The 51160-nt window shown below is 35.0% G+C and overlaps 5 protein-coding genes across 6 annotated transcripts; 1 reads left to right on the top strand and 4 right to left on the bottom strand.

Annotated features, from left to right (window-relative positions):
- Positions 1-3713: 3713 nt before the first annotated feature.
- Positions 3714-4349, bottom strand: LOC132278122 (cold shock domain-containing protein 3-like). The gene has a single exon (XM_059779940.1). It carries the CDS (start codon positions 4347-4349, stop codon positions 3714-3716), a length of 636 nt encoding a protein of 211 aa, XP_059635923.1.
- A 3296-nt stretch (positions 4350-7645) lies between these two features.
- Positions 7646-14422, bottom strand: LOC132280145 (probable glutamate carboxypeptidase LAMP1). Of its 2 annotated transcripts, XM_059782274.1 has the most exons (12): positions 13377-14421; positions 13174-13241; positions 12850-12931; positions 12625-12717; positions 12386-12538; positions 12123-12191; positions 11736-11826; positions 9390-9473; positions 8965-9053; positions 8737-8853; positions 8511-8654; positions 7646-8165 (listed from the first exon to the last, which is right to left on the bottom strand). In XM_059782274.1, exons 1-12 carry the CDS (start codon positions 14319-14321, stop codon positions 7983-7985), a joined length of 2118 nt encoding a protein of 705 aa, XP_059638257.1. In that variant the 5' UTR covers positions 14322-14421; the 3' UTR covers positions 7646-7982. The 2 variants fall into 2 exon arrangements, with proteins under 2 accessions (XP_059638257.1, XP_059638258.1); XM_059782275.1 differs by lacking the exon at positions 12123-12191 and having other exon boundaries at positions 13377-14422.
- Positions 14423-26472: 12050 nt separating this feature from the next.
- LOC132280144 (probable pectinesterase 53) lies at positions 26473-29348 on the top strand. The gene is made up of 5 exons (XM_059782273.1): positions 26473-27031; positions 27414-27603; positions 27730-27936; positions 28290-28525; positions 29106-29348. Exons 1-5 carry the CDS (start codon positions 26673-26675, stop codon positions 29251-29253), a joined length of 1140 nt encoding a protein of 379 aa, XP_059638256.1. The 5' UTR covers positions 26473-26672; the 3' UTR covers positions 29254-29348.
- A 2314-nt stretch (positions 29349-31662) lies between these two features.
- Positions 31663-34074, bottom strand: LOC132280143 (protein IQ-domain 26-like). Its single transcript, XM_059782272.1, has 3 exons — positions 33222-34074; positions 32763-32969; positions 31663-32577 (listed from the first exon to the last, which is right to left on the bottom strand). Exons 1-3 carry the CDS (start codon positions 33621-33623, stop codon positions 31882-31884), a joined length of 1305 nt encoding a protein of 434 aa, XP_059638255.1. The 5' UTR covers positions 33624-34074; the 3' UTR covers positions 31663-31881.
- Positions 34075-44048: 9974 nt separating this feature from the next.
- On the bottom strand, positions 44049-46299 carry LOC132278936 (protein DETOXIFICATION 51-like). Its single transcript, XM_059780843.1, has one exon. The coding sequence runs from the start codon at positions 46029-46031 to the stop codon at positions 44424-44426; it is 1608 nt and encodes a 535-aa protein (XP_059636826.1). The 5' UTR covers positions 46032-46299; the 3' UTR covers positions 44049-44423.
- Between the last annotated feature and the right edge of the window lie 4861 nt (positions 46300-51160).

The raw sequence follows: 51160 nt of genomic DNA, 5'->3' as shown, positions 1-51160 counted from the left end.
GGTTTCTCTCTGCCTCCACTATCATGAATAAGGTTTTTCTAAAAACCCTAGGCAGAACTCAATACTTACATTTATAGGTTTTTACAAGAAACCAAATTTTACTTCAAGCCCTCATTTGAATCATAGCCGGCCCATAAGCAACCCAAATTTACGTCGGTTTATAACTTAAACCTAAATAGAAGTAAAACCCTAACGATATTTTCATACTTAATAATTAATTAAACCATTTAATAATTACTTCAATTAAAGGAAACAATAAATTCCAATGTAACGTAATACCGAAAATAAAACAATTTTATAATTAATACAAAAAATAAAATACAATTTAATAATGAATTAATTCACAAAATCACCATTAAATAACAAGTCATCAGTTATTGCAAATAAACACACCAATCAACAATTTAAACAATTTAAAATTCAATTAAAACAATAAATTAAATATCATGACTATCCTTTTGAAATTAGGGGTATTACAAATCGTGGCGACAACTTGCCACTCTTCTCGAACCTCATCAACCCCTTCCTTGGAGAAACCTGAAGAAAAATGTGATCTCCCACCTCAAAGGATAGCGGTTGTCTCCGTCTATTTGCATAACTCTTCTGTCAGCTCTGAGCTGTAAACAATCTCTGTTTGATCAGCTTAATCTTCTCGGTAGTTTCGAGTACAATGTTTGGTCCTAAGGCGGCTGTCTCGCCCACCTCAGTCCAATAGATAGGAGACCTACAAGGTCTACTATATAACGCCTCGAATGGAGCCATCTGAATACTCGCCTGATAACTGTTATTGTAGGCAAACTCAATAAGTGGAAGGTGATCCTCCCAACTACCACCCAAGTCAAGTACATAGGCCCGAAGCATATCCTCCAAGATCTGGATGGTACGCTTCGACTGGCCGTCCATCTGTGGATGGAATGCGGTACTAAGGTGCAACGCTGAGCCAAACGCTGCTTGAAGTCCTTCCTAGAACTTCGAGGTGAACTTGGTATCCCTATCTGAAACAATAGCCACTGGAACTCCGTGCAATCTTACAATCTCTTTCACATAAAGCACACCAAGTGCCTCTGGATCATCTGTTGCCTTAATAGGCAAAAGTGAGCTATCTTGGTCAATCTATCAATAATGACCCATACAGCTTCATTTCCCCTCCGTGACCTAGGAAGAGTTGTCACAAAATCCATTGCAATCTCCTCCCATTTCCACTGCGCTACCGGCAATGGCTGCAATAAACCAGCTGGTCTCTGGTGCTCGCCCTTCACCTGCTAACAGATAAGGCACTTAGTCACAAATTGTGCAACGTCCTTCTTCATTCCATTCCACCAATACTGACGTCTCAGATTGTGATACATTTTGGTACCACCTGGATGAACTGCAAAGCGAGAAGTGTGAAACTCCCGTAAAACGTTATCACGACAAATTATGGGAACAACCAATAAACCCCTAAACTGTAGACCTCCATCTGCATGTAAGGCCCAATCCTTCACGGTCTCGCCACTGGAGATCAGAGTGTAAATGACATCCAAATCCGAATCCTGTCTCTGTGACTCAATCACCCTTCTAACAAGAGCGGGTTGAGCCACGAGACTAAACAAGAATGCTAACTCATTGCCATCATCATCATCATCAAAGCAATACAATCCCATTTCAGCCAAATCTTCAATCATCTTCCACTTTCGAATGGCTAAACTAGCTAAAGTCCCACGAGATTTTTGGCTTAAAGCATAAGTTACCACATTTGCCTTACCAGGATGATACTGCAAATCAAAATTATAGTCTTCTAAGAACTTAACCCACCGCATCTGTCTGTTATTCAAGTCCTTTTGGGAGAAAAAGGTACTTGAGACTCTTGTGGTCCGAGAACACTTCAAATCTCTCACCATACAAATAGTGTCTCTAACACTTCAAAGCAAAACACGACTGCCGCTAACTCTAAGTCATGAGTAGGGTAGTTAAGCTCGCGAGTCTTCAACTGTCGAGACCCATAAGCCACTACTCTATCATTTTGCATCAGTACACAACCCAAACCATCACGTGAGGCGTCACAATAGATCACATAACCGAAGCCACGCTCGGGTATCACCAACACTGGAGCCGTAGTCAACCTTATTTTCAACTATTGAAAGGATGACTCATAGGCCTCATTCCATGCAAACTTGATCCCTTTCTGGGTCAATTTGGTCATAGGAGCTGCCAAACGGGAAAAATCCTTCACAAATCTTCGATAATAGCCCGCTAGGCCAAGGAAACTCGGATCTCAAAGACAATCTTGGGTTGCTCGCAATTCAAAACAGCCTCTACCTTTGAAGGATCAACTGAAATCCCATATTCTGAGACAACATGTCCCAAAAATTTCACCACTTGTAGCCAAAACTCACACTTTTCATATTTGGTGTACAAACGGTACTCCCGTAAAATCTGCAACACTATACTCAAATGGACCTCGTGCTCCTCCCGAGTCTGTGAATACACAAGAATATCATCCACGAAAACTACCACAAACTGATCCAAGTAATCGTGGAAGACACGGTTCATTAGATCCATGAATGCCGCTGGTGCATTAGTCAAGCCAAAGGGCATAACAAGAAAGTCATAATGTCCATATCGCGTACGGAAAGCGGTTTTTGGTATATCCTCTTTTCTAACTCGCAATTGATAATAACCTGACCTCAAGTCAATCTTTGAAAAACAATTAGCTCCTCTCAACTGATCAAATAAATCATCTATCACTGGCAAATGATACATGTTCTTGATGGTGGCATGATTCAACTTTCGGTAATCAATGCACAACCTCAAATAACCATATTTCTTCTTAGCAAATAAGACCGGTGCACCCACGGTGACACACTCGGTTGGATATAGCCTTTCACTCTCAAATCATCAAGTTATTTCTTCAATTCTTCCAATTCAATTGGTGCCATACGATACGGTGCCATAGAGATTGGCACGGTACCAGACATCAAATCAATAGCAAATTCTACCTCTCGGTGTGGAGGCAACTCAGTCAAGTCCTTTAGAAACACATCTAGAAAGTCACGTATAATTTCTGGATAACCAACCCCACAAAACTCCACATCATCATCGGTGAACAGACTAGCCAAGAAGAACGTCTGTCGATCCCGACTTCTAACACCATATAATGAATGAGTGAGAGGATCACACCGATTTCTTACAAAACATAAACAATCCCCATCTGGGGTACACACTGAAACTCTGCCTCTGAAACAATCAATGATAGCTCTAAAGGACGATAACCAGTCCATCCCAAGTATGACATTAAACCCTGTCATCTCGAGAAGGATGAGATCGAACTCAAGAACACATCCTGCAATCGTGATGGAATAACTCCTACAAACTCTACTAAGAGCTACTGAACCCCTGATAGGCGTGTCAACACAAAGCGGTCTGTCTAACTGACTGACCTCCAAACCGAATGCCCGTGCAAATGATGAAATAATGAATGAATAAGAAGCACCAGAATCAAACAATACATGAGTCCAAGAATGGGACATAAAAAATATACCCCTGACAACTGAAGGACTGGATGATGGCTCGGCTGGAGTGAGTGCAAACACGGGACCCTGGGTCCTCTGCCCCTGAGAACCGCCTGCTTGATAACCAGACTGCTGAGTGGGTGCACTCGAAGAAACTCCCCTACCCGGTCGAGAACTCTGGGCTGACATGGTTGGCTGAGACGGCTGAGGTGGTGGTGGCGGTCAAAACCCTGACCGAACTGTGGTAGACTGCATCTGCCTTTGCTGTGAACCTTCACCTCTGCCCAAACCACTGCCCCGCTGTGGACAATCTTTCACCCTATGGCCCTGCTGGCCACACCCGAAACATCCACCAGACGCCACTTGAATCTGAGTACACTGGGACTTGTGATGCCCTGGCTGCCCACACTTGAAACAAATCACCTGAGCTACCTGAGTCTGAGTGCATTGGGACTTGTAATGTCCTAACTGCCCGCATCTGAAACAAGTAACATTCGGTCTAGAAGACCCCATGGACACCGAAGTTATGGGTGCGGATTTGACTGGTTGCTGTCCCTTGAACCCTGATTGCTCATGCTTCTGCTTCTTACTTGATTGTCCCTCAGAGAAAGCACTCATACTCCTATTGTGCTTGTAAGACTCCTTAATAGCCTTGCTGTCTTTGCGCTCAGCCTTAACCACTAAGGCCTTTCGCATTGCTTTTACATACTCTGTCGATTCTGAAGCAGCTACAATTGGCTTAACAGTAAGATCAAGGCCATCAACAAATTTCTCTATCTTTCCTTCCTCATCATTAGCAATCCCAGGTGCAAACCTCAAAAGTGACGTAAACTTGTTCTCATATTCTGTAACTGTCATGTTTCCTTACTTTAACCCATCAAACTCCTTCTTTAGCTCCCTTCGCTTAGGTGCCGGAAAGTACTTCTCATAGTACAACTTCTTAAAAGTATCATATGTCATAGTATCCAAATCGTGTGTGTTTGAAACGGTCTTTCACCATATCTCAGCATCACCAATAAAATTGTAAGTTGCCAATATGATCTTCAACTTGTCCGTTGCCAAATTCATGGCATTAATATGCTTCTCCACTCTATCCACAAAACTATCCGCAACAAGCGGATCTGGGCCTCCCTCAAACAGAGTTGGCATCAATTTCACAAACTTTGCAATGTGGTAAAGAGTATCATTCAACTCATTTGTCTTTGGAGGTGGTGGTGGTGGTGGTGCCGGTGGTGGCACAAACTATGACGATGATGCTTCTGCCAGCCGAAATGCTTTGAAAATAGATGCCTCAATAGCCAACAACAACTGTTCCTCATTTATCTGAAAAGGTGGATCAACGGTCTCCTTCACTTGTCCCCCTCTTGGTGGGACCAAATCACGCAACAAGATATCCTTCTCAACTTGCTCCTGATCCTTTTCCACGGGATTGGAGCTAGAACTTTCCCCGGGATCCTTTCGTGGTGGCATGACGCTATAAGAAAAAGGAAACAGATAAAAAACGATGGTACTGAAACACGTCCGAAAACTGAGTCCTCACATGAATGACTTGACAAGAATGGAAATACATAAACACTTTCCATACTCCCAGAATACCTAACTAATGATAAACATAATGATGCCAATGATATACAACAACATTAAGCACTTAGCACGTAATCATATAAGTAATTAAACAATTAAGCGTGCCTTTCAAATAATTAAGCACCTTAACACATAAGCATATAAACATGTAATCACGTAAGCAATTAAGCAAATAACTTAACTTCCCATGCAATCCTAGGTAGGTCTCTACCCGTCGTCCTAATGGTATTCGAACCATCGCTCTGATACCAAATTTGTAACGACCCGAAAAGATACCAAAATAATAATAATATCTATAAAAATTTCGGCATGACCTTCGCAGAAAAAGTCCCTCTACAACCTGTTGAAATACAAAAAATAAATGCAATGGCCTCACTGGGAATTAAATTTAACCTATCCTATCCCAACGCACAATACAGATATTATATTACATTCCCAAAATGGTTACATACATACAAAAGTCCCGTTCCTCCATAATGTAATGTTGTGATATATATGTATATATATTTAATGTTAAAAGAAAAAGAAATAAAGTTGGTGGGCCCCACTAATATATTAAACATAACAAAAGGCCATAAGGCCATTTCTCAGACTCGTGGGTTTTCTCTCTCTCTGCTGCATCACTCCTCTCGGCAGTTTTCTTATTTTTTTTCTTTTTTTGCAATTTCAAACTTGATCTAACTCTATCCCTTTAAAATTTGGTAGAACCTTGTGAAACAAAGACGGAGAGCTTGTCGAGGCCTTCAATTTGATGGGAGCCAATCATCATTTGGTGCACTCTAGGGAGTTCGAAATTCTAGGGTTCTTGGGCTCAAATTGGGGGTTTTCATCAATTTGAGGTAGGGGTGTTCTAATCTACTTCTTAGTTTTTTTTTTGTGAATTTTCCCCTTAAATTTGATCCCAAGCATGCTAATTTTGATTACCTAGTTTGTGGTTGTTGTAAGTATGATTAACTAAAATGAAAGATGTGTTCCATGTGTTATTTGAAATCATATATATGACTAGATTTATTATGGTGAATGAGCATGCTTAGTGTTGACATATTGTATGCCCTAAGATTATGTATTTATTTATTTATTGCTTTGAAAAATTGATGCTATGGTCAATAAATAAATAAAGAAATAAAAGAAATGAATGTTTAGAAATTTTCATTAAATTGTGATGATGATGTAAATGGAAATGTGAGAAATCATATGGTTAAATTGATGATTTGAAGCATGAAACATTCATGCATCCATTGGGAAAGAGAAAGGGGGAAAAATATTTGTTAGAACAAATAAAATTGTTTTGGGAAAAATATTTTCTAAAAGTGTTGCGAAAACCGGACGCCTAGGAGGCGCCTAGTGGTCTGTGATGTTGGTGTAGTCTAGAAGGGAATGTAGTTGAGTTAACTAAGCCGGATGCGACGCCTTGGAGGTGCCTTATGGTGGTGGATAGTTAACCAACCTTCCTTTCGTGACGCCATGGAGGTGCCTTAGGTCGGACTACACTAACGGTTTAGTTGTTGAAACGGAATTGTTTCGGAAATGGAGAGTGACATTTGTATAACATTGCACTTCATGACATCGTGGTAAATTTGTGATTGGTTGATATTTGTTATATATTTGTTATTATGGTTGAGAATGTGTGTTTCCCGATTGCATGATTCCGTTCACTTTTTTTCTATTCATTGTATGGATTCACGGGGACATAAGAAGTGTGTCTTAGACACTTCCTACTGAGTTTATGCTCACCCCATTATTTTTAACATTTTTCAGGATATGGAAAAGAGGTGGCGGATGACGATCCACCACAAGTTTAGATGAGTTTGGGGATCTATTTTATTTTTGCTATATTTTGTATTAGAACTCTAATATTTTATAAATGTAATATTAACTATCTTGTGAGATTTTAGTTTAATTAGTATAATGTTGTAAGTTATGGACTTTTAAATTATAACTATATTTTTGGACTGTAAATTGATGTAACTAAAATGTGTCCCTTGTTTAGATGAGATGGAGGAACGGAACTTTTGTATGTATGTAACCATTTTGGGAATGTAATATAATATTTGTATTGTGCGTTGGGACATGATAGGTTAAATTTAAGGTCCAGTGAGGCCATTGCATTTATTTTTGTATTTCAACAGGTTGTAGAGGGACATTTTCTGCGGAGGTCATGCCGAAATTTTTATAGATATTATTATTATTTTGGTATCTTTTCGGGTCGTTACACTGAAGATGAATGAAAATTGCTAGATACGGGCTTAGGGTGAAGAGTCGGCATTGCAGGATTTATTTGGAGAATTTTGTATATTTATGAGAAAATTGACCTTTTTTTTTTTTTTTTTTTTTTTTTTTTTTTTTTTTCCCGAAAAAAAGAGGACATTTTTTTTGATTCCTGGGTGTATTTTGATATATCTGGATTTGTATAAATTGAGGATTTTATTAGAATTTTCGGACAGTGACAAAATGGTATCAGAGCATTTTACTAAAAAATTCGGGTCGTGACATTTCTTGTAAGGGCCAAGGGCCTATATAAGGGGGTGAGAGGTCATTTGTTCCTTACCAAGCAACAAGATCAGTACACATACTTGCAATCTTCTCTTGATAGCAATACAAGTCTTCTACATTCTCACACTCTCACAAACTCTCTTGCTCACTTGCCTTCTCTTCCTACACACTTGCAAGCACTTGTCTAGCTGGTAGGCTGACTTAGCGGGCTTGAACGTGTGTAAGGTTGCACGTGAACTTGGAAATGTATAAGTCCATGACACTTCCTTTTTGATTTGAAGAAATGTGCCTGCAACTTTCTTTTGCTACTATTCAATGGTTCGAATTTGGACAATAGAGACATGTAGGATATTTCACTCCTCCAACTTTCAAAAAAAACAGCACGAACTACATCTAAGATTTTGTCGCACACATTCATGTTAATTCACCATTGAGGACTAGCGATACACGTGTGACAGCTCTAGATACTCTCCAAACTTCATGTTGTACGGAAAGCCAGGCTTCTGTGTTGTTCAGATTCTTAGCATTTTGTATGGCATCATCTATTCCAGGGAAGGATGTAGATCCATAATCGTTGTGCTTTGATGGTGCATAAATCTGAGAGATGCAAAATAATAGTTAGATATGGTCCATTTATATAGAACTACCATAATGTAATAATATCTGTTGGGTAGAATCTGATGTGTTTTTCTTTTAGTCTAACTAATTTTCATATAGAGGTAGCAAGTTTTGTCTCACATTTGTTGGGGATATGATCTGAAGGTAACAAAAGAATAGTCACATAGTAGACAACAAGAAGGTATTGTGCTCTGTGTTATTTATTTAGACCTAGTTATAGGAGTGGCGCGCTATATCTTACATTTTCTAGAGATGTATGAGAAAGAAACAAATGAATAGTTGCATTTACTTCAGGAATCACTTGTTGTTTAGAGGGAAACATACCAAATGCTTATGCCATGGGCTTCCAGTGAGTCCTTCTCTGTCTGTGAATGCCCGCTCTGCCATCATTAGTCTATCATTCAATTCTCTCGTTTTACAATGGTCATTTTTCCACATCGATGCCCAACCTTTGTTTTCTTCCAACGCCTGGAAAGTTATATTTTTTCATATGATACAACATAATGTATAACTTTATGGATATCTAAAATAATAGAAGCTTGAGTGATACCTTTCTCTGCCTGTTTATTTTGGTGGCTGCTCTGTTGAGCTCTTCAATGGATTTAAACAAAGGAATAAGGCTTATGCCTTTATCTGATACATCACCTTCCAACTCTTCTGCGCTTTTCTGTTTTCAAGGATTTTGACGTACTTACTTTTCCACTGAACGCCCAATACAACTCGCATGCACTATTAGAATGTGAGTTTAGTGATTGCATCACAGTTACCATATGCATACCTGGAGCTCGCTGACATAGGAGAGATAATTGAAAGGCAAAAATTCCTCATCGGCAAGCCGAAGAGCCAATAAGCCCCAGACACTAGCCACTGTTTTCATTAATAAACAATCATATAACCGTATGAAAAGTATTAATTGTTGCCAACAATTTATAAAGCTCGGACTTTGTCAATAAATAAAATCAAATGTTCAACTACACATTTTAGTAAATGTGCTTCACAAGAAAAATAGAAGTAATTGATATTGAGTAAGTAAACCAATGTGGTTTTGTTTATAAGTAACAGTATGAAATGCCTTGAACATTTTATCTTTGATGTAATCTTCCAAATCCACAAGTAATAACCAAATAAGGTCTCAGATGTTTATTTTGTCATGGAGATCTTCAACTGTTTTAGATGTTATTAGGTTAAAATCATAAAACAAACCTGCTACATGCCTACGAAACATAGGGTCACCAAATTTCGTCATCCATACAAAGTCATCGTACATCGAATGGTAGACAGGGTAACCTGCATTTGACAAGTTCTGTTAATAATCTTTGAAATATGTAAACAAAATGCCACTTTTGAAACTGGATCTAACCTTTTAGTTGCTGCAGAATTTGGTGACTTCAATTTTATGCAAGAATGTGATAGCTGAAATACTTATTAAACAATTTGGAATATAGAATTGAAGCTAATGAAAGTATTGCAAGTAAAAGTTCCCTGTATCAACAATAAGCAATCTTGATTTATTACATGCTTGTAAATTAGCTGATTACTGGTACCGGCTAATATTTGTATAGAAGATATTTCTGTTGCAGAGCAATGTGTTGGCAGTTCTCTAAAATTTATTGGTCAAGGTCATTAGGAGTATGAATGTTCTTGGTGCTCAGCCTTGGTTGAGGAGGTGGTGTGTGACATGCTGACCTATGAAGTGTGAGCTTGGGTGTCATGGTGAGTGTGGGTTGCCACCAATCATAGTGTTTACAACTGAGTGTTGTTTCGGAAGTCCATACATTTTCCAAGGTTCTTGTGTACTTCTGTATGTTTTTACTTATCCTTTTGGGAGGGGTTGACAGTTCTCTCAAGGTCATAGGTCACTTTTTGTCCCTAAACATGCCCAAAACATGAGCACTTGAACTGGGTAGGATCCTATTTGTTATGTTTTTGTCAAGTTTTACGGATGGAATTAATGATTCTTTGCACTAGTTGGAATTAGTGAGACAGGAGCCGGGGAGTCGATCAATTGGAGCAAGGAAGCAATGATCACAACTTCTAACACTCTTGTGGGGCGTTAATAATTTGAATAGAGCATGACGGATGTCATGCCTAAGTGGTGCAAGTGTGATTCTACAGCCTCATAAGGAATAGTAGAAAAAGCTCGAGTATCCTCGAGCTGATGCTATGTTAAGCTATGGTATGCTTGCTTCTTGTTTGACATAGATTTATGTGCAGACATAGCCTCTAGAGTATTGAGTTTGAGGACTTACCGACATTGGCTGACAAGTAAAGTTGGCATGACACGGGGTATTACCAATGAAATCTTGAATGCGGTTAACGATAATACCAATGGAGAAAGCTCTGGCAAGGACGAAGGAGGAATTGTGTGAGTCCTTGCAACCATCATTGAAGACTTGGCATTACCACGAAGTCATGAACAAGAAGTTCATGGGAGAGAACAAGGTGAAGCCTATTGGCATTTTAGACACTAAATTTTTCCAGACATTTGTTTGGGTCAGGATTACGTGGGGTTGCACCTCAGGTGGAGACAATGGTGGTGTTAGGCAAGTACCACGGCCATGGTCGTGACAAGAAAGCAGGGTTGAATTCGTGTTAAAGTCAAGGGTCATGTTTGAGGCATGTGTCATAAGCTTAGTTGGTAATAGACGGACCATGACATTTAGATAATTAGGATTATGACTTCAGATAAGCAACACATGTTTTCGAGTTAGAAAATTAAGTAAACATAGTATCTAAACACAATCTAAACATAATGAAAGTAAGGAATGCAAGAAAATATTTTTGTTCTCTCTCAATTTGCGTTTTCCAGTGTTCATGGTGGATCTTCTAATAATGGCGTTGCTAGTGTTGTCTTTTGGCATGCACTAATGTTGCTTTACAAGTTCATTTTTGGGCTACAAATTGTAATTTGCAGTTGCTCTGGCAGAATTTGATTTCTTGGTTATATATCCATGTTATTTATACTTGTTCTTTTTCCCCTTTGTTCTTGATTCTAAATTAATGGCTCATGTTAATTTTCATCCTTTGTATTTGTGTGACAACTTTTACTAAGAGTTGTCTTATAACTAGGTTCTCAATTCTCACAGCATATTCTCGGGTATGTACAAGTGGTGCATGATTTAGCATGAGTGCCATATCGTTTGTGTAACATGTTACTTCTACATTGGGAAACGACTAAGACAACTTGTTGGGCCATCACCTTGGTGCTAATAAATATAATTGTATTTAGAGTAAGCTTTGACACAAAGAGGGCGTTTGGCAACCATTTTAACTGAGAAAAAGGTAGAGGATGTTGTGCTTATCCTAGTAATGCATAATTTATCGTTTACTTTTATTTTCTGTTCTCTATATTTAGCCTATGCACCATTGAACAACTCACTTTAAAATTTTTACCGAGTAGAATTTGTAAAGTTTAAACATCACACTTGAAAGGAAAAATATCATACATAATACATAAAGAAATACGGTTATACAGTCATAAACAGAATATATAAACCAATGCTTGCTTTACCAAATAAAATGTGTCCAAAAAAGAAATGTGTTTGTTACCTTCTCCAAAAGACAAATCTGCTGCTGCTGGAACACCAACATGTTGTACAAATGCTGCATAATCTGATCCTCCACCTCCTAACCTTCCAATCTTTGATAACAAAAATTTAGATAAATCAGTATAACCTAGGAAGCACGGATACTTCTACAAGAGTGACGTATCCATATCGGATACTAATTATCCTTGGATATTCATGGATACGTGTCTGATACTTCCCATATGGTATTCATAGTTTTAGAATACATATTTTTATTTCTAACACGCATCACATCATATTGAGTCCATATCCCGTGTCCGTATCCATGCTTCATTGGGTATAACTAATTTTTTTTCTGTTAATTGAAGTTGCTTGGATGGTTGCAGTGAAGCAACTTTGAAATTCTTACCATGGGAGAATTGCTGGATCCAACCCAGGATTCATGGATAGTTTGTGATGAGTTATCTGGATCTTGAACCTTCAAAATTAGTTTTAAGTTTGATTAAGATGAGTGAAAAGATAGTTACCAAGAAAAAGAAAAGATGAGTAGCTGCTGCACAATAGGTTTGGCTAAGAACAGTAGTAGTATCGCTGCTACTTATAAACACCTGTAACTGCAAATATTGCTTGTACTTACGAGTGCCATTATTTTTAGTAATTATTTGGAGATACCTGTTGAGTAACTTGTTTGAGTAGTTCATCAAGCTGCGGAGTTGCAGAGAGATGGAAACCTGCTCCAGACACTGCAGTGTCTACATTCAAGTAAGCAACAGCCTTCGATGCTAGTATTTCCCTGTTTTCTTCAACCCATTCTGTCGATCCTATCTGGAAATGAAGGGTTGCTTGAATTTGGTCAAATTTGTGTGTTTGTGTCTGTTGTATGTGTGTGTGTGAGAGAGAGAGGGAGATACCAGACCATACTCCTCAGCATCCCAATTGCAGAAGACAATTGTCCGTCGAGGTTTCCACCCTCTTTTCTGCAGCTTCCCTAGCCTTTGCGCAACCTCCATTCCACATAAAAGATCAGGGAAAAGGTTAATTGTTATTTAGAAACATGGAAATCTTTTTCTTTTTAATTCCTTTTTTTCCCGACCGAGTAGGGATTTGACAATGGAATCCACTGGTTCTAAAATTACCTCAAGCAGAGCTGCAGTTCCACTGTTGGGATCAGCGGCTCCAAATGTCCATGCATCCCGATGATTACCCAGTATGACAAACCTATATATATATATATATATATATAGTTGCAACTCAGTAATTAAATTGTGATAAGATGAGCTCCTTTAATGATTAACGGAACATTTGTGATTAACTCATCTATATATATTAGACGTGTTATTGTGCCAATTTGGGGATGCATTTGTACCTTTTTTGTTAGCATACTGAAATCCCTAATTGATTATAAGCTCCCCATGAATTCTAGAATTCCCGCGTTACTGTTTTGAATAATTTGAAATTACCTGTCAGGTTCTTCTGCTCCTTCAATTACGCCAATAACATTTTGGATTGTGCTTATGACTTGCTTTCCCTGAGAAGAACATTAAAAAGACCTATTCATCAATTTGCTTTCTCTGATAAGGTTAGATCTTCAAAATTAAAGTTGAACCATACTGCAAGATACATGCAGTTTGCCGTCTAAATTGATACTAGTTTTGACACTTACCTTGTATGTAAGATTAACAATTCCAGGCCCTGGTCCAACCCTGTAAACCGAGACATTTGCACCTCCCTGCCAATCATCATTCGCTACTAATCCACCAATGGACCTTAAGATTGCTTCACCATTTGCTGCTGATATAGGCAATGAAGGTATCTTAGGAATGTCTTCTCGCCTCTCCACCTCATCATCTGATATCCTCTCACAAGCACCGCTACTTGGCCAACCAGGTGTGGTAGGATCACCAGTCCCACCATAAACCGATCCTACCTGAACTCCACTCGGTGGCATCCATTTATCATCGGGAAACCATTTTGCATCACCTCCGCCGCCACCATAGTCCTTTCTATCTGTATACACCACCGCCCCTACAGCACCTGCCTCATAAGCATTTCCTACAATGTCCCCTCTATATATCTTTCCATACCTTGCCAGTACAACAGTACCAGACACGTTGACTCCCATCTCTTTTAAAGTCGCATAATCCTCCACTCGCCCATAATTCACATAAACCACGGGTCCAGACACAGTACCCGACTTTGCGTAAGCATGGAACGTGGGTAGGACTTCGTGAGCAACATCAGCATACGGATCACCTTCATAGATCTCCTGTCTCATGTCTAATTTTGTTGGTGCCTCGTGAGGGGAGGGTGTAAGTGTCAAGGAACGTGAATCCGGATAGGTGAGGAGCACATCATAGGACGCCATGTGTGATCGGATGTTGCAGGAAGTGAGAGTGGATAGAACGTAGTCTGCAGCATCGGCGTTGGCTTGTGAGCCTGCAACGTGAGGCCGGCGAGTGAGAGTGTAAAGGTCGTGTGAAATTGAGGCATTGTCTGAAAGAGAACTTGATATGAATAGGGAGTGATAGGAATATTTTGAAGGGGGTGAAGAGGAGAGGAAGAAGAGAGGTGTGGCTACGGCTATGAAGGTGATGATTGTTTTAAACATTGAACTTGATCTTTGGTTTTTGAGAAAACTTCTGAGATTGAAATGGTTGTTGAGGGCGTTGTGTGAAGTAGGTGTGGGGGTTAAATTAGGAAGATAAGGTTCTAACATCCCATCTGAGAAAAAAGTAGAAAGGGAGTGTTTTGTAATATAGTGGCAAAATAATGTAATTTTTTTTTTGTTAAACAAAATAATGTAATTGATTCCATAAGAAAACCCTTATTATTCTATGTTGGCGCTTTTGTTTTTTCCATTATCAACGGAGGTTGTCATTTTCTTAGTATCTTTTTTCTTTAGTGGATCTATGATTGTGTGGATTTTCAACCTATCGTGATGGGCTTTTTTGGTATGATAAAACCTTCAATGAAGATATTACCAAAGAATTCAGAAACATATGTGTATTAAATGTTTGCATATAATTTTATTTTGGAAGTTCTATCATTATTTTAGGGCCATGTTGACGGCGTCAGCCAGGATTAAAACGGAAAGGAAAAAAAGAAAAAAAAGAAAGAAAAGAAGAGAACTCATCTCAACTGAGCCAATGTCACATAACTCATTAGTTCAAGCAATCCCCATTTTTTTTCCTTCTCTAAGCTCGTGGAATAACATAAAGGATGAAAGGAAGGAGGGGTCAAATGCTAATTTACTTTTAGAAAGGGTAAAATGGTTATGCCCAATATAATTTTTGTCAAAAGAATTAATTAATGTTGGGGTACTTTGCAACTTTTGAGAGCTGGTTGGTGACAAAAATAGTACGATGTGATATTAGCACAAGATGTTTAGTACAATTTTATTTTAAAGTTAATTGTAATACTAACTTGCTCGCATGCATATAGATTATATTTGCCCTTGTGTTTGTTGTTAATTGGCAGGATGTTGGATTCACAAAGGATTAATGTATGTGGGATGGAGCAAAAAAGTTGTGATGTTAATTACATCCAAGAATTTTTCTTTTTTAGAAAAAATTAAATTTTAGTAACCAATTTTAAATAAAATTGTCCTAAACTTACTATAAAGGAAGAAAAAAATGAATAGTAACTAAATCTCAAACTTTTGCATAAAAAGTGATGACTAAAGTTAAGATGTGAAAATTCCTCTCATTCAATACCACACTAAGCAATGAACAGTGCACTTAACAAAAACCCTAACCCCACAATAATGGTGATGGTGGTTAGAGAGAGACGGTAGAGGGGTCTGATAGAAGGAAGGTGAGAAGGGTAGTTTACAAAGAAAAAAATTAATAGTCACTTCTCTACAATTAAGTTCTATATTTGGCGACTATTCTTTTCTATTATTTTATTATTTTTTATGTTTACTTTAAAGCAATTTTATTTAGAATTTAAACACTAAAATATAATATTCTTAAAGGGAATAGGAAGAGAAAAAAATATCCCTTAAAATTTGCCTTCTAGTCACCTCAATTAAACTACTGCTCTCACTCTTTCTAGTGTATGCTCTTTTCTATATTGCTGTTTTTTCTTCTCTAAAATTATAGTCAATGGAAATAAAAAAATATCAGCTAACTTTGATCCACTGAAAACACGCGATCATGTTATAAGATCCTCATGATCTTGATTAATAAAGAAAAATAAATCACAGCATGATTATAAGGTTTGAATATCGGTTAATTCATATTTTTATAAGGCAAAAAAGCCAATTCTGATTTGGTTTTGAACAATAGGAAAAAGAAAACAGAAATTCAGGAAGCAATCATATGCATATTGTCGGTCTTTCTTTCCTTTGGAATGCTCCATTAGAATTTAATTCTACATTGACGCCATTATGGCAAAACAAATATGAGGAACAAGTTTATATACACATATATATAATAGGATTAAGTACATAAAATCTCTTATTGATCCCCATCGTGTAACAGCCACCACCATCGCCACCCATCAATTACCAATGACGCCATGACTATCATTTTTAATGCAAGAACCAACACAAAGCAATATGTATTTTGTATAATGAACTACTACCACCAGTGTCACTCCAAAACCAAATTAAAGTGTCTACAAGCAAAATAATTGTTTCAATAAACCTTGATATGAAACTCTAAGTCAACAATTATTTTTGCAATTTCATATAGAAGGCTATTGAGGGTAAGATTGATTCTGTGTCTCTTGGAATATCATTACGACATTTAAATAATTTGGTAGGGGAGGATTGAGGATATATGTGCAACAGCATCAAAAGCTGCTGAGGGTACTTTTGGCAAAAAAGTGAAAATTATCCTATTTGTAATTACTAATTACTTTTGTAAACTAATTTTTTCATCAAATACTATTTATTTCGTATTGTTATTACTATTTTTTGTATTTTGCTTTTACCTACTATAGATTTATTATTTTTTACTTCATTTTTTCGTTTTGAGCATTTATGCATATAATAAGTTCAGTAGCACTAACAATTTTCAAAACCCCATCTCTCACATCCAAAAACCCTAGATGCAACAATGGCATCAACAGCTCTCACCCCAATCTACTCGAAGCTGCTCTCTCGAATGTCTGTTCGTTCCCTCTGCACTGTCGGTCCTTCCGACTCAAGGCAGTGGAAGAGGTGTATGATGATCCTCTATACGTGGAGGAGTACCGGAGGAGTTACTACGGCAACATCGATCTCTCACACAGTCACTATAAGATGGGAAAGATCGTGAAAGTAAGTACTACTCTGCTAGAATCAGATATTTAAGCTGCTTTTGTAACCGAGGTATTGGTGGGACGGGAGTCTTAAGAATTTGCGTTGTTTGGGACGACAATGGGTGGAATTTCAAATACTGTTTTCAGCCCTGAAATTGGAATAACATTTTCTCCAATTTTAATTCCAAAGCACTAATTCCACGCAAAACAACACTGTAACGTATGTCTAAGGTCTTCCTACTCTCTAGTTTCTATCTATCTCTGTATTCTTTCGTTCCATATCACCTCTTCTATCGAGATTAATCATGTCTTCAGACTGTATATCCAGATAGTAAACTAAATAACATAACATCATTATGTATAAATGTTTATGCTCAATGAATTTGTTATAGAACTATTTGAATAGCTTATATTAGGGAAGGAAAGGGATTACAAACCATTGTTGGTGTGGAGCACTTGCGACCGTTGCAACCGATGAATGTAATGCATTTTCTACTAATGCAGTTGGTGATGCAATCAACGGTGAGGGCACAGGTGAGTGTGTTTATGATGCATGTGTCCTCATTTTTCATTACTTTTCACTCGAATGTTAATTTTAGTACAAGTTATGTGATTTAAAAGCTCTATTTATAGCTTACGAGCTTAGAGCCTGATGCAGTTGTATATTTTCATTGATAATATGTTGCACATTTTTATTATTATTTGTCATTTAAATAAATCCAATTTGAATTTGGGTGGGAGCATCCTATAGATTGATACCCCATATTAAAAGAGATAACAGTAAAAAGAAAAATATGAAGGAGGGGGAAATCTGTAAATCTTATCTCTAGGCATCAAATGAATACATAAAACATAGATACTATTTAGAGCCCGTTTGGGATTGCTTCTCTACCACTTAAATGCGATTTCATTTCAAAAATATTGCAGTTAGATGTGCTTGGTGACATTAAAGACTAAAAGTTATGCAGTAGAGATTTCCTAAAAAAAGTATAATTGCATTTTAGGTAGAGGTAGGTAATTACTTTTTTTAGAGAATCTAATCCTCTCTTCTTAAATGTAGGTGAGCTCTTTTTACCCATATATCAAGCATATTAAAGTTCAGCATAGATAATTAAAATTCAACATAGATTTTGTCCTGATTTTTTGGGCCTAATTATTTTAGCTTGGGTTGTCGCAATAAAGCTGAAAGCTTGGCCTAATTATTTTAGCTTGAATGCATGATTTATCTTCAAGAATAAATCTAGGTATTTCTTCTTCTTCTTTTCTTTCTTTCTTTTTTTTTTTTAAAAAAAAAAAAAAACTTGTTTGATAACGATACTAAGATTGAAAAAGGATACAATAAGTTTTATAACCAGTAATCATGCTGTGTTAACCATCAATCATGCCATATGAATGAATCATACTAACATTAATAACATGCAACATTGTTATTGGTGTATGAATAATATAGTAAATTGGTAATAAAAGTGCTTTAATCAACATTGTTACCAAACAAATTTAAAAGTGCTTTAAGTATAAAAAAATGTTTTATACAATGCATCACCACACACAACATGTTTTTTTTATTGACAACAATACTGCTAAAAATGCTTTCATCATTCTAGCAACGATCCCAAACGGGTTCTTATTCCGAGTTTTGTTATGTTCATTCTATAGGTGTTGCATAATATTACTTTCTTTCTTTTTTTTCTTTTCTTTTTTTTTTTTTTTTTTTTTTGTTCATAAAACTCATTTGAGTCATTTTTACTTGGATTCTTAATTACCTACGACTAAACCTGGATTGAGAACAAATTTCAAGTCATGGTCATGATAAAAACATGAAATTGAGGTTGCAATTTACAATTATTAATTCATTTAAAAAGGGAATCAGAAGGCAGTGCAAATATTAGTTGAAGTTACATTTCTTTTCCATTATTGAAGTGCTAATGCCTTTTTTTTTTTTTTTTGGATAAGTAACATATCATGGTATAGCACTCGAATGGGGAGCACATCCCAAATACAAGGCTTACAGCCAAAACAATATGCTACATCTTCAAACTATCCCTAAAAATCATCATATCCTCTACAAATTTATGTTTTTTTGCTTGCGGGTCGTGGACCCTATTTAATACTCTCTTGTAATCCGATATATAAGGGTGTTTAGGGTTTGGAGTGGGATAGAGTGAGACTAAAAATCGCAAAAAAAGAGAGTGAGACTAAAAATCGCAAAGAAAGAGAGTGAGAGCGAGAGCGAGAGCAAGAACTAGGGTTTGGGGTTGAAACTTGTAGTGTCCTGATTTTTGCATAGTGAAATCTTTTGTCGAATCTTCACGGTGGACTTAGGCACAACTTGTGTCGAACCATGTAAATCTTTGTGTTGTTTGTGCATGACGTGTTTACTTTTCTTTGGTGTTTTGTGATTTGGTTTTAGTTTGTTGTGTTTGATGTAATACTTGCTATATTTTTGCATGATGTTTTTATATTATGCCTCCTTAGGAATCCTTCATCGTATAACAAAGAAAGTGTTTATAATTACATGTTTAAGCAGCAAATTTATTTATAATTACATGTTTAGAATTTGTGTCGGACACCGACATGGCCTGGACACGCCCTAGTGTTGGACGCACAAAAAAAGTTGTCTCAAATTTTTTTTTTGAATATTCAGACACGGCGTAGACACAACATGGACACGCGTCTACATGTGGATACTGTCGTCGTACTTGGGGGTTTTTAAGAAAGTTTTAGAAAGAAAGCTGGATTGAAATGTAAATATCAAGATTTTAATAAATTGTAGTTTTAGCTAAGCCTAATTCTTTTTCTAACAAAACTCTAATCCCCTTTGTTTCTTTAAAAAAAAATAATACTCTTAATTTCTTAAAGTACAACATCTTGTATAGTATTATTCGCCGTGTTCGTATCCTATTTTTTTTTTATTTGTCGTGTGTCCGTGTCGTGTTGTATCCATGTATAGTTTTTGCTTTTGATCTTCTTAGAGTCACTGAACATTGCACACACACAGAGTGCGCACTAGGGTTTGGGTCTGAAACTTGTAATTGATTTTCGCATAGTGAAATATTTTGTCGGATCTTCATCGTGGACGTAGCCACAACTTGTGTCGAATCAGTAGCAGGTTTACTTTTCTATGGTGTTTCGTGATTTGTTCTTGGTTTGATGTGTTTGATGTAACAGTATCCGCATGTAGGACGCGTGTCCATGTTGTTTCTATGCCGTGTCTGAATATTCAAAAACATAAAAATAAAATTGAGACGTTTGCCCTAGTGTTGACTATTCCTTGTGGCAGTGAAAATTTTGTGATTTATATTGATGTTTCGCACCAAGGTATGGGATATGTTTTGATATAGAATGGAAAGGTAATTGCCTATGCATCTAGACAATTGAAGAACCATGAATTGAATTATCCTACACATGAATTGGAGTCGGCTGTAATTGTTTTTGCTTTGAAATTGTAGAGGTATTATCTATCTGGTGAGATTTGTTAAAAAATCACTGATTATCAGAGTTTAAAGTATTTATTTACACAGAAGGACTTAAATTTGAGGCAGAGGCGTTGGATGGAGTTAATTAATGATTATGATTGTAATATTCATCATCATCATCCGGGGAAAGCCAATGTAGTAGCAGATACTTTGAGTAGGAGGTGATTTGATTGTGTTTTTTAACAACCAGAGTGTCATACATCTATGACTAAAATCAGATTTTCCATGAGAGGACCAATTACATTAATACAGGTTGCACTTCATTAAAGATGTGATTGCACAGGGTGTTGTTGCAGTGAGGAAGATTGGGACAACAGAAAATCCGGTGAGTATGACAAGTTTAGGCATTGTCTGGACTTGATTGGCGTTTGCAGTTGTTAAGGTCCATAGGGTCATGTAGAGGAGGCGAAAAGAGTAGCTGGGAGTGTGGAGCTTAGCAGAATTTGAGCCAAGGTGGAGATTTGTGATGTTGTGACCCGAATTTGTTTCGGCCCCAACCCGAAAAGTGAGCTTTATGCGGGCCTAAGGGCGTTTTTTTGGCTTGCAGTTGTGGACCCTATTTAGCACTCTCTTGTAGCCCGATACATACAAAGAAACTTGCCAACAGTCAAATAAGTAGTGAACTTCAGATATATATATATATATATATATATATATAATTAGTTTCTTTCTCGTCTATTTTTCTCACCCATTTATCTATTTTTTTTAGTTATTCGCTAGAGCAACTATGGTCTGGAAGTCTATCTAGGACGAGTTTTCGGATCTATCATGACATAGCTACGAGGTGCTCAACGGACCCTTTTAATCTTATTATAAAACATTTTATGGGCTTTGGATTGATGCAAAAACGACTTTTTGTGTGTGTATTAATAGGCTTTTAGGATTTGGAGTGTGATGATACCTAGAAAGCCCGAACACATCTAAAAGGGCAAAAAATCTCTATCGGACACCGACAGGCCCTAACACGTGTTGGACGCGCAAAAAAACGTGTCTTAATTTTTTTTTTTTTTTTTGTTATATTCAAACACAGCGCAGACACAGCTTGGACATGTTGTGGACACTCTCTCTCTTAACCCCCTTTCTATCATTCTTTCTTTTTCCTAAAAAAAACAAATATTTATTTATTTATTATTAGGTTGAAAAAAAATATATTACTTTAATTTCTTAAAGTACACCATCATGTATATATATAATATATTGATTATTTGTCGTATCCGTGTCCTAATTTTTTAGGATCTCATGTGTTTATGTCGTGTCGTATTCGTATCCCGTTTTCGTTTTTGATTTTCTTAGAGACACTAAAATTGCGCACGCACACATAGAGAGCCTACACTAGGGTTTGTGGCTGAAACTTGTAATCTTCTGATTTTCGCATAGTGAAATATTTTGCTGGATCTTCACCATGGATGTAGCCACAACTTATGTCGAACCAGTAGCGTGTTTACTTTTCTATGGTGTTTCGAGATTTGTTCTTGGTTTGCTGCGTTTGATGTAACAATTAATAGTAGTATATTTTTGCCTATAATGATGTTTTTATATTCTGCCTCCTTAGGAATTCTTCATCGTATAGTGCGTGGCATTTACATCAAGGAAGGAAAGTTTCCAAACGTCAATTCAGTACCTTTTATCAAGGAAGGATACTTTCAAAGTGTCTATAGTTTAATCGTAAGTTCAATATATATATATATATATATATATATATAATTTTTAATTTTTATATAATTCAGATTTATTTTTTTAACAAATATATTGTTTGATCATTAAACAACTGGATTTTTGTTGAATCCAACTTCTTCTTTTTGAACATAAGCACAAGATAATATTAGAAAGTTATGGGTTGTACAAAAAGGGTAACACTGATTGGCATGTGGCTGGGATTTCCAAGACTAGATATATCTTGATAGTAGACTTCATGTAGTGGTTCCTCAGGATTCCTAGAAAGAGCAAAGAATGTATTTATAATTACATGTTTAAGCAGCAAATTTATGTTTTGGAGAGTGGTCTGGTGACTTCACTAAAACGCTCAGTAGTAGTCTGTTTTTGGGATGCACCACCCGATGAATGGTACAAGTTAAACGTTTCTGGGTTTTTTTAAGGAAAATCTTGGTGGGACCAAAGAAGCTTCTTGTGGGGCAGTATTCAGAGATTGTTGCGGAAGGATTTTGGAAATTTTCCAAAAGCCACTTCCTGATGCGACGTCTAGAGATGAAGTACTCTTACTTGGAGTGCATCATGGGATAGATGAAATTCTCTAAGGAGATTGGAAGCAAAGAATATAATGTTGGAGATTGACAATAAAAAAATTGTCAAGGTGCTACGTCGTTTGAAAGAAATACCAATAGAATGTCTTAAACTTTGTGTAAGTTTTTTGTATAAAGGTTTGAGTTTTTTTTATTTAAATTTAGATTCCAGTTTCCAATTATATTGATATTTCCAATCATATTGATATAAAAACTATTGTTATGCAGCAAAATATTTGATTTGTTGTTAAAATTTGATGAATATTGGGTATGGTTTCGATATCCTCAAGGAAACGAGTTGCGTATATAGCTTCACATCTAACCGTGGGACACAGTTTTCCCAGAGGCGATAGAGGTTTTGAAAGACAAGTCAGCTGTGATCAATTGGATATTGCACGATATGAGATCATCCCCAAAAAAAGAATTGAAGTTGAAGAATCGTCTGATGATGTGGAATTTGAACTAGGGTACTAAGTTTAGGTAGGCTCTATTTAATCTGTAACAAAGTAATCCTAGTAAGTTTGCGTTTTCTTTATATTCTAGACTCTACGTCATGACAATCACAGTTATTTCCGCACCTATTTCTATATAAGCCTATATATACTTATACAATTTTCTTTACGTTTATTCTAGTATATTATAAAGTTCACTAGGAGATAAAAGGATTGTTGGCTAAATATATTTTCTGCAGATTGTTAGCTAGTTCATTATACTAGCAACAAGAAGCCCAAGAGCTGATCACAATAACAATGCCTTTGCGCTGATTGTTCTACTCCAGTGTGTTCACGGACTATATTTGATTTTCCCATTAAGTTCACTACTTATTAAAACAACTGGAGTCTTAATCACAAAATTGGCTTGGGCAGGGGCTGCATATAATGATTATAGTCTGATATTGTACTTGTTGGTTCCCATGCAACTTTTAATTACTTCATTTTTTGTTATTTATTTGTCACTATGTACTTTTTACCAATTTTAGTTTAAACCTTGTGTGTGTGTGATGCCATCTGCTTGCATTTGTTTGTATTCCTTTTTTCATTTTCCCCCCCTTGAGAATTTCCTAGCTGTGTTGGAATTGATTATTCAACTTTGTTCTTCTAGGTTTTAAGGGGCAGCATGGTATTTGCTGTCAGTTGACTGGTATACATCGTGCTGGAAACCATACTGCAAAAAGGATTCTGGCCCTGCAAAGTGCATTCGTCTTCTGCTGGTTTGTATAATCGGAGGGATCTTCTACTGGTTCGTAAAGTCAACAACAAACTGGTTCGTAAAGTCAACAACAACAACAAAGAAAAAAAACATATAAACAAAGCTCTCCCTTCGATTGAAGGTATGAATTCAATTATTTTTTAGGGTATTCATTGTACAGAGCTTTGATGCTAAGATACATGAATATAACACGTAACCACGTGGGTTAATCAATTATATGTAAGTTCTGCAAAGTTATGAAGATAACCACTTCATTCAAGAAAATACCAACTTTAGCAATTTAGTCACGATTTTTTTTTTCCTAGTTAATTGGTACTCACACACACTAGTCTCTTTTGAGACTTGAACCCCTGATCTCCCTTTGGGAGGTAAGAGGCTGATACCGCTAGGCCACTGGCCCGTTGATAATTTTTGTCACGATTCCATTGAACTTCCATTACATTTTTTTCTTTTTTTTCCTTTACAAAGTACCAAGATTTAGTTTTTGTATGTTTTTCTGGTGCTCTCCCTCTGCAGATTTATTGTTATAATTTCAAATTTCACATGGTTCATATTCTCTTATGTCTGCTTTAATAACAATGATAAAACTCCTAAGCCATTTAGTTACATTGACTCCAAGTACTAACAAACAGAAACAAAATTGGCTCATTTCCTGTTTCCAACATTCTCCAAGTCTGTTTCTACTCTCATTTTAAAAATTAGCACTAAAATTGTTTGATGGATAAAAATATACATATAATAGTGCAATCATTTATTCATTGGATAAAAAAAAAAATTTGTAGATGTGGAATGGAAATGCATTTCCTGCAGCAATTAACTCAATACTTGTTTAGGATGGATGATACACCTTTGTTCAAATATTAATAGTTCATGTCATAACTTTTAATTTATTTCTTCTTTTAAGGTTTGGATCTAAGATTGAGTGGTTTTTCATTCTTGGATTCTTGATGATAATGTGCTTTTTTTTTTTGGCATGATATATTGCCAAATAATTCAGGAAGATATGTATATTAAATTCAAGAAAAAAAAAAGTATATTAAATGTTTGCATATAATTTTCTTTCGAAGTTCTATCATTACATTTCAGTTGATTGTAAAGCAAACGCCTGCTTAGGCATATATAGATATTTGGACCAGTGAGATGCATATATTCAACAATGAGATCTGCTACACACAGATTTCTGACCCTTGACCCTTGCCTCTCAAATGTCTTTAGAAGACTGTATTTCGTTAGCTGAACCGGGATGGCTTCTTATCAGCTGGGCCCATTCATTTAGGCCTGACCCAATACATACTGCAAAGTCTGTAATAGTCTCAAATATCTAATTTTGATTTTTTTATATTTTTTTTATATGTTTATATTTTATATTTTTTTTCCCTTCTTTCATTGTTAACTTCAATACACATCAATATATATATACACACATCAATATATATAATATATATATACATACACACATGCATACCTATATATAATTGAATATTAAGTTGAACGATAAAAACGATTTCATTTAAAAATATTAGTTGTAGTCTCCCGGGTGCCAAATGTTTGTTGTGTTTGATGATAAGTGGCAATTGGTAAGCCAAAAAAGCACCAAAATACAAAATAATAATAAAAAAACATAAATAAATAGGAGGAAAATAAAAGAAAAGGAATATGAAAATGAAGGGTAAGTGTGAAAGGGATCTTATTTCACATAGGATATGGATGGAAAGCACCCACACGAAATGTCCCAATCATTACCAGGTTACTGTTGTGATTTGGGTGTACAAGGTTTGGTTTTGATTTGGAACAGCGATTCTCTTTATTTTTTTGAATATATATATATATATATATATATATATATATATATATATGTAAATTGTGGAAACAAACTCCCAACCAATCCTACCAAATTTGGTAAAAAAAAAAAAAAAGAAGAAAAATTATTTAGCACAAAAATATTGTATAATCTTCATTGGATCACTGTTACTCCATGTATGATATGTGTCAGCTAGCATCTAAAGGAATTGAAGCTATTGACAATCTCAAAGCTTCTTGAGCTCTCAGATGTGGTCAGACGCATTTCCAAAAACTTGATACCTGGTGGCCACCACGATATCTTTATAAATTCACGGTTTGGTTCGGGTCGATCCTAGACCTAAAATCGCTATTGAACTAATTTTGGAAGGATCGAACCGTTGAAGAATCGAATTGAAGCGCTAGTATTATCCTTGGGTCCGCTCATTAATCGACCTTGAATGTAACCAAATACGTAGTACAAATATAGATTCGCTTAAGCTGGAAAGATCACGATGAGATGAGATTGCAACTATTATGTATGGTACACATTACAGAAACACATGCTCGAATTCGCGAATATGTTGACCTTCACACACCAACAAAAAGACACTCACGGGCACTACCAACAACTACAAAAAAATCAAACATTTTAGTTTAGAAAACAAACGCTTCTTCTAATAAAATCGCATTCTGGGATGTCCTGTGGCCTACATTGTTTGCCTGTGAATCTGTGATGGATTCCCCCTTCTCTCTTTCTCTCTCTCTCTCTCTCTCTCACACACACACACACACACTACATTTGTGTCAGTGGAAGCACCCGTGACCTCTCTGTCTCAGTCCATGTCATGATTCTCTAAACAAAATCACTTTTTACCTAAAAGATGCAACTAACTACTAATATATATAGATCAGTGCATAAGCCACTCTCTATTGCACTTCCAAAGTACTCCAAACCAACATAAATTCTTCTAAAACTTTCTCTCTCCTCTCGTTGTAATTCTCCAATAAATGTCCAGTTTTAGACACAATTTCTATATTATCTTTCTTGTTGTTCTTCTAAATGCAAGCCACACACTATGCCACACCAAGGGTCTCAGACCCAAGACCCCTTCAGGGAAGCAACTAACAGCAAATATGACACAAACCCAATTCTCAGAACAACAATTCATGAAGTGGGTCAGGTTTGTTGGTACACTCAAACACTCTCTCTTCTCCACTGCAAAGAACAAGCTCTTCCCTTCTTATACTCTCACCGTTGATAAGAATCCGGCTGCCGGAGATTTCACATCCATTCAAGATGCTATTGATTCTCTTCCTTTCATTAATCTTGTGAGAGTAGTGATCAAGGTTCATGCAGGAGTTTACAAGTATGTATTAGCTAACTAACTTTTCTTTATTTTCTTATTTTATTTTATATATTTTTTCTTTTCAAAAGTTCAAACAAACGCACACAAAACCTCCACAATATTAACCCGGGGCTAATGACCATTGGTAAGTGGTCTTATCTGATCAAAATTCAAATCAATGTCGATCTACCTTTGGCTTGCTGGCTTTTGGGTATTAATTTCGCAGCCTTAAGTCAAGGTTTCAAGACTCGTTTAGCGAGATTAAAAAAAAACACTTTCAAATCGATATGCAGTGATCTTTTGACTTGAACTACCAAAAAAGTGGGACATGTGAAATATATTTTATTTATTATTTTTGAAAGCATGAGGAATGGATTTGATTTAGAAACTGTGAATTTTCCAGGGAGAAAGTGAACATCCCTTCATTAAAATCATTCATAACTATAGAAGGAGCAGGTGCAAAGAAAACAATTGTTCAATGGGGAGACACAGCTCAGACAATTGGGGCAAAAGGGCAGCCCATTGGGACCTATGCTTCCGCAACTTTTGCTGTGAATGCCCCATATTTCATTGCCAAGAACATCACATTTAAGGTTATATATATATATATATATATATATATATATATATAGTCCTCTAGTCCGCTTCATATATCTCTGTAATATATCTCGTCCTCTCTCTATAGCTGCTAATTGTGTTTAAGTGAAATATGGGTGTAGAACACCACACCAGTTCCAGCACCAGGAGCTATTGGAAAGCAAGCAGTGGCATTTAGAATATCAGCAGATACAGCATCTTTTTTGGGTTGTAGATTCTTGGGTGCACAGGACACACTCTATGATCATATGGGTAGGCATTATTACAAGGATTGCTATATTCAAGGCTCTGTTGATTTCATCTTTGGCAATGGCCTCTCTCTATTTGAGGTTTGATTTCTCTACTCAAACTATATATTTCTTTGCCCAACTACTCATCAAAGAATACAAAACTTAGAATAGAAAAAAAAAAAAGTGGCCTTTGCCTCTCCTTGCCTTCTTTTTTAATCAGGCCACCTCAGCATCATAGGAAAATTGGGACCCCCATATGTGAGAAATGTGATGTGTCCGTGGCACTTGTAAGGATGTCTCTTATTTGTGTTGACGTATTTTGAAAATCATGAACAAGAAATGCAGAACTGAAAGTAACACGGTTTAAAATAGAGTTAAAAGTTCTTGGAAATAGAATATAAATGTTAGTGATTGTTGGAGTGACACTGATGACATGGTTGTACTGCGCGCAGGGGTGTCATGTGCATGCAATTGCAAGGTTAACGGGGGCCCTTACAGCACAAGGCAGGAGCAGCCTGTTGGAAGACACTGGCTTCTCATTTGTCAACTGTAAGGTCACGGGTTCAGGAGCTTTGTACCTTGGGAGGGCATGGGGTCCCTTCTCTAGGGTAGTCTTCGCCTATACGTATATGGACAACATTATCATTCCTAAAGGCTGGTATAATTGGGGTGACCCTAGCCGAGAAATGTACGTCTCTCTCTCTCTCTCTCTCTCTCTCTCACACACACACACACACACACACACACACACACACTTTACACCCGACCAAAAAATGTTAGTCCACTTACAATGGTAGCTCAGGTCATGTATATATGTCCGTATATATGTATTACATTACCTTGATAGTGGGCATCTCTTCAAGGGCTATGGCAATATCTATATTATTACATATTTTGATCAATTATTTAATAACTTAATTGGTGGTAAACATTATTTAATAGAAATGAACCGAATACCTAACTATAGCACCTTGAATCATTCATTTGTCACTATATACAAGGAGGACACTGATGTCATGTCCATTCTCCTTTGTCTACAGTGACATGCCAACGTGTAATGCACCTCAAAGGCTGTATTAAAAAAAAAAAAAACCCTAACCACCCACTATACCATGGGTTGCAAGATCAAGTTTAGATTAGGGCATACTAGCATATGTGTGACATACACATTTAATTACTCAATTAATCTTAGCTTGGTTTATACATATATGCATGCTAGCATTATATAATTTAATCTCTCTCTCTCTCTCGCTCGCGCTGGGGAGCAGGACTGTGTTCTATGGGCAATACAAGTGCACAGGTGCTGGTGCTGGCTTTGCAGGAAGAGTGTCATGGTCAAGAGAACTCACGGATGAGGAAGCCAAGCCTTTTATTTCACTTAGCTTCATCGATGGCTCTGAATGGATCAAATTGTAACTTTTCCCTCCATTAATCTTTGTAAAAGCCCCTCCTAATGATAATCTTGGTGAAATTTATATATAATATATATATAATATATCATTTTTATTTTATTTATTCTTTTATTATTTTAAAATTTTACTAACTTGTAGTAAGTTTTAACCCTGAATAATAATATTGGACTGGTTGAAAAACATTCAATCAATAGAATTAATCTGATTCAATTCAATTTGTAAGATAACGAATTGAATTGGATTGGATTAAATTTTTACCAAAGGTATTGGAATGAATTAGGTTTATTGCCTAATCCAATTCTATTAGTGATTGCTCTATCACTTTATTTTTTCTTGTTTTTAATCACTGAATGCTAACAATAAAAAAATTATTTATTTTTTAATTATTACTTAAAAACACTTGAAATTCAACTTTTAAAATTTTCAATACTTAATATTTCAGTTTTACCATATTGTACATGCATGTCAATGGATTAGATTATGATCCGATTAGTCAGATATGGACTGAACAAAAACAAAAAATTCGATCAAATCCGATAACCTATTAGCCTAACAAATTGGATATGAATTTTTTTGATTTGATCCTATAATAATCCGATCTGAATAAAATTATATATATAATAATATTTTATATTATATGCATGCATACATATATATATATATATAGAGTCCTGATCTCTTGCTTTCCATGGAGTAAGAAAATTAATCCACACTTTTTATATAGAAATCTAACGGTTATTTTTCAAACCCACCTATGATCTTTCTGTTTAACACAAAACCACTCACACCTTATTTTTAGAAGGTAATTATCAAAATAAAAATAGAAACCTTATAACAGTATATTTTACTAAAAAAATGTTTTTATTTAGATGTTTCTTTGAAAGAAATATAATACCCGTATCTTTCAATTTTGCAACAATAGTATGATATTATAGTCTTTTCCTATGAAACATTTTATTGTTCTCAGTATAAGTAAATTAATATACTTCTCTAGTATAAATAAATTTACCAACAAATATACTGTAATATTTCATTTTGGAATATATATATCAATACTTCTATCAGATTTGTATTGTACATAATGTTACATACTTATAGTATAATAGTGTGGTATTTTAATCCACGTATTAATAAATCTCCTAATATACATACATATTAATAATTTCATAATGTTTATTCATTAATAAAGAGTAAATGATTTTTTTTTTAATTATTTTTTATTTTTCCCTTCTATATTTTATTTATCTTTTGTTTTCTATCATTTTATAGTCATTGTTTTTTATTCTTTTTTTGACATTAAATTTTTTTTTTTTACTTTTTATATATGAAAAGATTACTATATCTATTTTTTAACAAATCAAATATAAATTCATTTACAAAATATCTGTGGACAGATCAAATCGAATCAAATAGTAGACTTATTAAATTCGAATTGGATCGAGTTTACAGGTCTAACTGCGTATTTGCTTGGCCCCTATTCCGTACTCTCTCGTCTCCGAGCGTGTGTGGCTACACCACGTCGGTTTTGTTTGATTTATTCAAACAGAAATGGGTCCCTCAAGGATTGTACATGATGGGCATCACCACCGTCCAAATTTGCAATAATATATTTATCTTAACTACACATAATACAAAATACAACCAACCACTCACCTGCTGCCAGCTATAGCCCACAAAATCAGACAAATTCAAAAAGAGTAAGACGACAAATATTATCTAATTTGAAATGACCACTCTGTATGATACAAAGTAGGTGTATGACTTATGTGTATATTTTTTTGTCAATAAAAAAAAGAAATAAATAACTACTTAGTCATTTGTTTGGATTATAGACATACAATATCCTTTTATTTGAAAATATTGAGAAGTTACATGATAGATGGTTTGTTTAAAATTTCGAAAATAGCATTATTCTCTCACCTAATTGATATTAAGCAAGTATATCCGAATATGCATTCTTTAATTTGTTAGAAAAAAAAAAAAAAAAAAAAATTGAAATCAACTAATCATAATTACATATTGTGGGGAATATTTTGTTAGAGAGCACCTAAACTTTATTGTTAATCCTTGTAATGAAAAAAGTTTTGAGAGCAAAGTGCAAAAAAATCCCCCTCATACCCGAGGTATAAATATTCTTATTGTTCAAAAAATTCCTTACTTTTTTTAAAGCAGGCAAATTATGACATTTTGTCAATTTTAAAACTAAAATTCCTAAAATATTTTTAAGACAATAAAAACAAAAACTATAATTTCAGTTTTTATCATATCAAGGGATAATTTGTATATATTAATCACTTTGAATAAAATAATATTAAAAGATAGTTTAAAATTTTAAATAGCAAGATAAGAGGAGATATTGCGATAGTGAAAGTCATCAAAGCCGCCAAACAATATGATGATTAGCCCAAACCAATAGAACTAATGATTAATTAATTATACATATAACTGATTAAAAAGTTCATCTAAACACTCAACATATTTGTTCACACATTCTAACAACATCTCGACTGTCAACTCTACTCAGTACTCACCTTTTTGTGTATTAGTTTCTGTCATCATCCACCATCATCATCAGCCACCATCATCATCATCTTTCCTTTCTAGGTCACACAATTCAAAAAGCAATTTCTAGCTATAGCATCTCTCTCAGCCTTTCCTCAGAATATAATAATCTCTTCTCTGGCTCTCTAACAAACTCTGTAGACCTTTCAAGCTTTCCCATCACAGCATTCTTGAAACTAATCACTTCTTGAACTTGTGAGCATGACCTCTGCATTCTGACCCCACTAAGACTATTCCTGGACTCCATCATTTCATTGAGCGATAGCTTCTTCTTAGGCCCAGGTTCAGGCCTCTGCTTTGGAGCACTATGGGACCTCAATTTCGCCTTGAATGATTTTGTACTCGCCATGTAATTTGGATAGTTTGTGTACTGCCGGAAATAAGTATCAACACAGACGCTCTTCGCAGGCGTCACCGGGCCATTTGACCCGCCGGAATTTACAAACCGGGGGGTGCTTTGGGCAGTGGAGAACCGGCATTCGTCACCGGTTAGTCCCCAATCGATATCTTGGAAGTTCTGGTGATCGGGGATTGATAACCGGGTCGGAATTCGACAAGGGAGGGGTGAGGAGAGTGTTTGGCCAAATGGGTCGTCGCCGGAATCTGACACCCAGGTGTTGGTTCTCCGGGATCTTGATTTGGGCCGGCCTGTGTCTATTTCCACAATCTTTGGACTGCCCTCAGTGGTGCTTATGTCCAAAGATGCTGAAAGCCTTCTGCTATGTATTGATGCAGTGTGCTCACTTCTTGTATCATCAAATTTCTCCTACAAAATCAACAAAAAAAAAAGGAAAGAAATTGTCAGTAGTCCCCAAAAAAAATAAATTAATGTTATGAATTAAAATCGAAGGCTTAGAATTAAATTTTCTTCGATTCTAAGACACCAATTCAGTACTCAGAAACATAACAGTAAACTTTGAAATTTGTTCGATTTTGACATTTGGGGCTTACAATAGATCTTCGGGCTCTGAATTGTGTATGAACCCTTTCATCATTGTTGGTGAACCCTCTGTTTCTTTGGGCTCGAACTGTGGTCTGTGCTCTTATTAAAGCTTCCATGCTATGAAGTGTTGCAGTGGCTTGTTTGCGCACCAAATAACCTCTAACAAGTGCTTGTAGCTTCACTAGTCCTTTTAAAGCTCTCAGTGCTTTTCTGGCCTATTCACAACCCAAAAAAACCAAAAACAATTTAGTAAAACACTTTGCTTCAAAACTGTTGGAAGACACAGTCTCCAAACTTTGCTTCAAAACAGGAACAGGAAAAAAATCATTACCAATTCAACAACAAATTAAATTGATAAAAGTCCCTCTTTTATTTATATTTTTTATACGTGTGTTTGTTATAGACTGTTGTGACAATTATTCAGATAAACATTATAATTAAAAATAATATAAATTTATTGTAATTACCAAATATCCCCTGAAGACGGTCTGGATCTTGATGGAGGCCCATCTTTCGCGGCCGCCGCCAAACATGGTGCCTCTGCCATGGCTAGTGAGCCTAACAACAGCCACCGCGGCCTGTGCAGCTGCAACGGCCGCATCCGCGGCAGCTGCGGTGGCGGCGGCCACTGCAATTGCGTGCTTGCTCTGCTCATTCTCTGTTTCACTGTAGAAAGATCTCAGCCACGCTGCCTCCGCAGCCGTTATGTTTGGTGGTATGGTGGCCACCGGATTGTGACACGGCTCGCCGGAGTCCCTCCCCGAGTAGCAAGAAGTCCACCGACTCCTGTCGGAATTTGAGCTCTGCTTTTGTTCTGTGTCTTTCTTTATCCCAAACAACCCCTTCAACCACCTAATTGCTCTACCCATTTGCTCAATATCAAAAAATGGCAGTGAAGAGAGAGAGAGGGATGTGTTTGGGAAGCTCAAAAAGAGTGAAATTGAGAAATACCCAGTTGGAGATTCGAGTTAAAAAGGTACTGTTACAGCTCAAAATGTAGGCTTTTTTCATATTGTGTCAAAGTTGTCATAAAAAGAGCTGTTAAAACAAGGTAAGCAAGAACAGAGTATAATATTTAACATTTTCTGAAATTTGTAGTAGTACTTTGTAGAAAGATAGATTATTGCAACAATCAATAGAGAGAGAAAGGACTTTAAACAGTGGAGATTTGAAAACCCAACTGGAGATTTCAGTTAAAAAACACTTAAAAGTGGGTCATACAGACTTGAAAACAATAGAAACAAAAGTTCGAACTTTCCGAGTCCATTGAAAACTAGTAGTGTAATAATAACGCAAAGAACTTAAAAAGAAGAGTGAGATTTTGAAAACACAAGTTGGGGGTGGGGTTTCCAATTTAAAATATGTTGCCACAGCTCACAGTTTAGTCCCTTTCACATTGTATAAAAGTTGGTAGGTAAAAGTTAGAAAAAAATTTAAAAAATTCAAAAGTTCAAAAAAGTTTATAAAAAACAAAGATCAGAGATTTTTCATTTTTCATGCCTTTTTTTTTTCTTTAATATTCTTTTTCAAAAAATACTGCCATGACCTCGTGAAAAACTGCATTACAAGACAAGGAAGTGCAGCTGTGAGATGCAGATATTAAATATAAATTTATAGTACATTACGTCATAAACATATAAAATACTTTAAACAAATATTAATAAATTAGAAATTACATGTCATGAACAAATTAAAGAAAAGTAATTTGTATTGTGGAATTGGATTTTTAATGAAAAATTATTAGATGAGTTTGGTCTTTGTGATCCGATCAATCACAAAGTGTTCAATGATAATAAAAAAATTGATATATTTAATTAGGTGGTACACCAAAATTACATAATTCATGTGACCAAATGGACACATAAACATATAAAATACTTAAATAAGGAGAAATAAATTAAAAATTACATGTGATTAACAAATTAAAGAAAGTCATTTGTGTCATAGAATCAGATTCTCAATTGCTAACAAGAAAAGTGAAAAGAAAACCCAAGGTTGGTAGGTAAGATAGAAAGTGAAAGGCTTTGAAATATCAACTCTCCAATCAGAAACTCAGAAGTAGCTTTGTTATTTGATGGAAAAGAAAAGGAAGGGTCTTAAGTACTTTCTGGAGCGACGTGTCCTTAAAAAGCAAAAGATACCTCAGTGTCTGTCGTCTCAGCATCTGACACTCTCGTGAATAATATACTCTAAGCGATATACAATTATACATGACCCTGTTCCCAGAGTAGTAATTCATATATTTAAATCAACTTTATCTATCTATTTATTTCTTCTTTAACTACATGTGAAAGAAACTTCCTCTAATTTTCCTCTCTCATATTTCGTTGAGCTTTTGATTCTTTATATATATATATATATATATTTTTTAGCATAATTTTTTTTTATATATATATTTATGTTAATGTTACAATTAAGTTAGGTAAAAGTTTAAAATATTAAAAAGGGATGTAATAATATATTTCATTTGTTAATTTGTGGGATGGGGGTAAAAAAAATCTTTGTTTATATATATATATATATATATATATATATTCACATATTCATGCATAATTCACTGTATAACCACCAAAGCATTTTTTTTTCCCCGAAAGTATAACCACCAAAGCATTGCTAACCCATAAATAGAGTAATTGTTGCGTTGCTTGTGGAGGGTCAAGTTTGATATAGTCTCTCAGAACACTTCAGTCTGATAAAGCAGAGAGAATAAAGTGGCTTTTTCATTGAATTTTCAATTCTTCTTCTCCTCCTCTGTCACCAAATGATGACTAATGACTGCAGCTTTTCTCCCTCTTTTTTTGGATTGGCTTGGAGCTGTGATTTCAGAATTATATATATATATATATTCGAAGTTGCAAAACTTATCCGAATTAATGGAGAAAAGTTTTTTTTTTTTGGAATTATATATCCATGAAATTAATTTTAATATTACTCTCTTAAAATTACAAAAAATTAATCCTTCTATTATCCCATTCCCACACAATTTTCTAGATCCATCCCTGCACTAGTGTACAGTTATGAAGAGTTGTATAGATTTGTGTTGTGTAGTCCAAAATACTCTAGAATAATATAATATCTTAAAATATGAAACATTTTAGAATCTAATTCTGAGAATTTTTAACACGATTTGTGTAATTGCCTAAAATACTTTAATCTAGAGATATAATGCTAAAATACTTATTGTTGATTGACCTATAATTTGAGTGGTAGCTGAATAGAAGCTACATCCTATTAAATTATTTCTTGTTCATTCAACTCTTCTTCACTTATCTAGCCCTACCTTATAAGGAACTATTACAAACAAATATAGGTATTAAATTTGAAAGGGTAGACATCTTATTTTTAAAAAATCAATTAAATGAATGAATTGCAGGCTTGTTTAGACAAGAAAGCTACTTTCACCAACCCGAAGCTGCTGAATTTATTTACCAATTTTTTTATACAAATAAATAATTATATACAATTAAAAAGAAAATAAACTATTATATATCATTTAAAAAATTCGTTTCTCTCTTCCTAATCTCTCCAACTTTATAGAGTGGAAATTAATTAATAATTTAAATTGTATAGGGATAAATGAGTGATGCTCCTCTCTATTTTATCATGGGACACTCGTGTTTTGCCCTTATTATTACATCACTTATGCAATACGTTAACAACTCTTTTAAATTAGAAAAATAATTATAACTTTGAATTAAATCAGAATTACTGAAGGTTTTTGGTTATTTAGTATATAATTTTCAGAATTACTACAGGTTTTTGGTTATTTTAAAAAATAATTACCACTTTATTCATTGGGTGAACTGGACAGGTCCATGCCTAATTTACAGTTATATGGGCCTCCTCTGCACTATTCTGTATAAAGACTTTATCTTATCTGCCACTTGGATTCCAGGATATTAGAGAGCCATTATTTATTATTATTATTTTTTGTTAGAATTTTTGAATGAAAATTATTTCATGAGTCGTCCACAGATACTTTTGATTGAGTCTGATCATTGGTTGGTTGTGAGATGAAAAGGTGTAACTCAAAACTAATAGACATAACTTATTCAATATAAATCATTGCAACATATTACAGTGGATGTGTCTGGTGATGAATAGACACGTATAAATGTTGTGTCTAATGATGAAGAAATACATATCAATGGTTGTTTCCAATGATGAAGAGACACACCAATCCGAAAAGGTACTTCTATCTCTATAAATATCCCTTGACCTGCCATTTGCAATTCGTTCAATTCATTTTATTTTCTCTCTCTAGACTTTAAACCATCCCAAATGGGTTCAAACCATATGTCAAGTGGTCCGAGCCACTTACTCCAATCTAATTTTATTGAGTCCGAACCATTTGGTTCGGATTGCATTCAATTCAACATTTATATATTATAGATGCATTTTTTGAGTCAGAGAAAGTAATACACGGAGGAGGTTCGCCATATTCAAGAGTTTGTAGTGCTGCTACTGCTGGATATAGACCGTTATATCCTGGGAGACAAGCGCCACAGAATCCGTCAAGACCATGCAGGATGTAAATTATCTTAAGGACATAGTATTCAATACTAGCCTTGGTCAAGATTTTTTAATTTTTATTTATTAATTTATTTTGCATATTTTATTAAATATTGAATTGCATATTTAATTAATCATTTTCTAATATATTGTTAATTATCTTATAACATATTAGTATAAGATTTATTATATCTTAAATATCACATAAAACATATATTTTTCAACATTTTTTGCTCCAATAGTTCATAACTATCACCATCAATTCATAAATCTCTTTCTTCTCAATTAGCTCTAATTCTGCCAAAAGATTTATTTTTCGACCATGTAAATTTCACAAGGATTTTCATATTTATTCTAAGTTTAAACTTAACGTTAATTCTTTTTGTAGGTAGCTTATAAAATATCATTTAACTAAGATCATAGTTGTTTTAAGAATTACGATTGAAATTCAGAATTTTCATTTATACACATCTATACAAATTACAAAATTTATGTAAAAGAAAAAAAAATAGTAGAATTATAGTATTTGTTTACAGAGTTCCAACTTAAATCGAGAATTACATTTTAAAAATCTAATATAATAAAAGGATTTTAGAAAAATATGAATAATAAACTCACAAGTACAAATTTAAAGTTCCAAACAAACAAATCAAATATACAGAGTTTCAAACTTTCAGGTTAATACATTCGATTTTTAAGACCTTGTATATCATAGTTATATGATATGACATGCAGTGGACCACATAAAACTTTGTTTTGGCGTGAATGTCTCTATTGTACAGGAAGAAATGTGAAGAAAATAGTACTAGTAAAATGTAATAAAACAGTGGAATTTCGTACATTAATTGATGAAAACGAGGCCTGTAGCATGTGGTACGCTGGTGAGTTCTCATTTGTGGGCTATTGAGTGTATAGAGAGACAAAACCTCCCTCTACATGTCGTTATTTACGAGAAAGCAACTGGAGATCGTACCATGAAACCATGTTTATCATATTTTGTCCAAGTTGTAAAAGTATTATAATCTATGATTAGATTGATAATACACTTTTTACATTATTGTTACACTTTCGATTTATTGGTGTTTTTTTTTGCGTTGAATATATCTTCCGATTTAGTTAATATGTAATTTTATTCGTGTAATTAATTTTAAGTAATTTAAAAAAGGAATGGTGATTGTTGATTTTATATAGATGTCATGCACTCCCCTTTCTTGTAAATAGACGGCGATTTCTAGAGATGGAGTCAAAAAAATCATGTCGGGCATATTGAACATGATGAAAAAAAAAAAAATTTGATAAAAAAATAATCCAACTAACTGTGTTGCAACTTGCAAGTTGAAAAATACAAGTGTAGTCATGGTATAGAAATTACAAAATAGCATGTTGTTATTGGCGAAAAAAAAAAAATACAGTAAAAAAAATTTCTAGACATAAAATATGGACATTGAGTTCATAAAATTATAGTAATAAATTTAAAGAAGAAGAGCGAAAAAAATGCACCATATATGAGTGCAAGAAGAAAAAATTTTAAGAGAAAAAAATAAAATAAAAAAAGGGAAGAAAAGAAAAATGAGATAACTTTTTTAGGAAAAAAAAGGAATGTGTTTGAAGAAAAAGAACGCAAAATATGAAGGAAATCAAATAAATTAAAAGGAAAAAAAAGAGTAAGGAAGAAAATAATGAAGACATATTTATTTTAGAATTGAGAAATCTTGAAAGTAAAAAAAAAAAAAAAAAAAAAAAAAAAAAAAAAAAACTACTCTATAATACATAAGTAAACTAAGGAGCTAGTTCGGGAGCACACCTAAGCCTTAGCTGACCTTGAATATAGGGTTGATAAAGAGTAAGGGGTGACATAATTTGGGCGGGGATCGAACTTGTTGGCTTCGCTAGTTATGGAAAAAATGTGACAATCGTGTAATTATATTTGTCACATCCATTCTTCAAATAAGGGAAAAAGAAAAATAAAAATAAAAATGATTGAATCTCTAAGAACAGAGAATTGATTATCCAGCAGAATGCATCAGCTAGCATTTGGACTTTCGACCTATTATAAAGTCCAAAGTCGAACGACACAAGCAAATTAGATTTGTATAGCACAATGTTTACTAATACTTACATTCCAAATCAATGTCATATTGTTGCTCTGGTTGGAAAAGAAATGTTCTCGACTATATATACAACCTTTATATTAATTTAATTACAATAAATAAAATAATCATACAAAGTGGTTCAACATTCAACATGTCTTTGCTATAAAAAAAAAAAAAAAAATGATAGTAATAAAAAAGGACAAGAATTTCAAACATGTCACGAAGGAAAGTGGGTCAAATTTCACATTCTTCTCAATGCAATAAGCCACATTATTGGAGAACAAGTGGGCTAAAAATGAGTATTGTTCTAATGGACTTGGTTTGTTTCTGCTGGGCTTGGTTTGAATGTTCAGCCCACTGAGCCTGACTCAATCGAAGTGCATCCCAGGTTTATTGGATCGTTATCGGGTTTAAATGTATTAACCAATGACGTTGCTATTGGGGCCAGAATAGAAAGATAAGGGAGTGGGACTCAGCATGATCATGGGTCATTGGGTCCTGTGACCAGCAAAATAAATTCGGACTTCTGTGGTAGAACATCTGGGCCCAAATATTGATCTGGCTATGAGGCCCGAAGAAGTTTTACTTTATTTTATTTTTATGTTTAGTACTAGGCTCGGCGTTAGCTACAAATCTAAATCATATGATATGGTTGGTTTAAATTTCTTTATGCTTACTAATTTACAGATGAAGCAACCTTTAATCATTCAATACAGATGCTTATTTTAATGAAGAATCTATATACAAAGAGATAAGCTTAAATTCTTTCTTGCTTGAGGACATGTCAAGACTTGACTATTGCCTAAATCAAAACCACAAGCCTTTTGACCCCCACTCTCTGTCATTTTAAGCTGGTCCAATTGGTCCCCAACAAACATAATAACCCCTCTCCTCTTGGTCCCGAGTGAAAAGATCAGCCTAAAAGAGAGAAGACTACATATACATTAAGACACACACACACACACACACACACATATATATATATATATGTCATCGGTAAAGTGATATGGAAACACAGTGGTCACTGATAAATACTCCAATGAGTCCTTAGGCCACACTAAAAGAGATCATAGTCCCATATGGGTGGTTTCATCATCGATCCATAGGTCTAGTGGGCCCCCACGTGTCGAGCCTAGAGGGTGTAGAGGGTGATGGGTGGGTGAGTCAATGAAAGCCTAATTAACATGCATGTAGATGCTACATGTACAGAGAGTCATGTGTGAATGGGGAGATTAGGTCCACTTGGGGGAAACATGTTGTGCCTATTATTTGATTGAGATATATATAAAAATAAAAAATTAATAATAATAATAAAAAGAAAAACAGTAAGTTGAGCAAATCATGGAACTAAACCTTTACTAGTCATGCAAAGCTGCTGATGGAGAGAGGAATATTGAAACTTGGAAGTTTATTGTTTTGTGCCAGTTGTTTCTTATAAGGTAGACAAAGGCTAGGGCTATGCCCTAACTTCAACCTACAATGTTTTTGTTACATAGCAAGAGCTACATAGATTTATTTCATGTATATATATATATATATAGACATGCATGATGGAATGGTCTGGGTGATGATGGTGGTGTTGGGGTCTTGTGAGACTCAAAGAATGGCAAAAAGTACTCCTGAAAAGAGGAGAGAATTAGACAAGGGGACATGAGAGAGAGAGAGAAAGAGAGGAGAGAGAAAGAGGGGAATGGAGAGGTTGCTCAAAAGGGTAGCCATACGAGAAGCATGTCTAGGGACAGGAATGGGTGATGGTGGTGGGCGGGTGTCTGTTTTTTTAGGGAAATATACTAGTGTCATGTATTAGTATAACAAGGGAATGCCAACCATGACCCTTCAGAGTTCAGCTGTTCAGAGAGACACTTGTGGGGAATCTGTGACTATATCCAGCCCGAACTGCTAATGTCCTTAGTTCTGTATTTCTTTTTTGAGTCATACATTTGGCCAATAATATACTCTAGAAAGTTCGTGGCGGTGACCTTTCTTCAATAAATATATTGATCAATTAGAAATTAGTGCATGTTGTTCTTCTATATAGATTATAGGATTTATAGCACATACATATACCCAAAGTGATATAATTCTATGACTACTGCTGTTGTTTGGCCTTTGATGATATTTCTCAAGAAAATAAAAGAATATATGATTGCTTAATTTACAAGAAATATGGATAAAACTTAAAAGGACTATATTTTGGTAGAATTGTTTAAAAATATTGTTAAATTTGATGGTCTGAAACCATCTGATCAGCCTGATTCCCCTAGACTAATTCTCAATTGATTACACCATCTTTATTCACCTACCACACACACACACACAAAACCCTATCTTTTTTTCTTTTGGCTAGCCTTCTCAGGATGATTTTGTGGACTGAGGCCAGTAAGCAGTAGTGGGCGCCACCTTCTAGCTGGAGAATAGACACTTATGGCAAAGCTCCAACTTTCTTTATATATGGTACAAGTAACATATGGCAAAGACATCAGTTTTGAGAAAGCTGTGGTGAAGCAATGTAAAGATATATATATATGACAACAAAGTAGATTTGACTCATAGTCTGGTACACATAGACACACACACATGTGTGTGATATGTGATGGCCAATAACCCCCCCATAGAACAAGCACTGCAGAAAGAAAAGATTCTGCAACTCAAAAAGCAGACAACAACTTATTTTGTTTCCCTTCTCCAAGCTTCCATGGCTCACTACTCTGGCTTTCATGGCCTATTCCCTTATGGGCACTTTTTGCTTTCAGGGTTCAATTCTAATTTCTATCCATCTCTTTAGGATGCAAATGAACCACCATGCAGATACTACTTGAGTGGTCTTTACAAGTTTAGGGAATTTTTGGTAAAATGACTAATGTAATGGTCACTGTGATGATTTCTAATGGTTTTTTTTTTTTGAAAACCAAACAATTTTGTTTTGTTTTTTTTTTTTTTTTTTTTTTTTTTGTTACTTCAATTTTTTTTAAAGAAAATATGATACATTGCAGAGGTATAATATAGTTTCTCCCACAGAATTTTAAGAAAATTTGAGTCAAGATTGAGAAGCTTAGCATGAGAGTCAAGATACAGCTCATAGTCATTGGGGAGAAATATTCCAGATTTAAGCATCATTTTCAACCTATAACTTTCTAAAAGCTAATATGTAGTATCTGTCCATTTTCAATGTTTCTTCAAACAGTAATGTACAGGCAAATTGTGAAGTCAATTAGTCCATTCAATTCAAATTAGCTGGCTTTGGAGACCATTTTCCTTGAAATAGGCTACAAAATAGCCAGTTGGTCTCAGATGGGGATTGCGAATTTCACATCAACAATTGTCACTAATTATACAGTCGTTTACTTTATATCTTACCACATAATTTAGGTTATTCAAGTTTTAAATTATTGTAAATTTAAAAAAAAAAAAGTTGTCATAAGAGGCTCTCATCATGAGTGTATGCACTCTCAATCGTTCGATTCAGGACCCTCAATCTTTTAATCCAACCGCGGAGAAAGTGTTCTCATTTATAAAACCCAAGTCCATGCAAGCAAGGGCGGAGGCAGCATGTGCCCAGGGGGGCAGCTGCCTCCCGCCCATGCTGCCCCATTAAATTTTTTTGTTTTTTTATATATAAATTTGTAAAAATTGACACAATGTCCTCCTTAAAATTAATAAAATGGTCCCTCTGCCCCTGAATCCACTAAATTTTATTTTATTTTATGCCTATAATTTGTAAATATTTATAAAACACCCTCATAAAATTTTAAAGTATTCCCATAAAATTATCTATTTCTAAAAATGCATTCAGTTCTTTATTCCTTTTCCTTCTTATTCTTCAAATTTCTTTTTATTTCATTTTCTTCTTAAAAAATTCCTTTTTCTTCTTAAAAGTTTCTTTTTTCTTGCACTCATGCATAATTTATATGCAATAACCTTTTTTTTTTTTTTTTTGTCTCTCTCTCTTCTAATTCATTTTTTATTCACTTATTCTGCTGCACAATTGTTACACTATTATATTTTTTGCCTGTTTGAAAAAAATTATTTTATCAGTGTTAATATATCCCTCCTGAACCAAATTTCTGGCTCCGCCCCTACATGCAAGGGGCGACAAGCATGTATATCCTAGAACATGCAACCAGATTGGACTGGTATTTACGATGGTGAATTGGAAGGAGTTTTTGACCAAAAAAAAAAAAAAAATTTAAAAGGAGGGCTTACTACAATACAAAACTACAAGTCAAGAGGTATTTTATACAATTCACCCTATTTACTATGCATTTTTGTGTTCTACAATCAAGATCACAAAACCAAGCGACGACTATGTCTGGGTTAATACATGTATTCATGCATACTAATGTTGTCATGTCGGGGATTCAAACCTCTCAGATGTTGTACCACTGGATTAATGTCTCGTTGATTATGTTTCTAAAGGCTTGAATTGATTGAAAAAATGGCAACCACCAGAGTGAATCATGGTCATCGTGTTGGACTTGGTTCAAACTTGTAAGCCTAATTGCCAACCACATATGCTTAGTTTGTATGTACTACTAGAAATATACAATCTGGGGAGAGGGTGAGCACAGACACGCCCTGATTTCAACAAGTACTGCAAGGACAATAGAGAAAGCAGTACTAAGAAGACTGACATGTTTGCAGCCCTTTTAAGAGAAAATAACACGTTTTCATGTCCTCATTCATGAGACAACCAAAAAGAGTCAATACACAAATAAGATTCACACCAATTATTTCATTACATGTAAGCAATTTCTTTACAAGTTACAGAAACTTTGAATAAGCAGAACCACTAAGAAGCAACCAAGAATCAACAATACTAATTTTAATGGGTCCCAACATAATAGGAGAAAAAAAGGGGAAAGCAAGAAATAAAAAAGTTAAACGAGAAAGAATAAATAAAATTTCTCATCTATCATTTTTGCTAAAGCCCTTAAACTCTCCCACCGCCAAAAAAAAAAGAAAATTCAACAGGTCATATTGGAACTTGAAAATTCAAAGAAAAAAAATAATAAAACAATCAGAAAATCAAAAACTAAATTAGGGTGCCTAATTTTGGTCATTTGACTATAATGATGAAGTGACCGTCACGCAAATCAACGGCTCTTTTTCATCGTCACAATCACAAGGGAGTGTGACTTCTTCACATCCTGTGCGTGTTAACATCTGTGCCTTCGTGGCTTGGTCGTTGAAGTCCGTGGTCGCAACCACATATAACATCAGCCCGGCACAACAGATTTGGGCCGACAGTAACCCAAGCCAAAGCCCACAAAAGCCCACCTCGAGCCAAAACCCAAGCCCAATCGCCACGGGCATACCCACTAGATAGAATGCGCCAAGGTTCACGTTAGCTGCGGTAGTGGGTCGGGCTGTACCTCGGACCACACCACACCCGACTGTCTGAGGACAGTTCCCGAGCTCACACAGCCCTAGGATCGGCAGAGCAGCTGCTGTCAGCCGTAGGATCTCAGCATCATTGGTGAACATCCGGGCCCAAATATTTCTCATTCCGGATGCAAAAACCATTGCTGATAAGCCCATCACAGCCGCTAAAAATATTGACACCAAAGCGGACAATCTAGCCTTATCGGGTCGGTTAGCTCCGAGTTCATTCCCAACCCGTGTCGAAACTGCAAACCCTAGTGACGACGGAAACACATATATCAACGACGTGGTTTGAATCAACACACCCATTGACGCCACAGTGGCTTTGGGGTCAACAAGGAGACCACAGAGCACGATCATGATCTCATACCACCACCACTCGAGACACACCGAAACACAGCTCGGCCCAGCGAGCCGAATCAGCGGCTTCCAGCCAGTCAAACACTCCCGGCTCGGTGGGGTCCACGTCGGCACGTGCAACCCAGACACCCACACGTACGTAACCAGCGCCACCAAAACAAAGAAATTGGACGCGGCGGAGGCGGCGGCGACACCCGCCACGCCGAGCCGGAAGTGTGACACGAGCAAAAAGTTAATGGGCAGGTGTAGAATCGTGCCGGCGAGCGATGCTAACGTGAGCGGGGAGGTGATGGCTTGTGCCCGAAGGTAAATGCGAATTGGGTGAATGAAAGAGTTTGTGAAGAGGTCAGGGAGAGAGAAAAGGAGGTACGTGTGAGCCAAGCGTGCGATGTTGGGGTCTTGGTGTAAATAGAGAAGAATTTTGGAAATGTTGAGCCAAAGGAGTATAATGGGTATGGCCGAAACAAGAAGAAAAATAACAGAGCGGTGGAGAGTTAGAGAGAGAAGCTTTGGACGTTTGGCACCGAAAGCTTGTGAACAGAGAGGCTCCATGCCGAGAGCAAGACCGGAGAGGACAGAATAGCCGGTGATGTTGGCGAAAGCGATGGCGAGAGAGCCGGCGGCGAGTTGGGTGTCGCCAAGGTGGCCTAAGAAGAGCATGGAGAGGATAGAGCGAGAGTAGAGGGTGAGAGCGGTGAGTGCTATGGGAAAAGAGAGGTTGAAGAGGGATTTGGTCTCGGTGACGATATGGGACAGGGTTGGGGGACTGAACTGGGATGGCTTTGGATTTTCTTGGTCGGATTTTGTGGTGTTTTGGAGTGATAAAAGATCGAAATAAAAGTTGGTATGTGGTTGTTGTTGGATTGGTTTGTGATCAGATGTGAGTGGTGTGGTGATGGGAATGGTGGGAGTGATGTTCGGATTACACATGGTTGTAGAACAAATGTTGGAAATTAAGATTGTTTTCTGCGGCCCTTCTCTGTTTCGACGTCTTCAGAGATACTCTCATGAAGAGCACTCTCTATCACTTGTGTAAATACTGATTTTGGGCATAGAAGAGTATAAATAGATGGGGATGGGGGAGGTGGAGGTGGAGGTGGAGGCGGAGGTGGATGTGGATGCTTTTTTATTTTATTTTATTTTATTTAATTCGATTTGTATGTACTAAATTCACTGTTGTTACAGTGAGTAAATAATATTTTGCCTATTAAATAATTAAAATAAATAATCAAAAAAATTGAATATGTGTATATATATATTGAATTGGATATGTATATGGAAGGAGTAATAATTTGCGTTTTTCTTGCTTTTTTGTGGTTTGGAGAAAGAGACGTCAGAATGGTCGGTTTCAGAGATTCAATTTCCAACATATATATGTAATGTATATCTGTATGAAATAATGGGAAGATTGTTCGTCTTCATTTCGCGCCCTTAAGCCCTCCGGTTTCTGCTCAATCCACATATGTACAATATCCTCGTGTGTGGTTTTCTTTTTTTCCCACACAAGTAATTCGAGAATTTTTTCCTTCAATTTATGGGGTTGATCATCATGTTAAAAGGACTACACTGCCCTCTTTTGCATTCCTTTAGTTACTCCCTCTTTCCAACCTAATAGTATCCGTTTTTTTCACTGTCCCCAAATATGTTTAATTTGAAAAGTATAAATGCCCCTTTCCATAAATACCTTTAAATTTTTAAAAGAAGTCAACTAATAAAAATTATTTTAAATTGATTTTTCAAATTTATTTATGTAATAGAATGATTTATATAGCTTTGATGTGATAGATAAGACACAAAATTAAACTTATCTATTACATTAAATGAGAAAAAAAAAAAAAAAAATCAGTTATATTCCTCCTCTGCTAAACAGGTAGAAGTAGATATATAATATTACTCTTCGTCAATACTTGAAACATAACTTTGTAATGGTAAAACTGTACATTGCATTAATTACGTCTATCCTTAAAAGTTTTGCTCACTATTAATATGGGACCAAGCAAGTACAATATTTTTTTTTATATATTTTAAAAATTGTTACATGTTTAAGTTTAGAGTTAATTGCATATACAATCTCTCTATGGTACAAGAGGATATTTGACATATAAAGTATGCTTTATTTGTTAATCTTTTATTTTTAATAATTTATTAGAGATCCTCCTTTATAAATATTTTTCTTATTATGTTACTTATAATGATCTTGATTAGTTTATGTAATGAGTTAAGAAATACATTATCATTGTTATGTAGGAAAAGGGGAAAAAAAAAAGGGTTAGGAAGTACTTACACTTTTTCAATTTGGACATTCGAATGTGACTAAAAGTGTTTTGTAATTTGTATTATTATTTTTTCGGCTGGACTCCGTAGAATAATAATATAAAATTTTAAAAAATGAAAACAACAACATAATATTTGTTCAAACAAGCTCCAAAATATTAATAAATATTTCATTCATGATAATATTGATAAAATAAACAAAAACATTTTTGATATATAATATAATAATTTATACATCATTCTTTTATAACGTTTTCATTCCTATTTTTTCAGAATTGTCACCACTAATTTGTCATTTCTTTTTTTTCGGAGTATTAATATTGTCTCCCGTGTTTTATAGTTATAACTTATCAAACTGAGTTTAAATGCATCAACAAGTTTCAAAAAATATGGTTATATGTCTTCTAGTTTCAAAAATGAAAGATCAATAGTTCGTAATGACAAAATTGAGTGCATGAGTTAATCGCCATTAAAGTCAAGTTTGACCCACCAAGGATCATAAGTCTTGCTCAAGTAACAGGATAATTAAGAAAAATGAGTTTCTCTTATTACATTTAATGTATGAAATCAATCACGGTTAAAAAAAAGAAAGAAAGGCAAAAATTGGTAATTAATGAGATTTCTATTCCATTTTGTTTTTATTAAAGTGATTTATCTTTCTTTATTTATGGAAAGAAATTTATTAAAATTAAATATAAAAGCCAATCAAATTAAAATGGATTCCATGCGGAACACAAATACACTGTATATATATGTATAGGCTTCTCCTGTCATTGCGGGAGTTATTTGTCAAAAAAATATACACACACAGCAAGTCTGTCAAAATCATGTGGTCAAAGGCGGCTCAACCTCAATTAAGGTGACCTCCTATGGCTCACAATATAATAAAATCCCATTAATAGAGTCATTATAGTACTTATATATTTTTAATGTATTTAGTCCTTTCTCCCACCTAAACAATTTTTTTTTTTTTTTTTTAAATTTTAAACCGCAAGAATATATGTAAATATGTGAAACATATTTTTTGAAAAACAAAAGTGAACAATCATTTTGGAACAGTCCAAAAAAAAATATGAGTATATTTTTTCGAAACAGAAGGAATAATATATTATTATATATACATATACATGTATAATATTGTATACTCATTTTACACCTATAACCATTATTGAAATCACTAATTTAGAGTTTATAGTTAAATGTTTGTTATTTTAATCTCAATGAGTTGGCTCAAGTAGGTAAGTCACTTGCCTAGGTGCATATCATGAAGTATAAGGTTCGACCTATCTTAAGTGCAAACAATTCCTTATGGGGTGTGTGTCCCTATCGGGGAGGGAAAAAGTAAGTTTGTTTTTTATTTTTCTTTAAATTTTATATTATTATTTTTAATTAGTCCATAACATATTTAAAATTGCATCGAATTCCATTATTTGAGAAAGAAAAAAAAAAAAAAGCAATTAAGAAACCACTACGCCGTGTCTAGAAAGAGTCAAAAACATGTCCTTGCCGTATCCAAACAATATAAATATATATATAAATTTTAGGACACATCTAATCATGAGCTGTATCCACATGTCCGAGTGAGTGTTCAATATCGCCACGACACCCTTAGTCACGTGCCGATGCTTTGTAGTTCTCACATAAGTACCACAAAATAAATGTTTATATTTATTCCGTTAAAGGAATGAAAAAATGGATGAAAGAGGATGGGCGGCTCAATGTAACTTGAGACCTTACGCGAAAAATAAAAAGTGACTTTTTCATATCATAATAAGTAATATATTAAGTATTAAATAATAATTAATTAAAAATCATCCTTCTTGCTTTTTGATATCAAGTGTGGTTAAAATATCTCTTTTTCAAGAGACAATATAACTAATCCATTTAATCTTTCTTGTGACATAGTTGATCGTAAATATGATTTTATTAATTTTTTTATTAGGTTTTGATAATTAGTTGTAACAAATTTATCAATACCTCTCTTTTGAGATTGAATTAGTTTATCTATTCTTCTCTCTCTCTCATTTAAGTTTTTCAAATCCGAATTCATACTTTCTAACAGACATATTTAACAGTACAATATAGGTAAAAATAGTCACAACTCACAAACAAATATATGTAAAATATAGATATATACAAATTTATAATAACAAAAGTGAGTAAAACTAAAAAATAATTAAAGAAAAAGAACAACATAACCCGATTTAGAAAGTCCTAATTCAATCCTGCTCTGCAAATTCTTCAATACAAGAAAAGTAAGTTCAAATTGAGACTAATGAATATTGAGTTGAAAAGAAATAAAATTGTATAAGTTATAATGAGAGAGAACTGAAGAGAGAGATGGCTTGTAACTTTTGAGTTTGCCTAAAGAGGAAAGAATGAATGTGAGGAATAAGAAATAAATAAAATAAAAACTATAAAAAGAGAATATGGAAATTTTTTCACTTCCCCATACAACGACTAACATATTTAATATTTACTACGATGCAACTTACTGAAAATATATATATAGTGCTGATGTAAAAAAAACGCGTGTAAAAAAAAGTGTACAAGATACCGAAAGAAAAATATATATTTAAGAATATAAATATTTGGGCCCATATTAAGTGTCTGTATTGGTTAGGGATTACTAAACAAGTGAATGAGGAAGAGAAAGAGAAATATAGAGAAAAAATGAGTTATTTTAGGAGATAAACTTGGTTAAAGTTTAATTAAAAAGCATGAATGATGATGAGGAGAGAGAAAAAAAAAAAATTTTAGGAGATAAATTCTTTGGAATTAGTATTTAATAATGTTAGGAAACAATTACAATATAACTTATATAAGGGAACTATAATATTTTGAGACTATTTTATTGGTTGGAGCCTTAGGCGCCCGCCTAAGTCCCCTAAGCCTCGAGCCCCCAAAGAGGGAGAAAGAGGAATGAATAAAGCATTTCTAAAATAGAGAAGCTGGTTCTTTCATTTTTGTTTGGTTAAATGGATAGGATGGAAGGAATAACCCTTTTTTTTTGCTTTTTTTTATTTTTTTTAATTTTTTTTTCACCCAATTTTGCATGGATGAAAAAATTCTAAAAACATGGATTGTTTTGTCCTCCTACTTTATTCCTTCCCTCCAACCAAACAAAAAAAAGGTTTCCTCTATCCCTCATCTCTTAATCTTTTATCAGCTTTCAACCAAACATTATTATAAAACGATCTAATGAGGAAAATATATTAAAGGATTTTTTGCTTCTAAATAAATTATTAATATAATTTACATAAAAAAAATAAAAAATCTTTATTGCTTTTATTTTTGTTTTCTGAAAAATGAAAAGTTTGAATTCCTTAAAAATAAATAAAAGTTCTAAATTTCATTTTGAATTTTAAAAAAGCAAAAAAGTCAATATATATGATAATGCATATCCAAATTAGTTCTCTTCTTGTATCACACGGTAGGCAGAGGACGTGATTAACGGTGGACCAATGAGGACGGTGGCTGGGACTTGATACAGAAGGAAGGAAGGAAGGAAACATTCCTCAGAATTTTTCCCCTTAACCTGCGCATCTTGCGCGTTACTCTTTCTCATTTCTCTCTCTATATGTATATAATATGTATGCATAATGCATTGTATTTGACTGTCGTTGTCGTCACCACTTGTACACTTTTATTTTTTCTAACACAAACAGCAAGTGTCCGCTTTGGGGGTTCAGACGCCAACTTAGTTGTAATGTGATATGTGACCCACACCACACAGACAGTCCCAATCCCCCTCCCATCTGACACACACCTTGTGTTCAGGCCCG

This window comes from Cornus florida, unplaced genomic scaffold, assembly GCF_030987335.1.
Source record: "Cornus florida cultivar Cherokee Brave unplaced genomic scaffold, ASM3098733v1 CherokeeBrave_3.0.0_Hap2_Chr10, whole genome shotgun sequence".
Classification (NCBI taxonomy): domain Eukaryota; kingdom Viridiplantae; phylum Streptophyta; class Magnoliopsida; order Cornales; family Cornaceae; genus Cornus; species Cornus florida.
The sequence above is the reverse complement of the archived record's forward strand: the minus strand, read 5'-3'. Positions and strand labels throughout refer to the sequence as shown.

Bases quoted from the DNA above. Each gene is read 5' to 3' on its own strand.
- LOC132278122 (XM_059779940.1), bottom strand. From the start codon at position 4,349: ATGACAGTTACAGAATATGAGAACAAGTTTACGTCACTTTTGAGGTTT.
- LOC132280145 (XM_059782274.1), bottom strand. From the start codon at position 14,321: ATGTTTAAAACAATCATCACCTTCATAGCCGTAGCCACACCTCTCTTC. The intron at 13,242-13,376 runs GTAAGTGTCAAA...TGTTCTTCTCAG, and splicing joins TTGTTAATCTTACATACAAG to GGAAAGCAAGTCATAAGCAC. The intron at 12,539-12,624 runs GTATCTCCCTCT...CTTCATTTCCAG, and splicing joins ATGCTGAGGAGTATGGTCTG to ATAGGATCGACAGAATGGGT.
- LOC132280144 (XM_059782273.1), top strand. From the start codon at position 26,673: ATGTCCAGTTTTAGACACAATTTCTATATTATCTTTCTTGTTGTTCTT. The intron at 27,937-28,289 runs GTTTGATTTCTC...TACTGCGCGCAG, and splicing joins ATGGCCTCTCTCTATTTGAG to GGGTGTCATGTGCATGCAAT. The intron at 28,526-29,105 runs GTACGTCTCTCT...GCTGGGGAGCAG, and splicing joins GGTGACCCTAGCCGAGAAAT to GACTGTGTTCTATGGGCAAT.
- LOC132280143 (XM_059782272.1), bottom strand. From the start codon at position 33,623: ATGGGTAGAGCAATTAGGTGGTTGAAGGGGTTGTTTGGGATAAAGAAA. The intron at 32,970-33,221 runs GTAATTACAATA...GGTTGTGAATAG, and splicing joins CCGTCTTCAGGGGATATTTG to GCCAGAAAAGCACTGAGAGC. The intron at 32,578-32,762 runs GTAAGCCCCAAA...TTGATTTTGTAG, and splicing joins TCAGAGCCCGAAGATCTATT to GAGAAATTTGATGATACAAG.
- LOC132278936 (XM_059780843.1), bottom strand. From the start codon at position 46,031: ATGTGTAATCCGAACATCACTCCCACCATTCCCATCACCACACCACTC.